At 41.1% G+C, this 72,089-nt stretch overlaps 1 long non-coding RNA gene across 1 annotated transcript; it reads right to left on the bottom strand.

Annotated features, from left to right (window-relative positions):
• Positions 1–58,323: 58,323 nt before the first annotated feature.
• On the bottom strand, positions 58,324–60,667 carry LOC115277331. Its single transcript, XR_003902377.1, has 2 exons — positions 60,579–60,667; positions 58,324–58,586 (listed from the first exon to the last, which is right to left on the bottom strand). It is a non-coding gene; the product is annotated as an uncharacterized LOC115277331 (long non-coding RNA).
• Positions 60,668–72,089: the final 11,422 nt, after the last annotated feature.

The raw sequence follows: 72,089 nt of genomic DNA, 5'->3' as shown, positions 1-72,089 counted from the left end.
TGGAGAAACATGGGTTGGAAGCATGTGGTTTTAATACATGGAGTTGACTAGAATCAAATACATAGAAAATGCACATGGCTTTTGAGAAATCCGAATGGCCAAAAACACAGTTGGATATGTACAAAGATTGAGATTTTTCAAGCTATAAACAGTCTTCTGGGCCACCCAAGTTTCTAGAGATAGGAAGCAGTCTGAGAAAGTTGCTCAGACTTTAAAACAAACATATTTCTACTGGCTACACTGGAAAGTGGTTAAGGAGGATATTGGGAAAGGAAAGACCTTCCAGAGGATGGAGTCAAGAGTGATGGAGAACAATGGATATAAGATAGATGTATAGAGAGTACAATTGGAGCCAGATCAAAAAACATTTCTTACCTCTAGGGAAAGGGCCCTTTCCCTGTAGAATTTCAGACTTGCTAGGGTCCATGGCAGCTGTGCATCCTTTCCTTTTCAAAGAAGAGTAGTCCTAATCCTGTTCCACTGTGTGTGTTAGATATGGATAGAGCATAACAGTTTTTTTGTTTGTTTGTTGTTTGTTTTTTTTACTTCCTTGGTCTTTAAATCAAGAGGAGCTAAACCTGGGCTTGATGTGGATGATGAGATCATGGGCTTTGAGCCTGATGCCATGATTGAATGACACTTTTGAGGGGCTTGAGATGGGTTCCTTCCACTAACAACTACCTGAATGCTGGGCTTGACCTTGCAATTTGAATTGGTCAATAGAATGGTATCAGAAGTCACACAAATGGAGATGTAAATTATCATTATGTGGCTAATCTTATTCTTGTATGCTTTGCCATTGCCATGACAAGAGAATACTGGTTAGTTCACTGGTCCAGGGAACATGAAAGACACATAAAACAGACCTGAATCCAAACTGAAGTCAGATGCTAAGCTCAGCTGAGATCAGCCTCGATCAGCCAACTTCCAGCTGATCCACAGATACCTAAAGGTTGTTTTAATCCACTAGATTTTGAGCGGTTTGTTATAGTATTGCTATTGCAAAAGCTAATGACACAGGGATTTCTTTTTTCTCTCTTCTCCCAAGAATTTCATCATTATGAACACCAGTGGCAAGTCTTATATTTCCTGTCCTTTTAAATTTTAATTTAATTTAATTTATTTTTTAGAGAGAAAGAACATGTACAAGTGGAGGAGACAGAGAGAGAGAGAGAGAGAGAGAGAGAGAGAGAGAGAATCCCAAGCAGGCTCCATGCTCAGCACAGAGCTTGACATGGAGCTTAGTCCCATGACCCTGAGATCATGACCTGAGCCAAATCAAGAGTTTGATGCTCAGCTGTCTGAGCCACTCAGGTGTCCCTCCTGTTCTTTTTAATATGCTTCTCAATTAGTCATGTAGCTGACCAACTTTTTCTTTGGGAGCCAGAGAGCCTGGTTTCAACACACTAGCTCTACCATATAGTGGTTCTATGATCTGAAACCCCAAAGTTAATATTCTTTAGGTCTCAATGACCTCATCTATGAAATAATGACAATCATTCTAACTTCATAAAGTTTTGTAAGGATGAAATGAGATAGCAGATTTGAGGAAGCAGTGTGCTGCCTGACATAAAGAAGAGCCTTAATATAAGTTGAGCCTAAATAATTGGAATGGGTTAGTGGAGGATTTCCAAGTTTCTTTCTATGCCAACAACAGCATGGTACTGAGAGATTCTTGATCTCCAAAACAATACCTCCTCCCCGATGCTTGTTTAATGATGAAAACATTTTTATTTCACCATTTGAGACAATTATCATATTGGGAACATCCCCCAAAGAGTTAAGACATTGATTTAAATTTATACTCTGTTGTGGATGACTAATTTCAGAACATATTTTAATAGAGATCCATGGGAAAGAAACAAAGTATTTGGGTTTATAATTGGGTTCCTGGTACATGTAAGGTCAATATGTGGAAATGGTAGAGAACACATCCAGTTAGTTCACAAGCCAAGCAACATTTGTATATTACCATAGTTCTAGAGAAAAACACTCAAAGAGTATGTGTATACTTCAGTTAAAGCACTGTCACTACTTTCAAGAAAACAGTGTACCTGTGGAAACAGTGCTAGTGCAGTCACTGTGGGAAAAAATATGGAGGTTCCTCAAAAAATTAAAAACAAAGGTGCCTGGGTGACTCATTCAGCTAAATGTCTGACTCTTGATTTTGGCTCAGGTCATGATCTCAGGGTTGTGAGATCGACTCCCACATTGGGCTCCACACTCAGCATGAAGTCTGCTTGAGAGTGTTTCTCTCTCTCTCTCTCTCTCTCTCTCTCTCTCTCTCTCTCTCCCTCTCCTTGTCTCTCTACCCCTTTCCAGCTGACATTTTTAAAATAAATAAATAAACATTTTTTTAAAAAAATAAAAATAGAACTACCATATGATCCAGTAGTTCCACTACTGGTGTTTATCCAAAAAAATATGAAAACACTAAGTTGAAAAGATATAAGCATCCCTAAGTTTACTGAAGCATTATTTACAACAGCCAAATTGTGGAAGCAACCCAAGTATCTACTGAGAGATGAATGGATAAAGAAGAGGTGGTATATATGGATAGTGGAATATTACTCAGCTATTAAGAAAAGAGTGAAATCTTGTTATTTGCAACAACATGGGTGGAGCTAAAGAGAATTATGCTAAGTAAAATAAGTCAGTCTGAGAAAGACAAATACCCTGTGATTTCACTTGTACGTGGAATTTAAAAAACACAACAAGCAAAGAGAAAGAGACAAACCAAAAATCAGACTCTTAACTATAGAGAACAAACAGATAGTTACCAGAGGGGAGGTAGGTAAGGGGATGGATGAAATAGGTGAAGAGGATTAAGAGTACTGATGTATTGAATTGTTGAATCACTATTTTGCATGCCTGAAATGAATATAACACCCTATGTTAGTTATACTGGAATTCCAATAAAAATAAAAATAGATAAATAAATAAACAAATAAAAGCCCCCCCCAAGAAAAGAGTGCAGTTTATAGCACCCATCAAAAAGAAAACTAACAAAAATTGACCTGATCACTTATTTAAATTTATTTTTGAAATGCATTGTGCATTTCTAAGTACAGTAAAATCTTTACATACCCAAACCAGAGCTTGAGATTTAGAGCTTAAAATGTCTTATTTTTTCATCTTTTAGTTTAATCTTCATTGCAGAAAAACATGTGTATCATACATAAATTTGCTTTCCTCTTGTAGGACATGAACATTGGTAAGATTGTCTTTAGTTTTACTTGAGAATTCTGGTAAAGGCTGCTTGGTCCCTGGGTCTTTATTATAAATAGGAAATCTTACACGACAACACTGAAGCCCTAGCAGATAGCAGAGGTTGATATAAATGTCTCCTCATTGCATTAAATACTGTGAAAATGAACATTTTGATTAGGCCCCCAACAGCACCTTATTTTGCTATGACTCTGTTCCCCAAAGTAGAACATAAATAGACACAAACAGTAATAAATAAAAACATGGTTCAGGTTATTTGAGGATTCCATTCAATTGGGTTTCAGTTAATTGCAGTTTTGCTGCATTTCCTCACAATGCCATTTCCCTTACCATAACTCTGTACATTACCAGAGTGGACTATTTCATGCACAATTTATTGCAGAGACAGGCAGAATTTATCAGTTCCTTCATGGCAAAGAAGAATCATCTGCTTGAAGGCCATCACTCACACTGCTGTCAGCAGAGTGGTGAAGAGCTGAACAATAAAAGAAAAGAAAAGACCCCCTACAAATAGTGGATCTGTGATAACTTCATTAATTTGAGAATTAGGAGACTTTTCAAAATGGGGGTGGGGGGGGAATACCCAACCTTTTAGCAGAACATTCTAGATAAGATAGAGTCCAGGCCTTAGCTCATCCATCATTGTTTAGAATTAGCTTTCATGCACTTGACCTTAACCATCACTCTTTTTGTCAAGCCTGGGTGTCAACACAAAAGAAATTGGTTCATGGATGAGAGTGCTGAGTGTGCATCTGATCACACTCCTTTCAGGCGCTTACCTTCTCACAGTAAGGGATCAATTAAAACCAAATGGAGCAGATTTCTCTGGATATCTGGGTCGTCGATGTGGAATGCTATGGTTTGGGCAAAGAAGCATTTAACTAGAGAAGAGAGAAAGAAGCTTCTGGCCCGAGCACAAACAGGCCAGGCATGTATGTCATAAGCTGCGGGATGTAAACACATTCAGCACTGGACACAAAAGGACAAGGACACAAGAGACCGTCTGTCATGTCATTACCTGAATATCTAGCTGTATTATTTATAAACCAACTTGCGGCAGATGTTGTCTTTTTTAACACAAATCCTCCTTCCAGGGCATTATGCATGAGGCCTAATTGTAAATGCCTATATTGTTTCTTTCCCCCACTGATTTATTGTTCTATAGACATCTACATGGGAACGCAGTGTGGAACTGTGCTGTTTTCTCTATTAATTATTTTCACTCTTTGATTACTAATTTCAGAAGACAAACTTTTCACTGTTGACCTCCTCGGGAGTGGATTGTTTTACAACAAGACTGTATTAGGGAAATGAGTCCCCAGTGAAAGCAGAAGGGCATGAAAACCTTGTGTCTTATTTACATTAACCCAAACACAAGTTTCCCAGTCACTTCCCCTCTTAAATCTTTATCCACTTGCCCAAGGAAAAGTCAGAGGCCAGGAACAATGATTCACCAGAGTTATTGCACAATGTTGAAGCTATTACATGAAAATCAGTCTTCCCCCACCCCTTCCACACCCCCATCGTTACTGTTAGACGTTAAGGTCGTTACCCCTATCTCTGTATCAAGGATGCAAAGCCACAAGCTACCACACAAGGAACACAGTAGGTGTTCAGAGATTATGAGTGTCCTTCCAATTTAGAATTTGACGTGATTTCCAAAGTAAGTTTTCATGATATAATGAGTTAAAATTTGGAGAAGTTGGAACACATTTCCTCAGAACATTTTGAATGCTTTTGTTATGCTGTGGGATCTGGTGGGTTCCTCTGAGCAAATGCCGATCTGTGTGATCTCCCACACGCCTGCCCACTGGGAAAGAATCACAATTCCTAGAGAGCACTCAGGGAACACTGACCTGGAGTTTCCCTTTTCTCACCTCCACTCCCTCGCTCCAACCCTGCTCAACAAGAGGGTGTGATCCATACAAGCCAGAGCTGAAATGCAGAAACCAGTGGCTCCCAAGGCAGGTGTCCAGAGCCCTGGTGGAGAGATAAAAATGGACATGATGGGGAAACAGTTGTTGCTTGCATTTACTGGCCTCTGCTCAGGGCCTCACACATTCCTCAGGAGTCCCTGCTGAGCTTGGCAGAAGCATGTGAACTTAGACTTGGGAAGATCAGGACAGATCTTCTACCTCAAGTCTCTATCCTGTGAAGCAAACCTTTCTATCCTATGTCACTTAAGTGTCATCCAGCTTTTTCAGGGATGTCTCCAGAATGGTAAACACACTCCCTCTTGAATAAGCCATTCATTCTGTTTCGTGGGATCTTGAACAGTTAGTACTGAAGCTCTGTCCAGAGCAGGCTTTATACCTTTCACCATTCTATCCTATCTGCTTCCTGGAGTCACACAGAGGAAGCTTAACCATTCTTCCATGTGTCAGACCTCTTGAATTATTTGATAACAACCTACAGAGCTATGGGGTCAGACTTCATTCTCGAATACAGGGGAGACAGTCACTTTGTACCCAGCATGGCTTATTCCTCTCTATTTTGTCAAGGGTGGTCAGCAGCCTCTCTCATCCTGGGGTAGATTGAGCCGGTAAGCCTGGTTGAGGCAGGCAGGGGTGTCTACCATCTGGAGGGAGGATGAAAGAGCAGGTAGGAAGGATGGAACTCAAGTTTCTTAAAGAGCTCAAGTGGCTGGATCATCTTAATGTTTGGTTTTCCCCAAATTGATGTTCTTTATTTTACTCCAGGGAAATCAATCCATTGCAGGCACTGAAGAACTGGTCTTGTAGGCCTGCTTCAGTTCTTAGGGACAGCCACATGCTTACAGAGGTTCAAAGTGGCTTTGTGTGTAGAGGATCTGGTGAGCCTCACTCCTTTCATTGTTAAAATTCTTACCTGCTCTTCAGTGTGAGATTATTAAAATGAAAAATACTGATTCTCCGGGCCCCAGCACTGGGGGACAGCCATTGTCATTATAATCATGGTCAATTTATTGCCAAAAGGCCTGTTTTATGACCAAGTGTACCAACTGCTATACATGTTGGGGTCCATATTCCATTCCAAACCATTAAGCCACTTTGTGGTAAGAATAAAGGACTGTGACTCCCCTGCCATCCAGTTGGTGTTACAGGGTCTTCCTTTCTTCCCACACTCACTCAGTCATTCATCCAGCATCTGTTTTCTGTCATTTGTGTGAAACCGTGCTAAAAATAAATTCTCAGTGCCTGGCATCTTAGAGTACCCACAGTGAATGTTCATTGAGAAAACATTGGTTGTTACAGTCTTACCTACTTATCCACTAAAGAGTGGATAGGATCCACAAGGAGGCCCTGAATTTTAAACTACTTTTCTGAGAATAGAATGTTTGCTTTTTCTCACTGCACAATATTTAAAACTGCTTCTTTTGAAAAAGTTATAGATTCACAGGAAGTCATAAAGTTGATACACAAAGGTCCTATGGACCCTTCACCCAGTTTCCCCCGTTGGTAACATCTTATATGACTGTAGTTGAACATCAAAAGCAAGAAACTGACATTTGTAGAATCCACAGACCTTATTTAAAATCTCACCAGCTTTACATGCACTTGTTTGTGTCATCACACAATGTCTGAGATGGCACAAGACTACCATCTGGCATCTTAGAAGAGCTTACTTAAAACTTACAGAAGAGCACCTTTCCCCCAGGGGTCCTAAAAGGACTAGCTCTCTCACATACTCAGAGTCACTGTGTTCTCTCTCTCTCTCTCTCTCTGTCTCTCTTTCTCTCTCTCTCTCTCTGCCATCTCTTGGGCTTGCCTCCAAAACCACAGACAAATATTGCACTGACTGATGTGTGACAGTGATGACAGGAGGTAAGAAGATCTGGGAATTGTTACTGATCATTAGCACCTCTCTTGGATCCAGGGGAAGGGGTGGGGGTGGGGTTATGCAAAACAGCAAGCTTCAACCAAGAGGCTGAGTCCTAGGTCCTAGGAACCTAGGTCCCTAACCAGTAGAGCAAGATAGGGACACGAGGGAGATAAGAGCTGATCTGTGATGGACACATGCTCAGAATTTCTCAGCAAGGTTATCCGTGCTGGGAGCTGGGACAGAGACCTGCCTCCCACACAGAAAGGCAACCCCCATATCACTGTCCCATCACTTTTGAGTCTGAGCTCTCTGCTTGCCAAGTCCCCAAGACCAGGAGGATCTCAGGAAGGTCTAGGCGCTGGGGCGGAAAGGCAGAGAGATGGGGCTCTTCCCAGCCAAAACCCACTTCAGTTGATCAGCCAGTCTCTGAATAGCAGCTTTTGACATCTCAGTGGGTTGTGAGGGAGGTGTGGTCATCACAAATGAAACAGACCACAGGGTGTGGAGGAGACCTCTGCAGGGCCCCTAATCAATTACTAAAAACACAGAGAGGGTCCACGGAAAATGAGTGAAGGAGACAGATGCATGCTGACACGCAGTGGGATGCTGGGCACCAAAGGAGAAGTTGAGGGATTTTTAACTTCACAGAGGAAGAGGTGATTGTTTTCTTTCATCAAACGTTGCCCTCAGAAAACAAAACAGAAACCAGAAGAGAAACATTGCCTATGGAAAAAAAAAATACGTATAGAGGCTGCAAAGGATGAAATAGGAGGAATGGAATTCTGCTTTTATGAAATAATTTAAATAGTCTTGAATGCCCAGAGGGCCCAGGCACTATATTATGTGTTGCAGAGAGGTTGGCATCTCCCAAAGGGGATATGAAATGGGAGATGAATATTATTCATCATCCCTATTTGCTACATGTTAGGAAACCGAGGTAAAGTGAAAATGAGTGATTTTACCTCCTGGCTCACATGCTGGGGCAGCCACAGAGCTGGGACTGACAGACAAAAGCTTGATGCCCTGCAAAGCAGTCTGGTGGTGTACTTGCTGCTGAATGTAGCAATGTCCAGGAACCCAACAGGGCACAGGCTGGCCACATCCTACCTAAAGAACCCTGTGGGTGTGGCCAGGGGCCCCCATCTTGGGTCACATCCACAGGCAGTCCGTCTGCTTGGCCCAGGCTTGTTCCAGTTCACTTGTCATGACCCTAACGAATTGGGCTGGTATTGAACCCTCACTGATCAAACTGAGCTTTGAACAGACTAGAATAGCAGATTCGTTTGGGCAGGAATTGTCTATTCAGGTCACTTCTATGTCCCCAGGACCTAGACCAATGTTTGGGGCTGAATCCATATTTGTGAAATCATACTGACTGTGTTCTCAGTGCTGGGCAGTGATAGGCACCAGGAACAAATGGAGCCAGCCATTCCCAAAATGATCCTGTGAGGTATTCATAGGTATTCTGAAGGATGAGGACTAGGAAGTCCTCAGACTGCATAAATATGGGAAATGCTACGTTTAGCTTTATGTTGAAAGATTTCTCATTGCCTTTAATAGATGAATATGGTTTGTGAATTTCCGGGGGGGGGAGGAGGGCAGGTTTGCATCATTTCACAGGTGTAATTGATGGATGATAAAACCTCTTCCCCTTCCTGTATATACCTCCAGAGTACATACTGCTACTGGTGTTTGTTCCTTGGAAAAACTGTCCTCAAACAGTTCATAATCTTTTTTCCATGCTCTTCAAAGACATAAACAGTTACTCAGTCTCCCTTGCTCACTGGTCATGGTGATAACTGGGATCACTAAGACGATGGCTGCCAGTCCCCGTGCCCTGAGGCATTTTGCTCGCTCTGGAGCCTCCATAGTGCCTACCTGGAACCTCACTGACCTCTAGCATGAGCATGCAGCTGTCGGATCCCTCCCTGGGGTGGGCTGGGGCGTATTGGCAGAAGTCTTATATCCAACATGGAGTCGCTTCCAACTTTGAGCATGAGCTCACGACCTGATGTCTAAATTGAGAGGGTCAGAAACCTTGAAGCCAGTTCTGTTCAGTAATTCTGACCCAGGATCTCAAAGTCTAAATCCTGCCATCATTCCCGTCATAGATGCAGAGATAAATAGCAAAGAAAGCTGCTCTTTCATCCCCCTCCCCAGAATGCGCTTCCCTAAGATGGAGCCCTGAACTGTCAACGTGTGTCGTTCAGAGTCCCCACGTGGCAGGCTCTGTCCCACGCATGGTGGGGCGTGCGTTGTCTCGGGCAGTGGACTCTACTCTTGCCACAGTCTGAATAAATCACCCGTGCCCTTACTGAAGTGAGTTAATTGCATTTGGAAATACTCCAGGTACAGGGGTTTGTTTGGTCAAAGATGTGGGCAAGGGTACGGTAACGTATGCACCCACTTTCATGAAATACACATTACGAATAACGGGGCCCGGGTTACCTAATTTATAATGGATACCACACACACTCCCCCCGTGTTCCCTTCCAGGCGAAGAATGGGAGAGGAACCACAGCAGTATTTTTCTTTTAGGTATAACAGTCTGTCAGTATCAAATTCTCTCAGTCAGTGGGGAGCAAATAGTGTTGATTTACTGAAAATCTGGGATTATGTCTGCTCTGTGGTGAGTGTAGATTTAAGAGAGGAGAGGTAAGGGGTCTCCAAAAGGTGAAGAAAAACACAAATGAAAGCTAGCAAGGAAAAAATAGCTTGACAGTTAAGATACAGTGCAGCCACCGTCAACATCTTCTGGAAAGAAAAGCCCAGGAATAAACACACACACACACAGACAGCAACACGCACGTATGCCTGCTTCAAGCCCCGTGTACTGGAAGGTTTGCAACCTTTTCCATTAACCCCTTTCTCTTTGGGGCATTACAGATGTGTCAATGAAGGCTTAAATACTGTCATGTTTCACACTGGAGAGAAATTGTGACAACAGACACAAAGTTTTGTTTCCGTTTTTAAGAACTGGCTTTAAAAACAGACTCACAGGGAGTAAACAGGGAATTCTTTCCTTCAAGGGCCCTCTGACACTTGATCACATTCCTGGACCTTTTTGTCACCAACATTTCATTATCCTGATCGTGTCCCCAGTCTCCTGCTCCTTCTCCCCTTTGCCTCAAAATAACTGTCACCCTGTTATTTTGCCCCAGGAATACTCCCCAGAAGTGCCTCGGATTTCCTATTACCCCTTCCTCTTTAACTCTTCTTTCTCTTGACCCCATTTGAAAGGGAATACAGTAATTAAGTGGAGTTAAAATGTGGAGAGAGAAAAATCCAACCCTCTGATGGTACCTAAGAGCTTTTGAGAAGGGATTTTGGCACCTTTCCCTTCTCAGGGCCAGAGCCACAGGCAAAGGCTGTAAGGATGGGGTAATGTAACTGGTGGCAAGTGGCCAAGGTGTCGCACCTTGTTCCCCTCCTGACCCCCACTGGCCCCAAAAGGTGCTTCAGGACTTCAGAACAGTTAGCAGGTGAGCGGTGACTATTTCCTGTGTGGGTCCCAACACTGTCACCGTGGGTCAGCAGCTCTAGAAGAATCTGATGAAAAGGACCCTTAGCTGGGAGTGGGAAGGGGTGAAATGTAGTGTTTGTGAAGGTCCCTGGGAACTACGGAGGAGCGAGACATTGGGGATGGACACCCTCAGTAACCCCGTCAAAATGGGCCTGCCGTGTGTCGGACTTAGGAAAGAGAGACAAGGAAGAAGAAGAGGAGGAGGAAAGAGTGACAGATAACAGTAAAGACTCACCACTAGTATGAAGTAATTCTGGAAAAAAAGGCAGAGCTCTCAATTGTGAAAGAAAACATGATGTATCTCTTGATTTTCTCAACTGTAAATCCCTGATCTCCATAGTTGGGATTCCTATGTGATTTTGCTAAGTGGATTCTCTTAGCTTATGATTCTCCAAGACAAGCAAGTGTCCGAGGTTAAGACAGAGGCCATGGATGAGGACATGTGAACTCTGCTGCCAGGGCCTATGACACCTGCCAGGGGACTGAGGGGCCCCATGTCCTAACTTGCCTGTGACAGTCCTGGGCTTTGCCTCTTGTCCCCTGGGGATTATTTATAATACCCGCTTTCACTCTTTAAAGGGTCCTGGTTTTAACCGTAAATGATGTGGTCAGTCTTCTTGTAGGCAAATTAAGGGTCTCTTAATAGGGCCATCAACCACCCACCTCTGTGGGGAATAAAAACTATTTGAAAGGAGTTAAGGAAAATAGAAACTCCAAGGCTAAGAATAACTTCTCTTCTGAGACAAGAGCAGTTAGACACCTCAAAAGAGGCCCCATTCGTGTGTGCTTGGGCTCTGTTTGGACAGTATTTCCTTTTCTTCTCTCCTTCCTTCTTTCTTTCCTTCCTTCCTTCCTTCTTTCCTTCTTTTTTCTCTCTTTCTTTCTTTCCTGCTTTCTTTCTTTTTCTTTCCTTCTCTCTCTTTCTCTCTTTCTTTCTTTCCTGACACATTTATTCAAGTATTCAGTGGCACAAGATCCTGGTTGTGATCAATGTGGTGCACAAAGCAGCGTGACAAAGACAGGGGTAATAGTGAGACCCACCTAACGGTGGGCCCAGCAGGGGGCCCTACCAGGAAGAACAGGCTGTAGGCTCCAGGAGGATCCTTTAAAAATGTAGCCTAAAGGGCGTATTTCGCTTTATTATCAAAACCCAGGAAAAATGCTGGAGCCCACGGGAGCAAACAAACCGAGACTCCTCTCAGATTCTTGCGTCTTGCACAGTGCAACAAAGCCTGCCTTTTTTACATTTCAAAAGAGGCTGCTTTCTCTTTAAAAAGTAGGAACTACTTGGTCTGATGCTGCTGCCTTTATCAACCATGAAGTTCCCAGCAAGGTGCTGTTAGTGCCTGATTAAACCTCATACCAGCCCGCGTCCCCCATGGTAACCCAGAGGACGTCCGCTGAGACCCAAGCGCTGATTCAGTTTAATTGCCCCGGCTCTCTGTGATGGCCATGCTCCTTGTCTCTCAAGGCCTGGAATGGAAATCCATGTGATCACATGAACTATCCGGGTGTCTTGACAGATCTGAAATATGAATATGGAGATGGCATTGTGCTCCGCAGTGACTTCTGAAACCCCAACGGAAAATATGATCTGCCACTGAAACGCTTTCAGGACTGTGGGGTTCACGTAAAACTCATTTTCTAATGGAACACTAATTACTAATAAGTCCGACCCAAAAGAGGGAAAAGGTGCGTGAGTCTATGTGTGTGTATACAAGTGTATGTAAGACCTATGTATGTACACCTGTGTGTAAGATATGCGTATATATGCATACGTGTGTGTATAAATACATAAATATATGTATATATGTATAAATATGTAGGGCTCTGTTGGCACAATATCTTCTTCTTTGGATCTGTCTTTGGGTTCTTGCTTTTTTGAGGATTTATAGGATAACAATAACTTGTATTTACAAAGCATCCTACTCCAAGGAATTCAAACATTGAAAATACCTGGGTGATTCTCCCTCTTCCACGATGACTGAAGAAATAGATGATGCCACGTTCTTTTAGTTCCTAGAGAGGAAAAACAAGCGCTGGTGGGAGGCCACCATGAGCAGGACTAGAACCAGTCATCCCCCGGAATCTGCAACACATTCCTGCCCTAGCAGAAGGAGGAAGGCAAGGGAGAGATCGGATGAGATGGCCTAACAAGATGGTCGCTGGTTCTTTGTAAAACTTCCCTTTCTTCTGGAAGGCATCAAAGGCAAAGGTGCCTGGCCAAGAGGACTGAGCCGTCACTTAAGGAGCATTATAGAGCGATGATGATTCTTGGCTTTCCCCTCCTCAAACTCCCTTTTAGAAATTGCTCCTCCCCCTACCCCCACTTCAGACTATTTGCTCCAAAAATGTTAATCTCCCAAACACAGTAATGGGCTAGAGTAACACCTGGGGTTCTACATGTCACACCCACAAATCCCTTTGATCGCAATGACCTCTTTCCCAGCCACACAAATTGTGTGTCCTTAACACACAGACTTGCTGTATTTATTTCTAGTCACTTTCTAACCAAATCAAAGATATTTTACTGATTTCTTCTGCAGCCTTATTCTGAGTAAATATGTGATTTCCATTAGGCTTTTCGAAATATGTAAAATATATAGACTCCCATTACTACCTTCAGGACCTCTAGGTGTTTGGGGATCCCTTACTGGGAATCACTCCGACGCCCAAAATGAGTTTGAAGATGAAAATTATTGCTAAGGGGAAAAGAACTGTTGGTGTAACAAGATATTTAAAAGCAAAATTTTTTCCCACCTGGGTTGGTCAGGGCCAAGCAACCAAGAAAGGGATGTTTTCAAAATGAGAGTAACTGCTAAAGCCAAATGTGTAAAACTAAGATGTGAAGCAAAAAAGGAAAGAGCAATAACTTATAAAAGAAGAGGACTTTATTGTGTTAAAGCTGTTTTTCCCTGAAATGATATTTCCATTCAGCTGGGCAATTTTCCGGACTCCCCAAACTTTATTAGGTTTTTGGCAATTACCCCAAAGAGACCCAAAGAAAGGCAGGTTATAATCATACAACGCCACGTGTAGCATAATAGAAATAAAGGAACCTGCACACAAGTTTTCATTAATTAACATATTTTTCCTCAGTGCAATAGGAAGTGAAAATGTAAATTTGTAATTAGGCAGGGCAGGTCTCTTGATTTTCCAAGAATGTTGTCCTCTGTCAAAACCCTGACTTGGTTCCTACATTACTCAAGTAGGCTTGCAGAAATAGTCATCAATGTCTTTTTGTATTTATTATTAATTCATTTTAAGAAGTTTTCCTTATTTTAAAACTCCAGGATCTGTTTGAAAGTTCCCTGAATCTAAAGTTTCATAGAGAGAGGCACCTGGGTGGCTCAGTCAGTTGAGCTTTCGACTTTAGCTCAGGTCATGACCTTATGGTTTGTGGGTTCGATCCCTGCATGGGGCACTGGGCTAAGAGCTCAGAGCCTGGAGCCTGCTTCAGATTCTGTCTCCTTCTCTCTCTGCCCATCCGCCCCTGTCTCAAAAAAAAAAATAAATAAATAAATAAAAACCATAAAAAAATTAAGGTTTCATGGAGAAAGGCTGACTGGGGACCATATTCTGCTAAGTGTTTGGTCATGTCTAAGAGCAGGTCATCAACCAGAATACCATGTCTGCAAGGAGCACTGTTTGGCGTCCTTTCTGCTGATAAGGTTTATGAACACCCCCTTCTCCAATACTAGAAGGACTAGTTTTTGAACAGACAGAAGCACCTAGTCACCCTGTGATAAACCCAATCACTTTGGTTTTTTTTTTATTTTTAAAATATTTTATTTATTTTTGAGAGGGAGAGAGAGACAGAATGAACAGGTAAGGGTCAGAGAGAGAGGGAGACACAGAATCTGAAGACAGGCTTCAGGCTTTGAGCTAGCTGTCAACACAGAACCAGACATGGGGCTCAAACCCACAAAACGTGAGATCATGACCTGAGCCGAAGTCGGACATCTAACCGACTGAGCCACCCAGGTGCCCCTCCAATCACTTTGTTAATAAACAGAAAGGAGGACCGTCCATACTACTTATTTTCCAGTAACTGGTGAAGGCAAATAAAGACAATTAAGGGACAACATTTGGACTTTCTCTCATTTATAGTTTCTCTACCCCAAATATAAATGTGAATGCCTCCTAAGTTGAGGACCTTATAATTTTGGTCCACTGATGGGTATTTGGAAATCAGATTCTCATTCCCCCAAAGAGAAACTACTTAAAAATAGCCGTTTCTTTATACAGATATCAAATTAGTATCTCCTGCAGGGGGTGCAGTGGATGTAGGAACCCAACCCCACCACCAGGGGAGGAGGCCTCGGAGGAGTTGCAGCAACCAAAAGAAAGGAAATTTGCCGGCTAGGTATTCGGAAAGTATTCCTTACCGTCAAGTCTATGAGGCCAGGGGGGTGTCTCCAGAGGGGAAGTGGTGAGAACCCCACGATTGGAGACACTCCTTCGAGGAGGCCTGGCTGGAGCTACGGAAAATTAACCGTAGGGAACAATCGTGCCCTGGCAAGGGGTGGTGGAGACGAGTTTAAGAGGCCTTTCCAGCTCTAATTTCTAAGAATTTGATTAGACTGCAGAGAAAACAAGGAAATTTGAAACCGGGAGGGAAAAAAAAGAAAAAAACCAAAACCAGAAGAGAGAATAATGCAATTAAGCGAAGGCACAGTTAGAAGACACACCAGCATGCCCCCGTCAGCCCACTGCTGTCCTGCCTGGCTGCCGCCCCGGGGGTATCTTAAGGGAACACAGGCAGGGAGCTGAAAACTTAAGGGGCTGAGGGAAGACCCTTCTGGACTGACTTTGAATGACACCGAGAACTTGGGGACCCTTTGAACGAAGTGCTGAAAGAGTGGAAGCCTGTGGTAAGGCAGCAGCCAAGGCTCCTTTGCTGGTGGATTTTGGTTCTTCCTTTTGGCTCTTAATCAGTGCAATCCTGTCTAAATAGTCACCTTCTCTGTGCAGAAACAGCTCTGGGCTCACTGTTTTTCTAAAGGATGTAAGAAGTATCGAAATGACATAGGATTTCCCTGATTTTCAGCACGTATGGTCACAGGTAATCTGGATACTCAGGGCGCTCCCTCCTTCACTGCCCTTCCTTATCAAACTGACTTTAAGTCAACCCAGATTAAGTACCAAAGTCATATAGCATTCCAAAATGAACAAATGGGCCCACGTATTTGTAACTGAGTGTGTGTGTGTGTGTGTGTGTGTGTGTGTGTGTAAAGAACAGTAGAAATTTCCCTATCATGACTTTTTTTTAATTCGTCAAAAGAATTGTGACCTGAATTAAGAGGGAAGCAGGTTCCAAAAAGGCAGTTTTCCTGAACATGTACAGACAAAGGAAATAGTTTCCTTGCGGAAGGGAATCACTTGAAAGCTTTTAGGCCAGACCTTTCGCCGGCTCAGATTTCCTCTCTTTTAGCCCTTTGATGAACAACTCATATGGAGACTCAAGCGCCTTGTGCCTGGTTTGAATTTGCACTGTTGCTGACTTTAGTGGAAAACTTTCATAAACTCAGCTCAGGCTTTGTTCCTTTCCTGCATCACCGTCGACTCATTTCTGATATGTCCTTGGATATTCATCTTGGGTCACCCACGTCACCAATGTGACAGAAAACCAATCTTTCCCCAAGAGACACAGATGTCATTCTGCTCCTTTTTTCTGGAGCTCCGGGCACTGCCTGTCTGCCTCTGGAGCAGGCAGAGCGGGGTTAGAAGCAGAGGACATCCGGAGTCGGGAGGGCGAAGAGGAACAGCACCGGTGCTAGAGGACAACTGCTAGAGATCGCATGCCTTGGTGGCAGAGTTATTACAGGAGCAACGCCACAGGGACTCCACCCAGCACCCGGGCCGGGAGTCGTGTTCTCCGTGTGCCGGAGCCTTCCTGCAGGAAGGAGCTGAGTAGAGGGTGCAGTTTGAAAGAAAAGGCTTTGCCTTCCAAACAAGACTATTTCTTCTGGTCACTTGAGAATAGCATTCTGAATGGATTTCCCCTCCTCTCTGCTGGGTTCTTTGGTGCGAGCTAAGAGGCTGGGATGGCCAGAACATTCTGTTCAGGAACCTGCACTGCCTTCAGGATTGCGTAGTGAAAAACAAGAGCCTTGGAATCAAGCCAATCTGGATTTGGAGCCCAGTTCTGCCACTGAGGCGGGTAACTTTGAGCAAGTAATTTAAGTCTTCCTGGTCCTCAGCTTATCTGTGAATTTGACACAGTATCCTTTATTTATGGGTAATTGTGGAAATTAAACAAGATTACATTTCTAAAGCTCCCTGTCTTGGCTTCATTCTTTCTCTCTGACCCTATGCTCTTGTTGATAACTTTGCAAATTTTCCTGGTCCTACGTAACTAAAAACAGTTTGTGTCCACTCCAAGAACGGAGGGTCCAAGAATATCCCTAGGGCATGTGGGCCAAGGCAAATCACACGGTACATCCCCGCTCCCAGCATGTTTACAAAGACATGATCAGAACCAAGTGAATTTTAAGGGCAGTTTTGAATTGAAGATGAGAATAGCACCAAAGAAAAAACGTAAGGAATATGTGTGAAAGGAGGAAAAGGTGGCACCTTCTTCCACCTCAGGATGGCATAGGAGGGGTCTGTGGCATGTCTGTCATGGTCCTTCCATCCCCTGTTTCCCCACCCCAGCGGCACTGGGCCCCAGAGAGCTCAGGCATTATGATCAGTGCTTGCTCACTGTAGCAGTATACACGCCCTCCTGGGCGCAGCACGGCTACCCTGATTGGTCAAAACCTCTAGGAGTGAGTGACAGAAACACTTCTCTCTTGCACAAGACGTTCTGATCTTCCGGAGGCTCATTTTCCACAGTCTCTTTACAACTTTTACTTATAGGGCAACTGGGTGACTCAGTCGGTTAAGTGTCTGGCTCATGATTTTGGCTCATGTCATGATTGCATGATTGGTGGGATCCAGCCCCGCATTGGGCTCTGTGCTGACAGCACGGAGTCTGCTTGGGATTCTCTCTCTCTCTCTCTCTCTCTCTCTCTCTCTCTCTGCCCTTCCACTCCTCAAAATAAATAAATAAATGTTAAAAAAAATTAAGAAGAAATTTTGTTAAAAGCAAGCCAGCTAAATCTTAGAGAAAGTAAATCTGATAGATGGCTACCCACACAGCTACTTCAATTAAAAAATAGGTAATCTGTTTAAAAAAAAAAGCCACGGAGGATATAACTACACAATGGAAGCTTAATTCTTGAAAGTAGGCCATTGGTGTAAGATAGTGTATCAGTATCCTGTGGCTACTATAACATATAGTCACAATAATAGTGTCTTTAAACAACACAAATTTATTCTCTTACAGTTACTGGTGTCAACCTTGACATTAGGGTTGATGTCTTCTGGAGGTTGTAGAGGGAGAATCTGTTTCTAAGTGGCCACATCACTCCAAACACTGCCTCTGTGGTCACACTGCTTTCTCTTCTGTAGTCAAATCTCCTGCTGCCTTCTTTTTACTAGGACATTTGTGATGTCATTTTGGACCCATCTGTATAATACAGGGTAATCCACCTCCTCTCAAGATTCTCCATTTAATCACATCTGCCAAGTCCCTCTTGCCATATGAGGTAATAATCATGGGTTCCAGGGATTAAGATGTGGATATCTTTGGGGGCCATACTCAGCCTACCACAAATGGTAATCCCCTTTCATTAGTGACTGTCAGCAACTGCCTTGTTAAAATGTGTTCTTTGCCCAACTGAATAGAAAACAAACAATCCTTTGGCACCCTAATTTTATTATTTTTTATTTTTATTTTCTTAAATAGGCTTCATGCCTAGCCAGGAGCCCAACGTGGAGTTTAAACTCACGACCTGGAGATCAAGACCTGAGCTTAGATCTAGAGTCAGACACTCCACCAATTGTCCCAACCAAGTGCCCATGGCACTCTAATTCTAAATATATATACAGCTGTAAAACCACAGGAGCATTCTTTCCTGCAATTGCCATTGTGTTCACCATCTCGAGAAAGGAGCTGAGAAGTAGCCTCTAAAGACATTAACAGTCTAAGACCCTGCACAGAGGTTCCTTTGTGCAGAATTACCATATACAAATATTTCAGTCACTGTTCATCTTATCAAAATTGAGGAAGTGCTCCAGATCCGGCAAGAAAGCATATGCTTTTTCCAAATACATAGAAACCTAAATATATACCCCCTTTGGGGATAGAGAGTGGCATTTAAGCCAGGAATGGTTGCCCAGTTGAAAACCCAGAGGTCAAAAGGGGACAGATATTTAAAGTCAGTCTGATATGACCAGTTCCCCAAACAATTCATCTCAGGGTCATAGCCATTGTTGTTAGGTGGTGTAACATTTATTACCATGGTGTCCTGGGCTCCTAGATTGGTAACAGACACATCTATTCCTCATAGCATGAGCAAAGTTGATAATGTCCTCTTACCCTAGGCAAACTGAACTCCAAGTGCCAAGACACTGGTTGACGTTAGGACTTTACAGTACCTACCACTGTCTGTCACCTCCTGAGATATACTCTCTTGTGACTGGTTTCTGCTGTCACCAGCTACTGATGCCATTTTACTCCATCTCTTTTGTAGACTAGTTCCAGGGTCCCTGACACTGCCTGGCTTGCTGAGTTTGGTCATATGCTCAAAGCTAAATTCACAGACCTCCAGACCTCATAGTGTGATGGGATAGGAAATAATCAGAGGACCTGCACAAAGTAAGACTGTCAGAGAAACTGCAAATCAGCAAAAGAATGAAAGCCTCTTGACCCTGAACACATCTGCCACATATTTAATTCCACGTGCTTGCCAAGCCCTGAAAACCCAGACTGGGGTGACTTGGGAGCCATGTGGGGTTACGCAGTCTAGGAGAGCAAAGAGATGAAAAGCCTGGCGGGTTGCCACTCCAGCAGTCCACTCTCCTGGAAGGAACCAGGTGCATGGGTGATGGGGGAGGGGATGCTGTAAGCCACAACCATAGTCTTGGACACAAAGTAAGTGTCCACGGAATGTCTGGGTGACCAGTTGCTGGTTGTACTGTACTGATTTTATTTGCTTGTTACTTTGCCAGCTGGCTGTAGACCAGAGGAAGCAAATGAGGTTTTAGCCAGTCTTTGGGGTTCTGATCTTAAGACTACATTAAGGAGATCCTGACATTTGGGAAGAAGCGAGCCAGTGAGATCCTGGGTCCGTCTTTACTTCCACATTCCAAGGTCAAGTTGAAAATAGGCCAGGTACAGGAAGGTTTCATTGTAGGAAATGCCATAAGGACCTTCCTGATAGAGCTCCGCCTACTTGTCCAGCCTCATTTCCACTCTGCCCCCGCCCCCACCCCTTACCCAACACACACTTTCAGCTCCAGGAATTCGGAGGCTCTATTTTCGGTTTCTCTTTACTCTTTCCATATTTTCTAGTTCAAATGCCACTGTTTCTAGGATCCTTTTCTGGATTTCTTAATCTGAATTAGTTTACCCTTTCCACATTCTCCTGAGGATTCTTTATATAGCTTATTACATGAGGTGCTAGAATAATCAACAGATTTTTCTTGCTAGACCCAAAAGAGTTTGAAGGTAAATGTTCTATCACTATATGCCCAGCTTGGTACAAGGTCCATATACCCATCAATACTTACTGAGGAGATGGCATTCTTGTATTAGACACTTGCTTGTCATTACAGACATGAACCATGGACCACTGGGCATGTTGTCAAGAGTGGGGTGGATGCATTAGAAGGAAAATGTATGAAGCCTCAGTTTTGGGAGTTCATTTCTTTTTTTTTTTTTTTTTTTTTTTTTTTAAGAAAAAAGGCCCTGACCAAGTTTTAAAAATTTTAGTTGCTACACTATTTTCTCTTGGGGAGATGAAACCAGGATGCTGGATGAGTACAAAATAACCACATACGTTCTGAGCACAGGAAAGTTGGCCACCTTGGAGACACCAATAAGAATTCTACCTACTACAAGTCCTCTGTACTGATGTCTTTATATTGGTACCTATGCCAACCCAATTAAATCTTTCCTTAGGAAGAATAAAACGAAGTCAAACAAAGATCAGAGATAATAATATTTTGAAATATTCCAAGTGTTTGACTGCATTTCTTCTACCTTCATTAGTTAAGTGTTTGGGCTATGATTGCTCTGGCCAGTGGTCTACAATTGTAAACAATGTGTCACTTCTGGGCCAGAGCACAGGAAAGTACATATGAATTCTCCAAACACTCATTTCCTGGCTTTGGTGGTCATGGAAGACTCATGTTGAGATGACAGAGCAAGGGGACCAAATCAGCCTGGGTCACTGAGTCACTGCATGGAGAAATGCTGCCTAGGAGAGTTGCCCAAACCCACAGCAGAGTCTGCCTGAGGGAAATTTAAATATTTGTTGTCAGGAGCCACTGAACTTAGAGTGACAAATAGCCTATCCTGACAGAATAAGGCAAGTTTTCTAAAACACTTTCTCGAATACTTATGAAGTAGACCACTCATCAGTGCCAAAAGCACTACAATGATTGTGACACCCATCAGCTGACTGTCTCTTGTCCTTCATGGGAATCACAGTATGCACCTTTCCTTGAGAGTTCAAGGAACCTGGGAGCCGATGGGGTCAGGGTGAATTCAGAGAGTGTGCTGGAGAAAATTCAGAGGAGAAACACTGACATATGGATTATGAACGTATGAGCACCTTCCTTATACAGATTCCTGAATTATAACCTCACAAATCAGCCATCAGGTCACAGGGACAGAGATGATGGAGGGTAGTGGTGGATCAGATATTATACACTTTGGAGTCTCCTTATCAGAGGCCTTTCAAAGGCCCCTACCTCTCACAACTTTATTTGACTCTTACACGCATTCATTACTTAATGATTTATTAAATACCTAATAATTATGAATTCTCATATGGAGCAGATATGTTTCCTTGGCCAGGCTCTTAAACACACCCATCTCACATGGATAGTGGTCAGCATTCATGGGTCACTATTTACTGATTCAAATGCCAGAACTTCAGATAGAGCAACTGTTCAAAAACACTTTGAATGAACAAATTCATTGCATTCCTATCTTACTCCACCTCTGATCTTACAAGTACAGAATTCACAGGCTGAGCTAAAGAAAGCAATTACCTTTTAAGTAAACAACTACATGGTTGTCTACGTCAGGCTCCATCAGAAATATTCTAGAATTGTTTTCCCTCAGAAATAAAGAATTCTCATAGAGACCTAGCAGGGAAAAGGCATTTGATTTGCAAACAACCTTAAAATACACAATCCTCTTTGTCTCTTCTTTTCCTCCCTGCAAGCACCATGATGCATTTTCTATTAAAAATTTCAGTTCTGTTTCGTATCACCTTTGCCCTCTTCTCAGCTCTGACTTTAAATTCAGGAGATGGTTTCCCTAGGGAATATAGATCTTAGTGCCATGTGATCTGGCCTAAAGGGTAGGATGACAGAGCAAAACAAAAGGGGAGGCTAACCTTGCTTTCTCCCACCCACGTGCTCACCTCCCCACTGACTGCCAGGGCCTTGCTGTGAGTAAGGCTCAACAATCTTAGTAACATCCGGCAGTTTGTATGATGAGGGCCTTGGCAAGACTGATTCAGAACTGGAAAGCAGACGTGGAGATTATAAAATATCTGACCTTTGGAAACGACTGGTGAAAAATATAGATTTAAAATGGCTTGTATTGTTTTTATCCTTTCTTAATAAAGAGTTAATACTTGCTCATTGTAGGAAAGGTAAAAACAGTATGGAAAATCATAAAGAGAAAAATCGTTTTTCACTCTAACCAGATACATAATACTACTAATGTCCTGGGGTTTTTAAAATTTTCAATATTTTTTATTTACTTTTGAGAGACAGAGAAAGACAGCACGAGCAGGGGAAGGTCAGAGAGAGAAGGAGACACAGAATCTAAGCAGGCTCCAGGCTCTGAGCTAGCTGTCAGCACAGAGCCTGACGGGGGGCTCAAACCCACAAACCGTGAGGTCATGACCTGAGGCGGAGTTGGACGCCCAACCGACTGAGCCACCCAGGTGCCCCTAACGTGCTGGTTTGAAATCTCTCTCTCAGTGTGTGTGTGTGTGTGTGTGTGTGTGTGTGTGTGTGTGTGTGTGTGTGTGTACTTGCATATACAAGTGTAACTACTTATCTATAATTATATATACTTAATATTACCTTCATAACTTACTATTAGTTATCTCAAGAAATCAGAATTTGTCTTTTGGAGGCAACAGTGTAAATAAATACAATACAATTAGGAAAAGATCTTGACATTACTGTTCAAAGAGAACAGTGTGACATGAAAGCCTTGATTGACAAGAGACAAGCAGACCAAATACATGGCTGGACCGCTGGTACTCAGAAGCCAGAGACGGACTTGTATAAATGGCATGCTAGGAAAATCCAACATTTGTGCGGCTTTTTCTTCTGTGTGGATCTGGAATGTAATCCTTGCTCTTTGCCCAAATCTCCAGTGCCTTTGGCAATGCTTTCCGGAAGACAACAAGGAAAGAGGTTTGCACCACTTCTGGGGTGAAGTGCTGGAGTATAAACCTGGAATAATGCAGAGGACAAGATTACTCACTGACCTACTTCAACTGCAGCTTGAGTTTCAGGTCAAAAGAAATGATGAAAACAATTAGTTGCTACCCCCTATTCCCTGGATGCCTGGATCTCAGGGGGAGAGTCTCTCAAGAGAATAGGAGAAAGGGAGAATGTGAAAAGGGTTTGGAGTGAATTTCACGTGGATTCCATAGGGCGAGGTGGCTTGGCCTAAATCTAAAACACGTGCATATAGTTGTGAACAGTGGTTTCGTTATGGTACACTTTATAGATTTCCACATCACAAATATTTTAAGGCCATCCATGAAAAGAAATACCCAAAAACATCGTCATGTTAATGAGGCTGTGACAGAGATTGGCTGGCTGGTTACGTTACATATTACACACATTTATCAATCAATACCTGGTCTTCTCTTCTTTGAAGTATGTAGAAGATCCCACTTCTCACCTCCTGCAGGTGGGCATGGCCAAGGGACTTGTTGTGAGTAGAAGCAATGAGCACTGCTTTTTGGCTTGAAGGAGTGAAATTTCTGTGGACGATTCTCCCGTTTCCCATCTTGCCTTCTTAGCAGTCATGGAAGACACCTTGTGTCAAGAAGATGGTAGCAAAAGATGAGAGTGGTTTGGATCGCTGAGTCATCACGTGGAGGAGAGCTGCCCGGAATGTCATCCGGACTCTAGGGGGCCAGAAATACATGTTTTGTTGGTTAAGTCACTGAGATGTTCAGTGTTGTCACTGAAGCATTCATTAGTCAGCCTACCCTGACTAACACATTGGTCACCAAGTCCATTTCCTCTTTTGCCTGGTTATTCAGCTAGGTTACCTTCCCAGCCTGCCTGCACTTTGTGACTGAGGTTTAGCTAATAGACTATGAGCAGAAGCAATAGATGTTACCTTTGGAATGAAATAAGTAAGAACTGAGTGTACCTTCTCTCCTCTTCTTGTCTTTGTGCTGATGAGTAGGAAGTCTAGGAGATGAAGGAACCCCAAGCTTTAAAGGATTACGGATCCTGGAAATACTGCTTGGTAGAGAGCTGCCCACCATTCAGAAACACTTGTATCAGACTTTAAGTGAGTGAGGAAAATTGCTATCATGTTTGAGCCATGACACATATTTTACGTTGTTGACAATAGCAGCTAGCATTACCTTGAGGTTTAAAGAAATTGGTGCTTTGAAGTGGAGTGCTTCCATAACCAGAACCAAAATTACATATCCTCTGTCTGAGCAGCAGGATGGCAAACGGCAAGGAAAGCAGAAGTCGGGAAGACTGAGGCCACCATAATGCTCTGGTAAAATTTTTGGTAAAACCATTGCCTTCAATGACTTGGAAGGCTGACCATGTTCATACCAAGGCTGTTAACTCAGAGAAATTGTTGGAAAGCATCAGTAGGAGTACATGATCGCTACTACTATCTGCCTGTAACAAAGTTTTATGAGTAAAAGACAGGCTGATGCAAGAACTGGCTGGTTTTCAAGCAGAGGTGAAAGAGAAAGGAAAGAGTTCATTCTGGGCTTAATGTGAGAGAGAATTAAACTTCTATCATATGGACATTTGAGGTTTTGATTTTTACAACAGCCATCATTACTTTAGTTAATATGTCTGTATAATATTTTATGTATGAAGATATCATAATTGGTTTAAATCCTTGTTGATGAATGGTTGGGATGTTTCCAGTTGTTTTGTCATTGGGAAAAGCCTTACTTTGAACACCTTGGTCCTACAGCTTTATCTACTTTTCTGATTATTTTCTCAGAATTTATTCATGCAATTTGACATGTAGAGTTAAAGAATAAGGACATTTAAAATTTCATATATATTGCCCAAGTGCCTGTAACTAAATTGACACCATTTTGAAATACCACCAGGACGGTTTCATCAGAAATGTTATCGACATTTTCCTCTTTAAAATAGATGAGCACAAAATATGATGCCCATTGTTGTCTTAATTATTTTTCCTTTTCTATTAGTGAGGTCTAGACTCACTTCATGTTTACTGCCATTTGCATTTAGTCATTTATGTGCCTTTGTCTCTTGAGATTTTTGTCTTATTTATAAGGACCCAGTTTAGTCCGTCTAAGACAGTTCTAATTTCTGTCTGTTCTTCTGACATAAATATAAAGGGTGTCCCTTTGACTCCAAAAGCATCTTGGTTTAGACAATAAATTATATGGTCACTCTAGATATAAAGCCTTAGTGTGACAATATGTTGCTATTTCCACCCCAGATTGTTATTATTTTTAAGATTGTGTACATTTTTATGTTGTAAAACTTGTCCATTTTCCTTTCTGCTTTCCAGCATCAGTGTCATGCTTTGAAAAAATTTTCCCACTCCAAGGTTATAAAAACAGGCACCTAAGTTTTCTCATATTCGTTTTATGATTTCATTACCATCTGACAGTACAACTTCTCCCTCTCCCACTGTCTTCAGATCTTTGCTCAAATGTCACTTTTTCCATTTAGATTGTATTCCATGTCCACCTCTTGGGGAAACGCTAACTCTCTTCTTTTCTGTGTTTTCTTCCACAGCACTTGTCACCATGTACTTCACTACATATTTCACTTTTAATTGTCTTACTGTCTCTGTCTCCATTGTTAAAATGTAAACTCCATGATGGTCGGAGTTTTTGTCCTAGAACAGGGCTTGGCATACAGTAGGTGTTCAACAAATACGTTCTTGTGGAATAAATTAAATTAAATATTCAGTTCACTTGAAATTTGTTTTGTTAGAAGTTATAAAGTGAGCACTTAGTTTACTTTAACACATCTATTCCCTTATTGAATTAAAATTTCCTTTAGCATATACTGACAATGTATTTCAGTGCTGTGTGTTCTATTCTATTAATCAGTCTCTATTCCTTCACCAACATAACATTTAAAAATGTGTGTTTACCGGTAAGAGTGGCAGGACACTACAGATGCTGGCAAGGATGTGGAAAAATGGGAACCCTCTTACACTGTTGGTGGGAATGCAAATTGGTGCAGCCACTCTGGGAAACAGTGTGGAGTTTCTTCAAAAAATTAAAAATTATTCTATCAAGAACTGAAAGTACTGATGCAATTAAATAGAACTGAATTTGTTTATTTCACCTTTCAGTTGCATCAGTTTTTTCTTTATGTATTTTGAGACTTGGCTATTTGGTGCATATGTAGTTAACATTGTTATATCTCCTTATTGAATTGACTATTTTATCATTATGAAATACCCCTCTTTCTTTCTGATAGCATTTCTTGTTATGAAGTCTACTTTGTCTGCTATTAGTATAGCCAGTCCAGCTTTCTCTTAATGTTGTTTCATTGTATGTCATTTTCCATCCCTTTACTTTCATGTTGTTCGTGGCTTTATATTTAAGATTTGTTTTTTAAGTAACCTATAGTTTGGACTTTTATTTAAATGACACTATTGCCTTTAATTGAAGTGTTTAGCTCATTTACAGTTAATGAAATTATCAATATGTTGCTTTCTATTTGTTCTTTGGTTCATTGTTTCTTTCCTTTCCTACCTTCCCTGCCTTCTTTGGATTAATTGATTACTTTTAGGATTCATTTTGTCCCTACTATTGACTTGTTGGCAGTATATCTTTGTTTTATTTTTTATGTTTGGTCTAGGCTTTCCAAAATGCATCTGTAACTTAACGCTATCTTTAAATAATATTATACTTCAGGTTTACTTTTATTTTCCTCTTCCCACCCTTTTGCCTTTTTTTTCATATAATTCATTTTTCTTTCTGTTACAAACTTTACAATTCATGGGTATTATTTTTTAATTTGACAAGTCAATTATCTATTAAAGAAAGTTTTAAAAAAGAAAAAAAAAGTGTTCTATATTTCCCACTTAGGGATTATCTCTTCAGTTCTTTATTCCCTAATGTGGATCCAAGTTTCTAGTTGGTGTCTTATTCCAGCATAAAGAAATTTCTTTGACATTTCTCATAGTGTAGAGAAGAGCTCCAATCAATAATTCCCTCAGTTTGTGATTGTCTGAAAATGTATTTTTTCTCTTTCATTTTCAAAGAATAGTTGTGTTGGATAAAGAATTCTAGGTTGATGAAATTTTTCTTTAGCCCTTTAAATATGTCATTTCACTGTCATCTACAGGTATTGTTTTTAATCAAAGATTTATGGTGTCTCCTGTATGTGTTCCTGTCTACATATGTATCTTTTTTTCTGAATATTTTGAAACTTTTTCTTTTATTAATGGTTTTTCAGAAATTTGTTTATGATGTGTCTTTATTTAGTTTTTTTCTTAACATTTATCTTGCTTAGGGTTCCTTGAATTTCTTGGTTGTTTGAATTTATAATTTTTACTAAATTTGGAAAATTTCAGTCATTATTTCTTTAAATATATTTTCTGCCCTTTTCTTATTTCTCTCTGGGACTCCAATTATTTGCATATTATGTCACTTCATAATGTCTCACTAGTCATTGAGGCTCTATGTAAGTTTCTCAGTCTTTTTTCTTGTATTTCATTTTGCATGGTTTCTTTTGCTATGCTTTCAAGTTGACTAATCTGTTATTACATAGTGTCTATAAATTTTATCCAGTGAAATTTTCTTTTCACATGTTATATTTTTTAATCTCTAGAATTTCCCCCATACGTTCCATTTCTTTCTACTTTATGTAATGCTTTTTAAAAGTCCTCAAACATATTTAAAATTGTGATTTTAAAATCTGTTCTTGATAATTCCATCAACTCTGTAATTTCTAGATTTGTTTCTATAATTGGTTTCTTCACCTTATTTTCTGCTTCATGTCATATCTCATCATTTTCATTGGAAGACACATCACTAATATGTTGTTGAGTTGTTGAATTTTTTCTTTTATATTTCTATTTATTTTATATATTTCTTATATATTTTATAAAAGGATTTAAATTTTGTAGGAGAGACAGTTAAATTATTTGACTTAATCCTCTTGAAATTTGTTTTTAAGTTTTGTTAGAGCAAGACAACAATAGTGTTTGTAATTTGTTTTATGATTTTTCTTCTTTAACTTTTACTGAATTTTTGTTTATTCTTTTTATTCATGATTTGATTGTGAAAAAATTTAAATGCATAGAAAATTTGAGAGAATAGTACAATGAATGACCACAGGTCAATTATTAAAATGTTGTCATGTTTGATTAATCTATCTGTAGTATTCTGTATTTAATTCATTATCAGTAGTACATGTATGTTTTGTCTTCAGTTTTTAAATTGTTTCTTTTATGTCTTTATATACTTGTTCAAGCCTTTCAAAATCTGCCATATCTTTTCATTTATTCCATGAAAAGAAATGGAAAAAACACCTTTTCATACTTCACACATTTTTCTTTCTGCCACTGACCTCCTTCACTACTTGATGTCTGTTTGAGCATATGTGTCTGTTCCTTACTGTGAAGTTTTATCCATATCTATTACTCTTAAATTATTATTTTATAACACATATAGATAAATAGATAAATAGATCTCTATATAGATAGATATTCCATCACAAATTTAACATTTAATTTTTGTTTGTAATCAGAACAATCACACTTACTGAAATTTAGACTGATTTTTAAAATAAGGTCTGTCACCTATCAATTCCAAAGGAGGCCATGAGTTAATTCCCATAGATTTCCGAATAACTTAAAATACTGCATATATTTCTATGTATATGTAGTGTGTGTGTGTGTGTACATATATATACATATATATATATATATTTTTTTTTTCTGAGAAGGTCCATGCCTTTCTCAGAATCTCTTAGGGGTTAAGAACAAAAAAAAATAATTAATCTATATTCACTAATGACTCTTGAATTTCATAATTTCCTTATTCCTTTTGGTTCATCTTTTCCATTGTTGGAATACTTTTGCAAATGACCTCTTCCATGAATTGCTTATTGGTGACTTAATTCCCAAATTCTTGCCCTTTTGACTATGTCTTTCTCTTGCCTTTATAATAGCAACTTGACTATTTAAGGAATACTTGGCCAAAGCTTCCCAATTGAAATTTTCTGATACTGCTAATGTGAATTTTGGACTAGCTCGATGATTTCTATTGTTGGTTATATATTTCCTCTTGCTAAATGTTGATGATAATAGGTGGCATTTACCAAGTGCTTATTCTATGCCAGACAATAGGCTAAATACTTTTGCAAGTGTTTTCCCATTTCATCCTATGATAATCCTAAGTTGTACACTACCTGTCTAATTAGAGCCATACAGTTTGAACCCAGGTAGGGTGATTGGAGCCTTAAACAGTGTTATACTGATCTGTAGAATTATTTCCTTTTTATTTTTAAAGTTCTGTATCTTTGCTCAGAGAAACCTTGGGGGGCTGACAAATTTTTATTCATTTGTCTCTTATGGTGAGTCTTTGCAAACTGCATATTTCTCTTATTGTGTTATTTTGTTGATCATTTTTTTTTACTACTTCAAGCACATCAGCTACTTACCAAATTCGCATTGTTTGACTTACATAGTAGCAGCAATCTTCACTTCGATCATTTTCTTTCCTTCATCCTTCTCTCTCCATTCTGAGTGGTTTTCTCAAGACAGTTCTCTGCTGATTCAGCTTTTTTTTTTTTTTTAACATGAGTTCTGTTTTGGTTCTTCTACTATAGTTTTCATTCTGCGATAACATTTTTATCCTTTGTTTTACTTACCTGTGGCAATTTCCTTTTGATTTTGTTATCCTCCCACTTCTTGTTTAACAGATCATTTAACCCCTCTTTTCTTAAGAGTGTGAAGGGGCCTATATTTTTTATTATGTCTCCTAGTATATAAGTGGCTTAAATTATGTTTTTAATGCTCTTATCTCCTCTCTCTCTCTCTTTTTTTTGAATGTTAGGCTCATTTTCTTTTTTTTATTGTATAATTTTTCTAGGTCTCAAGCTTCAGTTTTATTCTGCATTCTCATCTTTGAGTGAAGATAGAAGTTCTGAATCTCTCATCAATAGCAAGAAAGCCAAATCTCATTCCATAGGATTTAGTCTGAGGGGCTAAATGTAGATTAAAAGTATCACTTCATTCACTTATTTTCCCAAGGAAGTTAGAGAAGGAGGTAAGACTACAGACTACTTGGTAGAAACCTCTTCATGGGCCAGCACTTGCTGAGAGGAGTAAAGAAAGGGGTCCCTCAGGTTATTGCTTGTTCATCTACTACAGTATGAGTGGAAACTTTTGCTCTTCTGATACTTAGTACCTATGCATGTCATTTGGTTGATCAGATATTTTTTAAACGCAATAACTGTTGTTTACTGCTGCTGACCTAGGGTTGGGACGTTGTTTCGCAGGAGGTTATCTCAAATCTTTCATCTGTACTAACCTTGCCTTCAGATCATTCTCTTAATCTTGAGGAAACAATATGCAGTCTGTGAACACTGAGGCATTCTGCCAGTTTGGTGCCCAGTGTTCATCCACAGGAAGGGAATGGACCCCCAGTAATGTGGTCTCATCTTTTCTGTCCCCACTCACATTGCTGTTTCCTTTTCTCCAAGTTGGGAAACGTATCATGAACTGATAGAATTGTCTCAAGCCACTTTCCTTAATTCTCTGCCATTCTCATAGGTACAGGAATTATATATCAACTCCTGGAATCCTCTTTTAATTTGGTATGAAATTTTCCTTTAAATTGTAGTATATCTGGCAGGTATCTCTTAAATCTTAGCAAATCTTACATTTTAGAGGCAAATGCATGTGATCAAGAGGGATTAATCAGAAAGACTAGAGAGTGAGATCAGTGAAGACAAGCAAAGCAAGTATTTTAGGAGGGATAGTGTGGTTATTAATATTAAATGCTGTAAAGACAGCATATAGAATGAGCGCTGAGAGGAGTCCATAGGGTTTACACAACAGGGAGGCCACTGATGTAGGTGGAATAGAAGAGCAAGTTTCAGTGGAATGTCCAGGGCAGGGAAGAGATGGCAGGAGGTTACTAAATACATGGAAACTGTGAAATAAATGTGAACAGAGTATGTGACAGTAGAGATGGCCAATGATCTCCTGGTTGTCAATTCCCTTTCCCACAAAATCAAGGTAGACTAGCAATCTCCAAGGTGCTTTCTGCTGTGAGGAACTGCCAAGCTGAAGCAAGGACTCACTCTTCTTAACACAAACTATCCAGGAAAGCCCCCATGAAATCTGTAGAAAGGACACCAACTATGAAGTACGTTTGCTGAAACAAATTGAAATGGACTCTAATCAAGCCTTCAGGTCTAACTTCCTGTGCACAGGAAATATAGGGGAGAGAAACAAGCTTAAGATATCAACAAGGAAATAAGTCCAGTCCAGAATGTGGAACATTTTCCAGGGCAAACAAGAAATCAATAGCACCCAAAGAAGTAATAAAAACTAGAATTTAGATTTGAAAGAGGGACAGAAATTAAGAATGGAAGGAAGGAGGGTAGGAGGGAAAGAAGCAAGAAGGATGGAAGGAGGGAAGGATGGAAGGAGAGGTGAGATGTAGCTGACTCTTACCCACTCTATTTGAGTTCCCAACAGCCACAGGGGACCAGTCCTGTTCATGATGGTAGTGTCCACTAGGGTTCCCTGCAGCTCTCTCCTTTTCTCCTCAAACCTTCTTCTGCTACCACAGGAGCTCACTCAGCCCATGAGCAGGGCATCTAAGAAATGACCAATAAAAAATGAAGGTCAGGGCTAAAGTCCCCATTTTTCCCACTTTGTGGTTGGTCAACTCTGGTATGGACAACACCAAGTTCCTCAGAGGATCCCTTGCAGAATTAAACCATAGTTGCCCTGCATAGTTGCAACTGATAACCTGCTCATCAGTACCTCTTTCGTTGGCATTTCTTGTTTCACTTTTCTTGTTCTGCCATTTTTGCTTCTTAGAATTACCTCTCAAATACAATAACTGTACTCAAGTCCTTATCACAACATCTGCTTTGGGGGACACCCCAACAGAGACAAGGGGACTATTTAAAAGTAAAGAGACTTAGGAGAGAAAACACCCAAATGGATCATGTGGGCATTGATTAGATCCAGATTTGAACAAATCAACTGTGAAATTATGTTTTTGAGATGACCCAGGAAATCTGAATACAGACTTAGCATTTGAGGATAGTAAGGAATTTTTGTAAATTTTGTGGGTTGCAATAAAACTATTGTATTTGTAAGAAAATGTCTTTATTTGCAGATACATAAGGGTAAAACCCCTTATGCACAATGATCAGAAAGCATTATCTATAATGTTAGAATTTTTTACAAAGTACATTGAAGAAACAAAAAACAAGGAAAAAGAAAGTAGAATAAATAAAAGAAGCATGGCAAAATGTTAACAATGGTTGAAGCTGAGTAATAAGTACAAGAGGGCTCATCATGCTACTATTTTATATTCCTTATTTTGTGTGTTTTCCAAATCTTTCATAATAAAAAGTGTAGTCCTTCTTTTGGAAGAGAAAAAAATTAAATTCTCAGAAAATATGAACTTCCATAAGAGGTAAAAGTCCTCAAGGACAGATTACTTTCTGGGATCTAAGTACAGAAAAGACTAAAACTATTTCACACAAGACACAAAACAAAAGACCCTCCTATCACTCTACAAATTGACATCCACTAATTACCCAACTTCTGTATTCCCTGCCTGCAGCCTCGCCAAGTACCACAGGTTTCTCTCTGAAGTATCACAAACCAAACACACTCCCCTGAAATCAGCATATTCCATGCAAGAAGCCAGCCTCTGAGCAGTCACATGAGTAGTACTTTGAGCACCAGAGCGGGTTTTCAAATATTCTGGCCAAGAATAGTTCCAAGGGCAGAGCCCAGGCACGCCATGCAGCTCACATAAAGAAAATTCCATACATTTTCCATGGGCTGATTCAAGATACCCACAGAAATAGACCAAGGCATTGCTGAATCAATTCTCAAGACAGGAAGGAACCTTCTAAAAAGAAATAGCACTTGGTCTCCTGCAAGGTAAAATGTGTGCCTCAGATCTGCAAATGAAAGAGTATCACAAACATATGGTTAATGACTCATCCCAAATGGAAAAACAGAGTTTGTTATATTTTATGGAGATTTTACATGTTGAAGGTACATCTGTTGCTATTTATGCTGACATGTATGTAGAGATTGGCAGACCAAGTGCTCTGCAGGGATGAGCGAAATCCAAACCAAACCACAGAACTTTCTAACTTTGAGGCTGGCTCCTGGGATGGAAAACGGTTTCCTGATCCCTTGAAACGTTGCCCAGCTGAACAGGGTGACTTGGAGAGACCCACATCACAGGACTGCAGAGTTGGATGAAGCAACAAAATGTCCCACTTTGTGCAGGGTCTCCAGAGAGAACAGAACAAAGAGAGGAAGCACGAGGTGTTGGAGAGCTTAGGGAACGGTTGAACAGTCCTGTCATTACTGAACGCCTTTTTTGGGTGACTGTTTCAGGCAAAACAGAGCACATCTACTCTGACATAAACACACCCCCCAGAATCAGGTGAAGTCTGCCCCTTCAGATCCATTCTCTAAGAGGGTGCCCATGTGCTCTGGCAGACATCTTTTCTCCAGTCGTGTAGGCCTGAGAAGTTTGAAGACCTCTCCTGAGTCACAAGCATTTCCACAGTCTCTCATTGTACAGCTCACTGCTCTTTTTGTCCAGTTGGTTGATTGTTTATCCTCTGAACAGTGCTTCATGCTTATTTGCTCTAACCTGTCTTTCTCCTTCTTTCCCTTCTTCCCTCCTACTTTCTTTGCTCGCTGCCTAATACAGGAGAAACAACAGGAAAATAAGCAACCATACTACAAGACCTAAGGAGAGAAGGTCTATTAGAGTCTTAAGCGCTGAACTGTACACTGCCCCGCCCCCATTTGTCTGCTGATGTCCTAACCTCTGGTATTTCAGAATGTGATTGTATTTGGAGATAGGGTCTTTAAAGTAGTTAAATTAAAATGTGGTTATTAGGGTGGGTCTTAATGCAGTAAGACTGGTGCCCTCATATAAAGAGAAAATTTGGACATAGGTACAAAGGGAAGACCGTGAAAAGACATAGGGAGAAGGTGCCCAGCCACAAGCCATAGTGAGAGACCTCAGAAGAAGCCAACCCTTCTGACACCCTTGTCTCACTCAGACTTCTAATCTCCAAAACTGTGAGAAAGTAAGTTTCCATTTTTTAAGTCACCCAGTGTTGTACTCTGTTTACCTTAGCAAATGAATACAGAGTCAACTAGGTGAATATCCAAAGAGGACCTGAGTTTGGTGGGATCAAAATTCTCATCAGAAGAGGTGGAATATTAACTATGGTATGATAGATGATTGAATTACTCGGGCAGTAATGGCAAGGCTGAAAAATAGAATCAAAAGCTTCCCTTGCCTACAGAGATCTGTCCAAGGCTCATACCCATCCCCGGCAGGGTCTCTGGCTTCATCCACGGAGATGCTGTCTCCTTTCTTGTGGCCCGGGAGTCTCCACAGCAGTGCTTGCTGCCCTTGCTTGTCCAATCCTTTTCACCAGACAGCTCTGCCTTGATGTAGGTAAATACATATGAAAATTAAAGGGCTTGTTAACCCCTTGCTTTCCTGCACATTGTAACCACTTAACATGATTGAGAGCCGTCTGTGGGAGAAGCCATATCTCACTTGCCCCATGTTGAGCTCCTGAAAAAAACAAACTAAAAGACAGAAGCAGAAATATATAGTAGACTATACTATGGTACCAGTAAGACCATTTCAGTGAACGCAGTCACTGTTTCTTTCTAATCATCCTTGGGACAATGGCTTCTGTTGAGTATTATATTCTCCATGTACTAAATTAAATTCAGGTTATTTTTAATGTTGTCTAAAGTATTCTCATCTAAATCCATTCCTTCAGGGCCTGTGTTATGAAAATCCAAGGATGCATTACTGATAGTTATGGAAAATGTATTTAACATTCCTATAAATATTGTAACTCCCTTTTCGGCAGAATGCAAAACTGCTTCTTCTGCATTGATTTAAGCAGTCACATGATGCTTAAAGAGATCTAGCTTCTCAGAGAAGTTCAGGCAGTTGGGCTGAGAAGTTCAATGACATCAGAGAGCATGTTTAGTCTCCAACCTCTCCTCTTGTTTTAAACCCTCAACTTTAAGAAGAAGATCATAGATGTCAATTGTCACAGAGTCCTAAAGGGCAAAGGCTGTTTCTGAACTTTAGTTGTTGGGGGATACGCAGCAGGAAGAGACCTTCTGGGTCATTAATGGAAAACTTGAGCCCAAGTAGCACCCAATAAATATGAGTAGGGACTCACAGGTATTTGCTTTAATGAAATCCAAGGACCAAGTCATCACCATCTAAGAACCTTAAAACTTTGCTTTAATTGTAGTTACACGCTTCATGTGTTAGGTCCAACTTCTTCCCAAACACTTTTTCAGTCATCATAACATCTGTGTGTACTCATTCTCTTTTTCTAATGTTTTATTTTCTTTTTGAAAGGGAGGGAGACAGAGTGTGCATGGAGGAGGGGCAGAGAAAGAGGGAGACACAAAACTTGAAGCAGGCTACAGTTTCTGTGCTGTCAGCACAGAGCCCAAAGCAGGGCTCGAACCCACAAACTGTGAGAACATGACCTGAGCTGAAGTCAGAAGCTCAACCAACTGAGCCACCCAGGTGCCCCATATGTACCCTCATTCTTGAAGACAAGGAACCACTGGGTCTTTGATGAAAAGGGACACTGGGGCTCAGGTCATGAAATTTTGGTCGGAAGAAAACAAACAATATTAGAAAAAGGAAAGATTCCCTTCTGAGGATGTTACCAGATCCCATGTATGTGTGTGCATGCACATGTGTGTTGGAAAGGTGGGGGCAGAAAATATCATCCAGGGATTAAGGGCTTTGGAATTAGATTTGGGTTTGGGTTTGTTCCTGTGTAGCGAGGAAAATAATGTCCATGTCCCTGCCCCTCCACTCCTCTCAAAGACAAATGCATCCTAATCTTTAGAACCTTTGAGTGTATTACCCTTACATGGTAAAAGAAAAATTGCAGATGTGATTAAGGTAAAATCTTGAGATAGAAAGGTCATTTTGAATTACCTGAGTGGACCCTATCTAATGAAAAGGGACTTTATAAGGCAAGGAAGGGGCACGAAAGTCAGAGAAGATGTGATGATGGAAACAGAGGTGGGAGAGAGGTGAGGGGTTTGGAGATGCTGTGCTGCCAGCTTTGCCGATGGAGAGGGTGCCATTAGCCAAGGAGTGCGGCCAGCCTCTGGAAGCTAGAAAAGTCAAGAAAATAAATTCTCCCCAACAGCCTCCAACAGGAGCCAGCCCTGCCAACCCAGTTTAGACTTCTGACCAATGTATTTGTATTGTTTGAGGCCATGAAGTGTGTGATAATCTATTATAGCAGAAGTGAAAAAGGAGTACCCTGCTTTAGCACTTAATATACTGACTTGCCCTTAGACGAGTTATTTAATGAGACTGAGCCTATACTAACCTCTATATTATGTGGTTGAGCATTGAGAAGTGAATGAGGCTGTGTAGTATGAAGCACCCCCAGCCAGCACTTGTTGGGATTAGTACCATCTCTGCCTCTGACACTGTGACTGTAGGCCAGATCCTCAACATCTCTGTATTTCCACATCCTCATCTGTCAAATGTGGCTTTAGGCCTGTCTTAGCTCTGGCTGCTGTAACAAAATACAATAGACTGGGGGACTTAAACAACAGATATTTATTTGCTCAGTTCTGGAGGCTGGAAGTCCAAGAGCAGCACGCCAGTAGGGTTGGGCTCTGATCTTGTTGGCTTACAGATGGCTGTGTCCCCACATGACAGAGAGAATGAGCTTTAGTTTCTTCTTCTTACAAGGACACTTAGGACACTTCCATCATAGAAACTCCACTCTCACGACTCCATCTAAACCTAATTATCTCCCAAAGGTTCTACTCCTAATACCATCACATTGGGGGTTGGGGTTTCAACATACCTAACACGCACATGCAGTCCACAGGTCTGCACCTAGTTTTCAGAATGAAGATCAAATTAACAATTAATGTGAACCAAAATATTTAAGGTGAGATTCAGTTAAGTAAGCATCATTCTTCTAGCTTTTGTTTGGATAATACCCAGCATTCCCTTTCACTTCTGGACAAAGACTTGCATCCCTTCCCACCCCTGCGTGGATGGCATTTACCACCCTCTAGTACAATCATGAGCTTACGAGTCTTCCTCCTTCGTGGTCTATGAGCCCCTCAGGGCAGAGCCTTGTCTAATTCATGTTTGCACCTTCAGAAACCACGTGGGTGTCTGCTAGAGTTATAGAAGCCCGGTGAAACTTCCTGTTCTTTGCCACACTCAGTTCCAGGCTCCTTTTTGCTACTGCTATATGGCTGGAATTATTTTGCTATAAACCAGTAGTTTTCAACCCTGGTACACATTAAGATCACCTGGGGAGCTTTTAAAAAATTACTGGTGCCCAAGTTCCACCCTGGACCAATTAAATGAGTTCTCTAGGGGTGAGGCCTGGACATCAGTAATTTTTTTAAAGCTCCCCAGAGGCCTCCGACATCCAGGCAGGTTGAGAAGCAATCCAGTGCTCAGCCAGTCACATCAAACCACTAAGTGAACTCAAGAGTTCAACACCAGAAGTGAGAGGTCATTTATCTATTCTTCTCACCAAATCTGAACACTCCTCATTCTTAAAGACAAAGATTACAACTGTCTTTGAGATAAAGGTGAATGTTAGATACTGTATAAACAAGACCAGTGGATGGTCTGTAATCTGGGAGAAGTAATGATGGCCATGTTTCTGCCATCATTCTGCCAGATGGGGGTCTGCAACTGTGTCCTCCTCGCTGATCTGCAAATGGTAGGCATAAGCATATTTCAGACATCGGTGGTGAGAATGTTATTAAATCTATGCTTTCATTTTACTTAATGACATATTCATCTCTGTTTCTGACTGTGACAATGGCTGACCCTGTCTTATCAGCTAATCAATAAGCTCATGATGATGGCAGTACCTCAACCGTCCTAGACCAAGATCGTGGGGCCCTGACTGTCCCAGAACCTTGGGGGAGGTGGCACAGGACACACAAGAAGCCCCAGGCCCAGCATAGAGTTCTTGTTTACCACTTCCAGGCTGAGCTGAAATAAACCAAATCACATCCTGCTTTGCTTTTAACATGCAAATTTCAAATAAAAGCAACTTTTTGTAGTTCTCTTTAGGCAGAGTCAATGGTAACCCACTGAACTCAGCTATCTGACTGAAAGCTGGCTGGCAACCATCAACATCAGAACTGAAACTCTTCTGTGAATTCCAAGAAACGTGTGCACAACTATTGTAGGAAAAGTTAGGATGTGGGAGCCGAATGGCTCCATAACTCTTTCCATTTTCATTTTCAAGTCTATTACAACTGGACCCATATTCTAGAAGGAAACTGTATTATTAAAAGCTCAAAAGCTAACTGTAGCTTATGAAATAAACTTCACCATAGATTGGCATTTACTGTATTTACAGTGATTTTTTTAATAGGGGCTTTAAAAATCCATTAAAACAATGTGTTTTAGATGCTACTGTATGCAACTATAAAAGAAGTTTAAAATAAAATTCTAATAACCTCAAGAAGATGCTCAGCCTTTAATACCAAGTCATTGAATGATAGCCCCAAGATTGTCATCTCTCCTGATATATGGCCCTTTCCTAGTTGGCAGAGAGATATTTATGATCCCCATTAAATATATCTGCATAAATGATACAGATGGCTTTAATGCCAATTAATACATAGGAAAATAACCAAGAATATATCTTCTATTCATCAATGATTATAATTTGACATTCTTAAAATAATTCTGTCTAGTTCTTCAAATTATGCTAATTATACTTCCCCTCTTTGTTTCTTTTATTTGTCTGTGTTGCTTGGTACTCATGCACACAAGCACTCACAATATCACATACAAAGGTAATTACTATCATTTAAGTTTTGTATGGAAACAAAGTCAGCTAGAGATGTAGCTATATAAAAACTCAAATTCATTTTCTCTAATTATGACAGTTCCTAGTTTTCTTTAGCTATTAAGGTAAATATATAAGAAGAAGCACATTTTGTCTATTGTATTCCATTTCTGTATGAAAACTTTCCCCCCACAAGGGTGAGCTGAGGAAGAAAACCATTCTGAATTTGGAATTCCAAATCATGTCTCATGTGTGTTTTGAAAAATGAGTGCAGTTAAAATAATAGGAAACGTGAAATGTTTTGGGTTAGATTTCATTTAAAAAATGTATTTGTGCTTTTACTCTGTGGTCAATTTGTACCTTTTGCATATTTTTCTTTGTGTTTTAAGATATAATTTATATACAAAAAAAGATATAATTTATATACATAAAATGCACATACAGTAAATGTATCATTTTATGAGCTTTGATGATTGCATACGGCTGTGTAACCAACACCCCAATTAACATACAGCACATTTCCATCACCCCATGAAGCTTTCTCATGCTTCCTTGTATTACTCTTCCTATCCCTGACTGTACATACAAATACTCTTCTGATTTCTGTCACTATGACTTCTTTTTGCCTCTTCTGTAACTTCACATAAATGGCATCAAGTAGTATGTAGTCTTTTTATCTTGCTTCTTTTGTTCAGCATAATGTTATAACAGTTTAAGACTCATCTCTGTTGTTGGTTACTATTTATTCCTGAATGTTATTCTATTCCATTAACCCGCTGATAGGCATTTGTTTCTCTGCTAGTTTGAGGTCATTGAACAAAAAGCTACTACAAAAATTCTTGTATACATCTTTTGTAGGATAAATTTAAATATCTAAAGTAACATACTTTATGTGGAAATTGTTAGGGTGAAGGACTGACTGGTCAGCAATCACTTTCTTGTCACAGTCTGACCCGCCCTTGGGCTGTAAAATCTCTCTGGTGCTGGGCACCCACTCGTGCTTCACTGGGATCCCAGAGAGAAGTGCCCAGACTCTCCATGGTGTCTCTCCGAATATGGAAGGGAGCTCAGAGGTGAGTCACGTTGCCAAGCGCTGCCACCCGATTAATCCTGGTGTCAATCTCTTTACACCAAATTCTCCACAGTACCGCCAGCCTTTCAATTCTCCTTACCAGAAGGAATACATTTTAAAATTCACTCTTATCCATGAACTTGATCTCAGCATTCCCAGCCACATGCCCTCATTCCCTTCTCAGATATTCTAAGTAATAAAAATTCCAAGCAAGGACTGTGTAAGACAACTCTGACACTAAAAACACGGGAACAGCTAGCCACGTTGGTTTTGATCTGTGACTGAAGTGAGGTGAAGCGGTGATGTGGTTGTACTTCCCTCCCTTTTCCTCACACTCCATCAGGAGAGCCGCCCATCCTGCTCAGGCAAATATGTTTGGTCATCTTGGGTCCTTTCTCATTTCCGCCTAACAAGCTCTGCTTTGTGACTGCAATTCTCTGCATGTGTACAAATTTATTCCTTTGGACTCACTCCGGAAGAGTCGCCCATGTGTGTTAAAACCACAAAATGGAGCTCATAATGATTTTGCTGCTGCCTTATCCATACCTCTAGCTGCCGGCAAAGCATTGAAAACCAATGAAATCAGGCAGCTTTCCTCAACACAGAAATTAAGATGCCGGAATGTTAACCGAAACCCACAGATGGGAGAACAACACTTGTTCGTTGTTGGAAAGAGAACACTGCCTTTATGCGTCTTTCATAGATAAAAACGGTGGTGCATCTGTCAGGTGGTGATGGCCTGGGACATAGTGAGGACACCATCAAGCATAATCTAGCAGCAAATTCTTTAACACAGAGCCAGTGAGGACATTTTCCGTGTTCCCCTTTTACCATGTCCACAGATTCCTTAGCACTGACCACTCTTTTGCCTTTCTGGTGCTGTTTACAAGCTGAAGACATTTCTAGAAGCCAACACCCCAACTTTCAAGGAAGGTGTGAAATGCTGTGTTTTGCTTGAGGCTTTATTTTCAACTGCCTTTCTCTTTGAGGAATAATAATGACTCCCTTCAAGAAGGCTCTAGCAGAGAGGGTGATGAAGAGAAGTAGATCCTTCTCCCTCACAGAGGAAAGTAAAATTAGCCTAATTAGATTTTCTGAGCACTTAGATACCACAGTGATAGACGCCATCTAAATACGTAGACAGATAGGAGGAGAGCACAGATGTTGCGTGAGACCACTGATTTAGTTCCAAGTCAATACTCTTAATTAACTGCAAACTGTTTAAATATATAACATTCCCAACATGCAGCCAGTAACACCTATATAAAACTCTTCATGTGAGTACCTTAAAGTAGAAAGCAAAATAGCAATCACATCCAAAAGTACAAAACTATAATAATAATTACTTATATTTAATGTAGATACACTGCTTCTAATTGCAGGCTCCCTAACGGTATGACACACTTGGAAGATAATCATCTCTTGTCCAAAATGGGAATACAGCCATCGATGGGGAGCAAAACAACCCAGCTGCAATCTAAGAGATACCAACTAGCCTGTACAGAGGGGGGTTTATGGTTTTGGTTTTTGATTTGTTTGTTTAATGGGCACTTGACCTAAGTAAAATGCATCTGATTTGTAAGGTTGTTGGTGCCTAGATCTTGTGGTATTGGTTACAAGCTGAGCTCCTTGTCTAAAGTGGAGGCTGGACGCTGAGGGAAACAGTGTGGAGGTTCCTCAAAAAATTAGAAATAGAACTACCCTATGACCCAGCAATAGCACTTCTAGGAATTTATCCAAAGGATACAGGAGTGCTGATTCATAGGAGCACATGTACCCCAATGTTCATAGCAGCACTGTCAACAATAGTTAGATTATGGAAAGAGCTCAAGTGTCCATTAACTGATGAATGGATAAAGAAGATGTGGTTCACATATATAATGGAATACTACTTGTCAATGAGAAGGAATGAAATCCTGCCATTTGCAACAATGTGGATGGGACTGGAGGGTGTCATGCTAAGTGAAATAAGTCAGTCAGATAAAGACAGATATCATGTTTTCACTCATATGTGGAACCTGAGAAATTTAACGGAAGACCGTGGGGGAAGGGAGGGGGGAAAAGTAGCTTCAAACAGAGAGGGAGGCAAACTGTAAGAGACTCTTAAAACAAACTGAGGGTTGATGGGGACACAGGGGTGAGGGGAAAATGGGTGATGAGCATTGAGGAGGGCACTTGTTCAGATGAGCACTGGGTTGTATGTAAGCAGGGAACAACAGGAATCTACCCCTGAAACAAAGAGCACACTGTATACACTGTATGTTAGCCAACTTGACAAGAAATTATATTTAACAAATAATAAAGTGGAGGCTGGAGGGGAGGCTTCCTTCTTAGTAAAGAGAGTGACAGTACACAGAGGCTGAGATAAAGCAAGCTTGAAGAGAGAAGCAAAATGCCCTGTGGTTGTTGAGTGACATCCATTCATATTCTAGAGCACCTTGCATCTGGCAATACCCAGAGGTCATATATATTTTTTTTTCTAGAAGTAGAAACAACTTGATTTCCTTATATTTGTTCTCTTAGTTGATCATACGAGAAAATTCCACTTCATAAATGTGGTCCCTTTCATTTGCTGTTCCAGAACGTAACCAGAAAGCCATTTAAAAATAAAAACCCAAACCAGAGGATTAGTTTCTCAAACAACAGATCCTGGGATTGAAACTATGAAAAGTTAAAGAAAGGCACCAGCAAATATTTGTGGATGCACAACTGAGGAATCAATTGTATGATTGCAGTAGCAGTCAATTTTTTGTTTACTCATAAATGAATGTTTATTAAGCATTTTATTCTGTGTTAAGTCTTATATGTACAGAAATAAACAAAGGATTTACCTGTCCTTATGGAGTTTACATACCATAAAGAATGGATAGACTAAAGATATAAACACAAGCATTTCTAGTAATGATGGTGGAGTGTGGCGACATGGGTCTTTCCATAGATGATAGTTATAAAATTTGTACAAAAAAATTTTAAAAATTATTTATAGGGATGTGAAAATGTCCAAAAATCAGCCAAAAGCTAGAGGAGAGTTTACTTCTTAAAAAGTGCAACTGGTAGGGGTAAGATTTGGGAATTTGTAGTTTTCTTGTCTGAAGATATCCCCAATTCCTCTGGCTCAAGCAGAGGAGAGTATCAGTCATATTACAGGCTCAAGGTGCCAGAGAACAGAGTTCAGGGGGGATTTAAGAGGAAAATCTGTGAGCAAGAGAATGGCAAAAGAATTGAAGCCCAAAAACTTGAGTATTAATTTTGCCCAAATCACTGGTTGACCACTAAATTATGCTTTTGTGAGGGAAAATCTTGTCCATCTTGACAAAAACATCAGACATCAGACAAAGACAATGGTCAGAAAGCAAGTTAGCCTTTAAAGATAGAGCTGCACCATGTGACTTCTCTGAATGTAAAGGTAAATCTAAATATTTAGCAGCTGGAAGCCATAAGAACCTAATGGAGGTATCAAGAACTAAACACCATAGGGGAGAAGACAGAGTTTTCAATCTGATTCCAAGCAAATTAACGGCTTGATAAAACAAGAACAGCAATAGCAAGGACTCAGAATAATATAACAGAATTCAAAGTTGTTACACTGTACTTTCTACAATGTCCACTTTTAAAGCAAAAATTACTAAACATGCAAAGAAACAGAAAAATGTGACCTATACTCAGTAAAAACAAAAAAGTCAATAGAAATGGACTCTAATTGGACCCAGGTGTTAGCTTTGTTAGACTTCCAGCTAGCTATCATTAAATGGTCAAAGAATTTTTTTAAATGGCCCTAATGAATGAACAGTTAGGAAATCTCAATACAAAAATAACAACTATAAAAAATGGAAATTCTAGAGCTCAAAAGCACAATAACTGAAATGAAAAACTCACTAGATGGATTTAAAGGCAGATTGCAGGGTCAGGAGAAAGAATCAACAAATAGAGATTAATAGGCATCACCCAATCTGAAGAACAAAAAGGGAAAGAATTCATGAATAATGAACAGAGCACCAGAGATTTATGGGACACTATCAAGAGATTCAAAATAAGTGTAATTGAAATGATAGGGGAATATAAAGGAGCAGGAAAAAATGTTAAAGAAAAAATGGCCTAAAACTTCCTCAATTTTATAGAAAACTAACTAACAACTTCAGGAAATTCATCAGCCCCAGGAAGGATAAACCACCATAGTCAAAGGGCTGAAAGTAAAAATAAAGAGAAAATCTTTAAAGCAGCCAGAGAAAGATGCCATGCTACATGTAGGAGAATAATGGCATGATTAATGTCTGACTTCACATCAAAATAATGAAAGCCCAAACAAATTAGAGTGGTGTATTTCAACTGCTGGAGAGAGACGGGGGCGGGAAAAAACTGGCAACCAAGAATTATGTATCCAAAGAATTTATCACCCATAAATGAAAGAGAAATTAAAGCATTGCCAGATAAACAAAACTAAGATAATTTATTGTTAGCAGAATGATGCTACTAGAAATACTAAAGAAAGATTTTGAGACTGGAGGGAAAATGTCATCAAATGGCTACTCAGATTTATAGGAAGAAGTGATAAGGACCAGAAATGGAAAATGTGTGGATAAATAACAAGAACTAAACATGTACACACAGGCACACACACATTTTCTTTTCATCTCTTAATTTCATTGAAAATCATGGGGCCATTTAAGCGAAACTGATAAAACTATACTATTGAATGTCATATTCACATGACAACAATAACACTAAAAATGGTGAGAGGGGCAGGGAAATTAAAATATACCATTGCAAGGTTACTATGCTTTACTTAAAGTAATTTGAACATGAACTCGAAATAAATTGGGATAAGATAAAGATTTATATTGTAGTTTACAATTGCTATTAAAATGCAAGAATTAACTCAATAGCTAGAAAGCTACCAGAGAAATTAGAATAAAATATTTTAAAAAATCTAAGATTAACACACAAAAAAATAGACAAGGAAGAACAAATGAACAACTAAACATATGAGATAAGAGAAAGTAAAGAGCCGAAAGGCAGACCTAAAGTCACCTATTTCAGTAACTGCACCAAATTTAAATTGATTAAATATTCCAATCAAAAGGTATGATTGTCAGATTGAATAAAAAAGCAAAAACCAGTTATTTGCTGTCTGTAAGAGTCGTTAAATATGTAGCAACAAATAGGTTAATATTAAATGGATTGAAAAGATACAGCCTGTAACAGTAAGCGCAAGAAGATGAGAGTGGCGATATTAATAGCAGACAAAATAGTCTTCAGTAAGATGTATTTTTTTAAAAAAGTTTTTAATGTTTTATTTATTTTTGAGAGACAGAGGGAGAGAGAGAACAAGAGAGAGAGAAAGAGCAAAAGAGAGAGAGAGAGAATGAGCAGGGGAGGGTCAGAGAGAGAGGGAGACACAGAATCTGAAGCAGGCTCCAGGCTCAGAGCTGTCAGCACAGAGCCTGACATGGGGCTCGAATCCACGAACTGTGAGATCATGACCTGAGCTGAAGTCAGGCATTCGACCGACTGAGCCACCCAGGTGCCCCAGAAAGATGTATTCTTAGAGATAAAGAGGGAACCTTCATAATGGCAAAAGTACAATAATTATACATATTAATGAATCTAATAATGGAACCTCAATATAGTGAAGTAAAAATTGACAGAGAAATAGATACATCTATATTAGAAATAGACACATCTAACTCCATAAAGTTAGAAACGTTAACACACTTCTCAGTGATCGATCGATAGACTAGGTAGACCAAAGAAGAAAATAAAGAACCAAAACCAACATTGATGATCTAGAAGAAGTAAATGAAATTATGAACCACTTTTTCCTGATTATGATTTATAGAACGCTATACCCAACAAATTCAGACTACACATTCTTTTAAATTCATATAGTACATATTCACAAAGGTAGAGTAAATGCTGATTAAAACAAGTCTTAATATATTTCAAAAGATTGCAAGCTTTCAGAGTGCTTTTCTGACTGCAATGAATTTAATTATAACTCAACAACAGTAAAATTTCAAAAACACTCCAAAATTTTTAAAATAAATATTTCACTTCTAAGTAATCCATGGGGCAAAGTAGAAATTATGATAAAAATTTTTAATTAATTCAGACTTGGGGCACCTGGGTGGGTCAGTTGGTTGAGTATTCGACTCTTGATGTCTGCTTGAGTCATGATCTCACAGTTCATGAGTTCAAGCCTTATATCAGGTTCTGTGCTTGCAGCATGGAACCTACTTGGGATTCTCTCCCTCCCTCTCTCTGCACGTCCCTTGTTCATGTTCTCTCTCTCTCTCAAAATAAATAAACCTTTGAAATCTCACACTAAATAATAATGAAACAAAACATATCAATGTTTGCAGAATGCATCAGCACTTTTGATGTGCTGCTTAGAGGTAAGTTTAAATGCTTTAAATGCTTATAGTAGGAAAGAAGAAAAGTTTAAAACCAACAACTGAAGCTTCTGGTTTAGGAAGCTAGAAAAGGAAGAGCAAATTACATGTGAAGTAAGTAGAAGGAAGAAATGATAAAGATGAAAGTGAAAAAAGTCAAAGAAATGTCAATAACAGAAAAAAACAACAAAACAAAAGGCTGGTTCATTGAAATAATTAATAAATTAATAATATTTTTTAAAACGAGAAGACACAAATTATCAATATCCACAGTGAAAAAGGAGATAGTACAACCAATCTTACAAACATTAAAATGATAATAAGGAAATACCAGAAAAAATTTTATGCCAGTGATTATAACCAAGTAGCTGAAATGCATAAATTTCTTTAGAAACACAAATTTCCAGAATGGAGACAAGAAGAAATAGAAAATCTGAAGGCCTTATAGCTAAAACAATATTTTAAGGTAATTTTAAAAATCTTCCCACAAGGAAAGCTCCAAGTCAGTTATAAGTTCTAGTAAATATTATAAAAAGCAATAAAAAATTTTACATAAACCTTTCAAAATATACTTTGCAACTATTTTTCCCCAATATTATTCTGCTACTAAAACAAGATTGGAAATCTTTACAAGAAAAAGAAACAACAAATAAATATTCCTTAAGAATATACACACAAAAATTCCTTAGCAAAATGTACCAAGTTAAATACAACAGAGTATAAAAAGAAAATACCTCTTGAACAAATGGGATTTACTGCCTGGTTTAACATTCAATAATCAATCAATGTAATTCATGCATTAAAAATGATAAAAAATATGGTTTTCTTGATGCACAGAAAGTATTAGATAAATTTCAAAATCTGTTCGTAATAAAAACTAGTAACCTAGCAATAGCAGAAAGCTTCCTCACCCTGACAAAAAAATCCATAAAAAACCCACAAATAACATTATCATCATACTACATGATGAAAAACTGGGGGCCCCTGGGTGGTTCAGTCCGTTAAGCGTCTGACTTCCGGTCAAGAGTTCGAGCCCCGTGTCGGGCTCTGTGCTGACAGCCTAGAGCCTGGAGCCTGCTTCAGATTCTGTGTCTCCCTCTCTCTCTGCCCCTCCCCTGCTCACGCTCTCTCTCTCTCTCTCTCTCAAAAATAAACAAACATTAAAAACATTAAAAAATTAATAAAAAACTGAATGCTTTCCACTAAGATCAGAAACAAACAGGGATGTCCACTCTCACCACTTCAGTGTAGCCTTGTACTTGAACTCCAAGACACTGCAATAAGAAATGAAGAGATATAAAAATGATTGTAACATTTTCTATTCCCACTGACAGCATATGAGAATTTCAAAAATCCCATATCCTCACCAACATTTGCTATTGTCAATTTTTTTTAGCCATTCTGAAGATTGTATAATAGCATCTTATTTTGGTAACTATTAATTCTAAGCATCTTGTCATGTAGTCATTAGCCATTCATATGCATATATATTGGAAAGGAGGAAATACATCTTTATTTGATGATTCTATGATCATGCATGTAGAAAATCCTAAAGACTTTCCTAAAAAAAGTTTGTAAGTCTAATAATTAAATTTATCAAGGTTTAAGGATTCAAGGTCAATATGCAAAACCAATTGTATTTGTATATGCTAGCAATGGATAATCAGAAAATGAAATAAAAATTACAATTCCATTTTACCATAGCATTCCAATTATGAAATACTTAAGAGATAAACGTAACAAAATATATGCAAAGTTCTTATATCTTTTTATTTCTTGAACTCCCATAAGCATTTTCACACCTTAATTCTAGTACTTTGTTACAGTGCATTGTTTATTCATTTGTAATAATTCTGGAGCAAAAATCCTGCTTTGTTATCATTTTATTATCAGTGCCTGACATGGAGCCCAATTAAATAAATTAATAAATATGCTTTCATCTATTATCCTACGTACATGAAAAAAAGTTTGAAAATGGAAAAATGTAGAGAATATACATTTTTGGTATTTTTGGTCAATAGTTGGGATCTTTTCTTTTTGATCTTTTTTCCCTCTATCGGCAGAGTTTGGACTTTTTCTTAATATGTTGTTCATATGGTAGCATATACTTTTACAATAACGGTCAAAGTTTTACCTTATTCATGTTAAAACTTCCTCTGGTTACAATCTGATTTACTGAGACAAACTAAAATGTAGGCATCTCCCAGAAACTCAAAGGCAGCTGCCCCCATCATAAAAGTAGTGAGTCAGGGTTTTAACGCAATCACTGTTCGGCGCACCCACATCAACCCCTGGCCCCACGCTGATATGTGTTGTATTAACTGTGAAAGGATTTGTCCCAGGTGCTCTTTTGTAAGACTATAGAGCATAACTACTGTTTAAACTCACTCATCCAAGGGATGTTAAAACAAGACAGCAGGAGATGGACTGTATGCCCAGTACAGGAAAACTTAGGCCATGATTTGAGTATCTCCAATAGTCCATATTGAAACTGCCTCTGGAAAACAACGCTGTCCAAAAAAAAAAAAAAAAAAAAAAAGTGCCTAAATACTAAGTAAAATGAGTTCCTGTCTCAATTCCTTGAGTTTCAAGAAACAATTTAGGTCACAGTAGAAGCAGGAGGTTCAAAAACAATAAAGCCTCAAATAGGGAAGACTGTTCCAGATGGACCAATACAACTATTTGTCAGCCACAATAAAAACCCTCAGATTACAGTATCAAACATCCAAGAAATGTCCAAACGCAGTAACAACAGAAATAAAACTCTGGTCGTTAGGCGCAACAGACCAATGGGATCATTGTTGTTGGGGCCAAAACCAGAGTAAAACCTAGATTGATTGAAATTTCCTATATAAACTCCAAGCTACCCGGGCTTTCGGTAGTGGTGCTGCAGACAAATACTCATTAGCTGTTGTGAGGAGCAATCCTCCACAAGCTCTTTCCTTGGAAATTAGATATAGTTCCAAACTCTGTACCTTCACTTTCTAGCGGAGTAGAGATATGCCTGGGGAAAACAAAAGGCAGCAGGGTAAGAGATAATCACAAAATCGCCAGCAACTCTTTGCAAAACTCAATCTTCCAGACACCTGAGAGCAGCGGGCTGGCTGGGCAGAAATCACCTCTAGATGACATTGTGTATGTCTTCACTGGATGGAAGGAGAAGGGAAAGAAAGACGAACTGAATGAAAAGGAGCAGCCAAAATGAAAGAGAAATGACTCTTTTAGAATCTAAGGTATTTAGCCAGCCACGCACCAGAGTCCTCCTCTCACTGCAGAGCTCTTAAGGACCAGCACCCTCAACGTCCTGCGGGCTCACCACCTCAGGGCAGCCTCCCCTGGTAGCCGGGAATGTTCTCCTTCATGTATATGTGACTGGAGTGAAAGTTGTTATTCTTTGTCTCCCCACCAGGTCTGAGTGATTTGTTGCAGTGAATTGTCTATAATGATTCCAGGGGAAAGACTATATTGCATTCATTGCCTTCCATCAGTGGTGCATCCATTAGCTAGTGCAGAGCCTAGCTAAGTGAATTAACAAATACATACAAATATATTAACTGAAACTTCTGAGAACTGTGTCTTTTATCTCTTGTTCTCTAGAGCTTTGTGAAATGCCTGACACATAGCAATCACTCAATACCTTCTAAATGAAATCTCGCTTCGAATCATGCTTAAGGCTAACTTTAAACACTGCAAGTGACGCTATCTTGATTTTACAAAATGGGCCATCACCGAAATGAAAATGTGTATTGTACACCACTCCTTGGTCAAGGTCTTCTGCCAGGAGTTTAGAAAAGTAGAATGTCTTTTTAGAATGACGTCAGCTGGACTCCGTCTTGGTGGTACTCCTTCTGACTCAGTGTCACCATCGTCTGCAGCAAGTCCAAAAGGCCTGCCTGTGACCCCAACATTTTGCTTATTAGATAAACACATGTAAGACGTCTCTTGAGTCAGTCCAGAAGTAGCCACCACTAGGGGCAGACTTCAAGGAAGGGTAGGCGGAAGCATGTCCTAACCTAGAAATTGTCCTTGATGTCACATTTTCTCCAACTAAAAAAGAAAGATTAGAGTTTTTTATTGCATCTGACTCCACAGGAGAGGGATCTGTTGGAAAAATAGGAAAGAAAAACTAGTGCCATATTTCCAGGACCAGAAAGGAACTAGAAAGTGGGTGATCGGCCCCATAGTAATTTATTTTTCTTTATTTTATAGAAAAAGAGAGAAAGTGGGAGAGGGGCAGAAGACAGACAGAGAGAGAGAGAGAGAGAGAGAGAGAGAGAGAATCTCAAGCAGGCTCCACACTCAGCACAGAGCCCCAGGCAGGGATCTATCCCACAACACCGGTATCATGACCTGAGCCAAAATCAAGAGTAGGATGCTGAACTGACTAGCCACCCAGGTACCCCCACCCCATAGAAATTTTTATAAGAGAAGAATACAAGGCACTGAAAAGGCTTTGTGTGAAATAGATTCTTTCCTAGTAGAAAATGAAACTGCACAAACATAGATGCTTAAAAAATGGAGAAGGGTGGGATTGTCAATATGAAAGACTTGGCTAGCTCTGAGGTACTGGTTTTCCCAGCCTCCAGAGTGGCCTCGGGAACACTCAAAGATTCAGGGGACACCCAACAGGTAACAGCTCCAGATCTCACCTCCATTCCACCTCCCAGCTTCACCAGACCTTTGGTGGCTTATTCAGTTCTTTCCTGGGTGGGAGTACATTTAGTCGGCTGGGACCCCCAGAGTCATTGCCCTGTACCTGGCTTCAACCACTACCACCACCATATGCTCCACCCCCATCAATGGCAGTGCTACGCTAAGATGGCCTCATGTCTGCTGAACTCCTATAATTCCACTGGAACTCCAGCTTTCAGTGCCTCTAGTGGAGGGATATCTTCCTCTAGATTGATGGTCCTTTCAACAGACCTTACGTTCTCTGGTCCTAGATGAACAAGGCTTTTAGCTTCCTAAATTAACCCTTATTTTCGGCTTCCCTTGTCCTTTGTGGAGGAGCTTATTTCAAACATTGGGCTAGAGCCTGATGGGGAATCTTGCTCCAAGTGATGTTAGCAGCCTGCTTCCAAGACCTCTGCCCAGTGCCACCAAGTATCATACAGGTCCTTTGATTCCTTTCTACTTTGAGATGCTTCTTTTTGAAGCACTTCTTCCCCTTCCATATGTTTTCCTACTTTGTTAGTCTGGAAAACTAAATATTGATATTGAATATGAACTAAATTATTCCTTTATTTTTTGTCCTGGGGATGAAATGGTATGTAGCTGGCACACGTACCACTGCCTCTCGGTCCCCTGGCCATGGCACACATCGCTATCCAATCATGATCGGAGAGCACTGTCCCTCATCACTCAGCCAGACCATTGCTGCTGGGCAGGAAGAAACACCACATGGGACTTCTTTGCCATTCTTGCATAAGGGCTCCATATCTCAGTATCCCTAAGATGGGTTTGCAGATTAGGGTCCAACCCTTAAGCAAAAAAGAAGCTTTCTTATCCATTTACTGATTCACAAAAGATACTCAAAGAGAATGTGGGGAAAAACCATGTTAATTTATGAATAACCAACAAGCTTATAGATCTGAAATGCCTAAGGCCAGGCCTATTTGGGGAGAAGGAAGTCCGGGTATTATGAAGGCCTTTTCCTTAGGAAGTCACATTGCTAAAAAGCTAGAAACACTTGGGGAGTTTGTGCAAATCCATTCTGTCTTCCCCCGCTCCTTTTTTTTTATTATCTACTTGAAATGTCTCAGCCAATCATACGAGAGTAAAATGAGACTGGCTTCGCACATCACATGTGTGCCTACAAAAATAGGTGATTTCCATAATTGTGGAGTAAGAAAGAACCTTAATAACCTAGAGGTTATTGAGTCCAGACTTAAAGGTACCTAGAGCTCAGATAAGTGAGTGACCCAGTAGATTTCTAAAACAAAGTAGTAGCAGAGCAGGGCCTAAGCAAAGTGACATGACCTTGTGGCCAGATGCGTCCCGCTGAAGTTCAGTTGTATTCTTCTGAAAGACCTTTGTCTTTCATTCCTCTCCTGCCTTCTGGTGTCAGTGGAGGACATATTAGTGTGGGAGAGGGTTTGTAGTGACAAACGAAAACATTGCCCATTGCACATTTTTGATGATGAATGGCTCTGAAAATGATTAATTGAAAAATAAGGTGGGATGGAGTTCATTTTTTCTTGGATGGAAAGAGAATGTGACTTCAGAAGATAGCCTTTTCAGATCAAAGAAGATATGCTACAAGAAGCATCAGATCCATAAAAAGAAGATACAAGAATGATTAGATCCATGAGGACTACCAATTGGTACCACACCTAGTAACACAGAACATGAGACCAAGAATTTGGGCTACCTTCACTCACATTTGGGCCCCTTGGGAAAAACTGGGCATCCCACCAGGTAATGCACAAGCAGAGGACAATATGGTAATCCCACGCCAACCCTGCTTCTCTTTCTCCATCTGCTTTAAAGGAGCATTCTACTTGATAACTTTGGGGATGCAATTACAGCGGGACACATGGCTATACTATCACCAAAGATTATCAACATCATTCATATTCAAGTAAAACTTTCTCTCATCAGAGATCTTGTTAACTGGTTGAAACCACAACACAAACGAGTTCTTCATGGGATAGAAGGAAGATCTTGAAGAACATTACCTGGATAATTCAGGTCAAAGTAGCCCTATCTTTAACTTTGTATGAGGGATTCATGGTCAAGCATTTATTTGGTTCTTTCAAGAGCTAGGCAATTCACTGACTTTTCTAATGAAGATTTAAGTGCCAAAGGCCCATCTCACAACCCCTTTCCTGGGTCACTACATCCTTCCTAAATGCCCTAAGGTGCCAGGATTTCCAGAGGGATTTATGTTACCCTCCACTTTAACTTCCTCTCTACAAGTCTGATCTCATACCCTGTGGCATTTAGTCTTAAACACACACATATAAACACACATGCACACAGACACAAACAAACACATATGCACACAATGTTTACATGCACGCACACATGCATGCACATATACAAGCAGACACAGAGACATACATGCACAAATACATGCATACACACATAAATACGTGCACACACGTGCACACACACAGACACATATGCATGAGCATGTACTCACACACATGCACACAATGTTTACTTAAACATGTACACGCAGATACATACACATATGCGCGTGCAGACACACACATGCATATAAAGTTTACACACAGGCACCCCCACACACTTCTGCACCTGCTGCCACCTTCAAGGTCTTCTAGCATCTCCCTTAGATTGTCACTTAACCTTCACTGACTTTCAAAGCACTGGCAAGTCACTTTTCACCACAAATTCCAGTTTCTCAGGGCTTTCAGGCATCCTGTATACGTAATGATATGCACTTCGTTACTGGAATAACAATAATACTTTATACACACAGTAGCCTTTTATCCATGAGTGCTTTACCAGTGACATATGCTATGAAAGCGCAGAGCAAAGCCCCTCACCTCTCCCTCCTGTGACCCTGTCCTTACATGGGAGACATCACGGCTCTCTCATTCCTCATGGCAACACCTCATAACCATTTCAGGCAGGAAGTAAGGAAATCTGTCCAGTCGAAACTGCAGAAAGGAATTAAGTAATATAACACTTTTCTTTCTCTTCTCCAGAAACTCTGAGAAATGTACTGATTCTCAGAATGATCGACCCCCAGACAGTCTCCCTGAATTGTTGCTTTTTGCCTGGGGATTACATATTTCCTGGAGCAGTGAATTTTTCTTCTTTCTTTGTCTTATTTCCATCAGTACTGTATTTATTTAGAGCATAAGATAAAAATATCTATATAGCTAGGCTATCAACCCTTCACATGACGAGTGTGACTATTCTATATTTGTTTGTCTATGATGTAAAGATATCCCTAAGAGACATATACTTCCTCCATAAAAGGCAGCATGTCCAGTAACCCAAAAATTAAAAAGAAGGAGGAGAAGGAGAAAAAAGAAAGAGGAAGGAGGAGGAGGAGGCAGTTAGTTTTCTCAAGAAAATAGCCTCATGGAGGAGGAAAGGCAAAGCTGAGGCAGATCTGGTTTCAAGTCCTACCATTATAAAACTTTGATCACATGCTGCTTCCGTTTCCTTGTTAGGACATGACGGGAAGAATACATGTGTCATATGGTTGTGGTGAGGGGTAAGTAATAATCGAGAAATGGTTGGCACAGAGTAGGCACTCATTTCTTGTGAATTCTGAAAACTGAGTTGCTTTGTGCTAATGGAGAAGCTACTGGATGGTAGGCAATCTGTATCTATCTCTTTGAGATCGCTGAAACTCACTATTGAACTTGTGCTAATGCAATTAATTATCCGTTGGTTTGCTTACTCCACCATTCCTGGCTACCTGCTGCTTAGTGCCAAGCATTGTGCTGAGCACCAAAGAGCCCCTAGTGGGAAAGAACCCCCGACCTGGGAGCTGCAGGCTAGAGAGGTAGTGAGCAATAGGCAGTTAACATGGTATGTAAACACAAGAAAGCGCAGGGTGCTGTGACACATATTGAGGGGATACCTAGCTCAGTCCTGGGTGTTCATGAGAAGGTTCTAGCTTTGCCTTCATTCTCTCTTAAATCTGTACCCAAAGCAGTTTTTTTCACATTTCCAGGCTTTAGAAATTATTATTTATAAAAGGTAGAGTATCTAAAAGAGCATAGTGGTCGTTCAGATTTTAGCTCAAAAAATGGCTTATGAGAAAAAAAAAAAAGCAAATGGCCAATCCCAGGAACGAATCCATCTTCCCACAATGCACTGATCCTGATGAGCCTCCCAAGAAGCTCTAAAGAGATCCAAGTCCTAATTAAACCCAACCATTATTTACCTGTGAGGCATTAACTTAGGGTAAGTCAGCTGGGAGACATTTATCCTTTAAGGCCAGGGTGAGTACCTATGTGACCATGTGGTGTGACCATCAGGCACCAGAGGTAACTATGGTGGTATGCTGCCGCAGCCAGCCAGATGTGGCTGCTCCTGTCTTCTAAGTCTCTATTTTTCTGTCTGGTTCCTTGACTTTCTCCTTCCCCCCTGTTCCTCTCTCCCTCATCTATGCCTAGAGCATGCAAATGGTACCATAGGGTACCAACCATTCTCTTAGCACTCATATCCAAATAGGTTGTTGACTTCTGCCTTAAAATATGACAGCCTTTCTCAGTAAAGATGGCACTGAAAAACTGTTGGTGGGATGCCAGCAAATAGAACAATGAGCACAGTGCAAGCCCAGGAGTATTCCTTTAATGAAAAGAAAATGCACATGGCCTGAGATCTGGCCCCACTGAACTTAAAAGCAAGAGCATTAACATTCAACATTCACTCAACAAACATCTCATTGACTGTTTTTTTGCCCAGTCTTTTCTGAGCCCTTGGGATGCAGATAAATTAAACATAGCCTCTAGTCGGGTGGGGGAAAAGACACAAAAATAAATAATTAAGATGTGATATATAAGTAAACCCAAACTAGTTGATTGCCTCCAGGAAATAAGGGAGTAGATCACTTGGTACTGTGGAATTGTTTCTTCAGTGTCACTTTTGCTGATTTCTTATGTGGCCCTGGATAATTACTTAAAATTGTGCTCCTATAAAATATGGGCAATAATAAGTAGTCATAGAGGGTTATGGGAATTGTCAGGAGAATGACATGAAAATAGATTGTTAGGAGGACAATGCCATATAAATCCAAGATACCATTATTGTTGCTCTGAGGTCAATTTGTAAAAACTAACTTATCCATAGAGTTCAGGTGTAACTGCAACTCTCTTAGAACACAGGTAGCTTCTCTTTTCCATCTGCTGCCCATGACATCAGCTAAGAGAACCCTCCCATCAACACGTGGGAAGGGAGGGCGTCTTGTGTGCTCGACGTTCTGGTAGGCTCTGGAAATAAAGGAGGGAATGAGGTAGATGCAGTCTTTATAAAACAGATGTCTCTTTCTCAACTCTGAATTGTAGACCTCCTTGTTTGTATTATGTTGTATTTTCTTTCAGGTTTTGTGTTTTCTTTGAAAACATCTGTTTGGGGTCTCAGTGCAGAAGCAAGGAAAGCCTGAAGGCTTGCAGGCCTGGGACTGGCCTTCCTCCAGGTAGGAGACCAAGAGGAGTCCGAACGGAGTGGAGGGCTTGGGAGATGTATTCATGACTGAGAGTTGGGTCTTATCTTTGGGGGCAGGGCATGTGTCCTTGCGGGCTGTGGTGGGATTTCCCCTGAAAGAAATGGACAGTCCACTGAGAATCCCTGATGTAGCCTGGGACAGGAAATGAAGACTCAGGGGGGCAGGGCTCACAAAGGGATCAGGAGAAAAATACCCTCCTTGTTCTGCAGGCTGAGGGCCATGAGGCAGAGGCTTGCAGACCTCATGACCCACTGGAGGCAGGACCTGTGGTTGTAACACAGGCAGGACCGATAGTGGACCCAGAGGATGGGTCACTGCCTACACCATGGCTCCAGTGCCCCTCTGCCCCCAAATTTACAGGAAAATCTCATTCCCTGCCTTTAGCCCATGGGGAATGATGGACAAGAGCTAGTGTGGGTAATTAAGGGAAAGGTTGTCCACCATTGGAGATAGGTTGGCCAAGGGGAAGGGAGGGGTCACCTGTGGACACTTATGGTGCCCTGCTAGGGTTGGTTCCTCAAGTGTGATGGTGCTGATGCTTGATGCACACCTAAGTCACACCCTGAAATACATGGGACACCTGACAAGGGAGAGCAAGCAGAAGCTTGTGCTGTTGTAATTGAAATTACACAGATAATATCTAACAGATTACAGTGAAAATGATCAGCTAACCAACCTAATGTACAGACAGACAAACAAACAAAAAGGTGGTGAGCTTTCGCTCTGCATCTAGGGAAGTTTGCAGAAGGAGAGGGACCTAAGGAGAAGCTGTGAGGGAGGGGCAGGGAAGGGGTGGGGGGGATCTCTGAGCAAGAAGGACTGGGGACAGGGAGATCAGAGAAATACGGTCAAGGGCAGGATATGGTATGGAAGCTGGCAGGGAAGGAGGCTGGAAGGCGGGGGTGCAGAGGGGGCCACACAGAAGGAAGCAGTGGGAAACGAGCGAGCGAGCGAGAAAGAGAGAGAGAGATGGTGTTGAATATGCAGCAGGGGCCAGCCTTTAAAACTGGGGTGATGGTCCCAGAGCCCTATCTCCCCTAGGCTGTCTGATTAAGCACAGGGCACTGCAAGGAGGACCCAGTTTCTGGGGGATTTGATCTACAAAGAAAGCCAATCAGAAACCTTCAACCTCTTCAGAAACTCCACTTACTCTTCCTTAGCAGGGGTTTGGGTTTGAATTATGTAGATAATTGCCTTAACTCTTCACTTCATTTTACCTGTAGATACTCACCCTCAGAGGGGTATTTTGAGGATAAATAAGATCCAGGAAGAGAGCACTTTGAACTCCTTCCATGAAAGGTATCAATACAGGCCCCGTATAATTAAGATGCTTTCAAATTGCCAATACATGTATATTTATAACACCCACTCTAAGCTTTTCTTTCCCTTTTTATTTTTTATAAGAAGGAGAAAATCTAATTTTTTTCTAACCACCCTGCTTTTGCATGCTTAACATTAACCTTTCCTTCCAAATGTCATTAGCTGCTAATTAAGATGTTGATTTGCAGATTGTACATCTTGCAATAGAAATGATTTGTGGATGCCTACTAGGTGTTTATCAACCTGCACCACTCATATTGGTTTAGCAAGAGCCTGGTGCATTTTAATTTACTGAGCGGTTCCCCCAACTCTCCACTTAACTTCTGCATGTGCATACGAGAGAAAAATGATGAGAGGAAAAATGGGAAATACTATAAATAGTTGCTAAAGAAAAATGCCATAGGAAAGAGTTATGGCTCTAAGTAGGTGTTAAAATAGCGAACAGATTGAATGTATTTTCTCTCTTTAATGGGGTATTTTAAGAAATAGAATCCACACATCGGTTAGGTGAGCAGGTAGGTGTTCACATGCAGCTCGCTGCATGGATGTGTGCACAGACGCACAGGTCGTAGAGAACCGGCAAGAGGAAAATGATGATTGGAGTGTCAGAATCTTCTGGAATATGCATGCTCTTGGTTTCCAAGACCGGCCCGCTTCTCTGCCAGTATCATGCCTTTAAGTCTCCCAAAGAAACTTCTTGCTTCAAAAACCACCCTTAAATCAAAGAAATAAACGGATTGTTCTATTACTGTGAAGGATTCTGCAACAGAGGGGACATTTCCACAGGACTTTTTAATATAATTTATGAATATTTGCTAGCAACATAATTGTCTTTTCTGCTGACATTTTCAAAGCAACACTGTGATTTGTTGGGTCTCTGGAGAGTCCAACTACAAAACTGATAATTATATTAAATATACATAGACAATAAAGAGTGTGTTTACATAACTGTGCCCATAAATATCTGATTGAACAGTCATTGTTCTCAAACCCCTTTTAGGCAGCTCTCCAAGGATTCCAGTTCTAATGACATGATGGTTTAAAAGATGTTGCTCAGTCTTGTTCCATATTTAATTAACTTTCCTTTTTTAAACTTGTGATGGCAGAGACAATAACAAACAGCTCTGAAAAGAGGGAGCGCTTTGAAACATGGGCAAGACCTTGTCAGGCTTTGTGCCGCACAGACAGGAGGAGCAGGTGACAGCGGGACTGGCCTGGGACCTCCGGGCCCTCCGGCCCTCCCCTGGGGTTCTATTAGGAGGCCGGTCAGGGCTCTCCAGTTCTGCACACCTTCCCTCGCACACTCATGTCTGCGGAGCGGCCTCGTGCACATGCTCTCGCATGCAAGGAGCTAGCTGCATGTCTAATGATTCCTTCCTCTGCAAAAGAAGACGAAAGCAAATTGGAAACCCAACTAAGCCTTGGGAGGCAGAGGCATGGAATGTCGTGGAAGGAACAGGGGCTGGGGGGTCCGGATGCTCAGATTCTGGCCTTGGCTCTGCCATTGCTGTTTGACCTTGGATAAGTATATTATGTTGTTTATACATACATACATTACAGACTCGGTGGCTTAAAACACAATAAGCTAATTATCTTGCAGTTCTGAAGGTCTGAAGTGGGTCTCACAGGGCTAAAGTCAAGGTGTTGGAGGCTCTAGCAGGGAATCTGCTTCCTTGCTCTTTCCAGCTTCTGGTGGCTGCCCACACTCCTTGGCTCATGGCCCCTTTCTGCATTTGCCAAGTCAGCGATGGCCAGTGGCCATCTTTCTTGGGCTGTGCCACTCTGACACTGACTGTCTTGCCTTCCTTTTTTAAGGACCTGTGATTATATTGAACCAATATAATCCAGAGTAATATCCTTGTCTCAAGACCCTTAACTTCATCACATCACATCACCTTATAAATGAACATATTCACAGATTCCAGGATTTCGGATGGAAGACATCTTTGGGGGCCATTTTTCTGAAACTGTGCCCCATAGGGTTAATAAGATTAAAACTGGCAGAAAGTTCAAAGCTTGTTTTTCAGTGAACTGTTTCTCCCTTATCAGCTATTTTGTCTTTTTTGACCCCACTAACAAATTTACTAGTTGTCTCTGCAGACGTCTGGACGCAAGGCCAACTCATGGGCCAATTCGAGCCCATGAACAAGAAAGGTCCTGCATTCTTTACCAGAGATGACGAGCCCAAGAGCCTGTCTATTTTATACTGGCTCTCCACGCATGCCCATAGCCCCTTCTTCGGTTCTAAGATAACCTCCTGACATCAGGGGCTAAGTTTTGCCTTGTTCTGATGTTAAGTCTCTACCCCAGAATGAACATGGGATGTATGTTACATGTACATTTACTCAATGTGCATGCTCTGTCTTTCCTCATGAATTGTCATAAATTCCTGCTTTGTACAACAACATGCACATAACCTCAATCCTTCTGATTATAAGAAACTTGCTCCCTCTCCCTTTGGGGAGACAGAACTGAGGCTCACCCTCTCTTCTCCTTGTTTGGCTCTAGCTCACATAAACTTTCCTTGCTGCAGACCTGATGTCTCAGTGATTGGCTTTGCTGAGCATTGGGCAGACGGACTTGAATTCTGTTATAGTTCTGCCTACCACAGAAACTCAGCTAACATTATCTGTTAATGAGGGAGCTGGTGTGAACTAGATTCATTCATCCAACAAATTAAGGTCCAGGTATCACCGTAATACATACCTTAAGCTCAGTCCCCATCTTCTGCAGAGCTTTCAGTACGGAGGGAAAGATAAGCATTCACCAGAAAAATAGAACACAATTTTTCAGCAGTGTTAAGGGCTACAAAAGGAAGTATAGAGTGTAAGGTGAATGTTTGGCAAGGTGATCCAGCCCCTGCTACCAGGAATGGGGTGGAGCACTCCAAGACTTCCCTGAGAGGGTGACAGTAAAGCAGAGACCAAACAAATGACTGGGAGTTACCCAGCAGCCTGAGTGGGAGGGCGGGACCAGTGGCCGGACTGATGGGGATTTCCAGGCAGAGGGAACAGCCGACCCCACGTGTAGGTCCTGGAGTGTGGGTTGGGAGGCACTGAGAAGCAGCCCATGGGGCTAAGGACAAAGGGTCTGCAAGGAGAGGGTTTGTCAGGTGCTGAGAGAGGCAATGAGAAGAGAAGAGCAGTTTCCATTCAGCAAATGATAAGTAACTTACAAGTAAATAAGAAGAAGTAACTGATGAGTTACTAGTGTTCATATAGTGGATACTACTATGATCTTCCTTTTGTAGATGATGAAACTGAGGGTCAGAGAAGCTAACTGACCTCCCCAAGGTCATGCATCTGGTAGAACCAGGACTTGCACCGGAATCTGCTCTCCCTCATTACACAATGCTGCCTTTTAGGCAGATCTGTAGGACCGTGATGTTGAACCCTTTTGTGAAGAGCAATTGGGAGCCATAGAAGAATCTTAAGCACTTTAGAAAAACTGACTCTGGGTAATTGATTGTGGATATCAGGTCAGAGGGAAAGCGATAGCTCTCAGGCAAAACAACGTTGGCTCAGTTAGAAATGAGACTGGGGGTAGTGAGAAATAAAGAGAGTCAGTAAATCTTGTGGAAGTAACGTTGAGAAATCTTGCTGGTTGATGTGGTGTGAAAGAGCGAGGCAAGTGTCCAAGGCGATGACTGTGCTTCTTGCCAGATATCTACAAGGACCCATCAGGTCTTTCCTTCTAAAACAAGGGGCTCATGTGGAGCTGTGGGGCAGAAAATAAACATACACCAACGGCATAAAACCCTGGAGGCCCTTCATACATTAGTAAGAAAATAAGCTATGAATGAAAAGGTTTGAATGGTTTGAATAAGTCCTCAACAAAAATTCAGCAGAATTTCTCCCTGGTAATTCTCCCCTTGCAAGAGATGAATCCTGCTTGCTATCTCTGCTATGATTCCGTGTTTGTGCTGAACTCCTTCTAATTGTCATCAATTATGATTCATTTACTTTTAGGTGTCTTGCCTGTCATAATATTATCATTTGTAAGTCTTTTCCTTTGCAGACTGTGAGGATCTGTTGTGACATCTCAATAAAGCAGGATTCAATCAAGGTGTGAATGAATTGTTAATCTTGTTATAAATAGAAGGTACCATATGTCAGTATGTAAGGGAGGTCTCCCTCTTTGTTGAAAACAATGTTAGTGAAACAAAACAAAAGAAGTTTCAGAAGTAGCTGGTTCAGCTCACCAAGCTTCCAATTATATTATAGCCAACAATTCTCTGTAGCTGATTCAGGTTTCTGGGACTAGGAGCCACACGGATTGATTTAGAATTACCATTTGAAAGAGAAAATGAGTGTCAGGTTTGGCCACTGGAACCCCAGGTGTACCCATTCCTCCTGATTTTGACCATGGAGATCACCTTACAACTCTGACTGTGTCTTCAAGAGGCGCTTCATGTGAACGATTTGATCAAAACATCTTTTGCCTTCCGCTTTGCATTTGTAGATGGCATGCAGATTTTTAAAAATATGGCTAAACTGGCCCAGCTCCAGCTCAAACTAGTTCATGAAAAATGTACCCTGAATCTTTTCCTACACGTGCACTCTCTCAGTGGTGAGGGCTCTGGCCCATTCTAGCCTTGATAGCACATCCTAAATGCGATGCTAAGGCACCTGCGGCAGTGTGTTTTCTGAGGAAAGCCTGCATGTGCTCCCAAGTCCAGCAAACGCCAGAACCAATAAAGCTTAAATTAGCATCCCATAATCTAGAGCTATTTCCCCTCTGCTCTTCCGGAACCCTCTCCAGCACCTCCCCTCCCCCCAGCTTGTAAGCCAATCAAAATGTGCTGCTACCTTGTTCCATTTCTTTAGGGCCTTGCTAAGTGACTAGCTTGTTAGTTCAAAATAAAGTTAATGGCTATTAATGGCTCTCCCCCAGTGCCCAGTGGCATTGCCACAGAGAATCAACGCAGAAGGGTGGAAAGAGCTTGGATTTTGGAATGAGCCACTTTTGGGTTCAAGTCCTGGTCGCTCTGTTTGCTTGCTAAGTGTCCTGGGCAAGTTGTGCTTATGTTTTTCGATATTATAGCCTCACCTGTAAAATAGAGATTCACACATCAGGAGGTGGCTATGAGGATTAAAGAAGATAACGTATGTTCCGCAGCGAGTACAGACACCGGCCTATTGACTGACAATTGGGTGGAGGCCAGACGCAGCCCTCTAGGGATCCCCACTAATGATCGGTCCCCACTAATTATACAGACACCATGATTTTCATTTCCTACCTGTCTCCAGTTCTCACTCCTTCCCTTCTTCCCTTCCTTCATTTTCTCCTCTGGTTACCAGTGATGCGTGGAGCCCTTGCTGGGTTCAAAACACTTTGTCTCTTTATTTTTCACTATTTCCAACACAGGGTACAAAAGGCCTTGGCTGTGGCATGTGACAGGAGAAAAGTAGGTGGGGAAGCGCCAAGCCTGATAAAGAGCCATTTAGAACAATGACCCTCCTGCCCTGTCCCTCCAAAATTCACTGTTAACTTGTTTCACAATAGTCATTAGAGACACAAAGGAAGTGTTGATAAGCTCCATGATTCATTCAAGGACCAAGGTTAATTTTTATTTATTCCCAGGTCATCACAAACAGAGGCAGATGGTGGTAGCATTTCCTTCTTGCCGGGAGCTCAGATATTATCTGGATAGATGTCAGCGGGCTTTGTCCATTGCCTCTCAGTGCGGGCAGCTTTCCTGGATAGAGCCCCAGCCACCCAAACTGCAGATGGATTTGATTTAACTTCGATGACTTGCGGGAAATAATCGAGGTCACTTGGGCCCGGCTGGAAGCAAGCCAGCATCGCCAAGGAGAAAGGTTGATACCGTTCATCCTTTAGCAACTCTTCCCTTGGAAGTTTTATTTTTGGTGACCCATTTAGGTGGTAGCTTACTAGACCATGGCTATCAGTTTATTGAATAGTCACTTTCTCTCAAATTTAGTTGTATCAGATGACTTTGGGATGGCTTAAAATAATGGCCAATGAAATCTACTTACAGAGCACTATAGGAATAATCACAAAAGGTCACGTGTGGGTTCTCTGTTTCCTGAATGTCCAGGGAGCTAACTGGATGAAAGAAAGGATCTTATTTGATTCTTGCACGCACCTGATTTACAAAAAAATGGTGGTAATTAGCCATTGTTCCTCAAACTCTTGGCTGCTCCCAGGCTAAAGGGATACTCTGTTAATAATGAATAGGAACTACATTTTATTTGGCACCAACTAGGTGGCAGACATTGTGCTGGGTGTTTTATATTTGTGTCCAATTTAATCTTCATAATAGTCTTGTGGGGTAGGGACCATGTTCCTCATTTTGGAAATAAAGCAACTAAAGCCCAGAGAGCTTGTTCCATGTCCGAAATCATGCAGTAGGTTTGGAGCCGAGGACTTCATCCTACTGTCTTCTAGGCAATAGTAACTCACTGGCCGAGCCCCCACTTAGCTTCCCTTAGAGCTCACAAGGCCCTGAATGGCCTTTCTCATTCAAAGAGTCCCCCAGAGGTCTCCTACACTGGCTGTACCCATGGGGGAGAATCCATTTCGATGTACTTAGGGAAAGAACAACCAGGTGAATTATGAAGTGGGCACTGTTACGTCTACACACCTATTGATAACTAAAGCATATGGTTGCTTAAACGGACGTATTCCCTTTGGCTTATTACACTCATTACTTCCTGTCAGTTAGTGTTCACCTGCTTCAATTTTACCGGAATGTGTGAATTGCATATTTCATATATCACTTAGCAGGAGCCCACTGTGAGTCCATTTTTTTCTTTCACAGAATGATAGTTGTAAGGCAGTCAAGAGGTCTTATTTGGTCTTATAAATGATTATCTTTCTCAGTGGATTGCCAAATAGGATGCTAATTAATAAGCGTTTATAGTTATCTTGCATTTATGAACGTAACTAAGTTTGGTCTTTAGCTAATGCATAAAGACGTATCACACAAATACATACCTGTACCTTCTTTTCCTTTTATTCTCACATATATTCCTTGAGTTTAAATCATGCCTCTACTCGCCAATGAGACCCTGGGCAAGTTGCCTTACCTTTCTGAGTCCTTTTCTTCACTTGTAAAATAGGGATACCATATTTTCCATGGCTGTATGGATTTCAAGAGGTGCATTGGTAGTGTGCATGCGAAATTTGTTATTTTAACACCTAGCACCAGAATTTCTCACAAGGGGAGACATTGTTTGAAGATGCTTTGTTAGGCCTTGTGGAGGAGAGAGATGTGCAAACACATCTGCAAAAGGCAAAGTGACCACATGGGTGTGAATATGCTGTCCTTGAGAAAGTTAGGAGAAGTTACTTTTGCTCAAATGAGGGGAAAAGAAGGAGGGTGGAAAGGGTGCAGGAGAGAGAAGGTGGGGGATGGTGTGAGGTAGGGCATTCTGCAAGGAGCAGGCATGAAGCTCCCAGGCAGCTGGCTGAGGACACCTTGGGAGCTCCTGTCATGTTGAATGTCCACTGGAAGCCGAGTAGCTGGAGTATCAGCACCACCTCTGACATCCTACCCACCCTTGGAGTATATCTGTTCTTCTCAGGAGTGCTTTCCTGAAAGTGCCGTTTGCGGGGTTGGGGGGGGGACCCAGATGCCCGCCAGCCCTTGTTCTTCACCTCCTACCTCTGTGTCTGTTTTCACCTGTCACGAGTCAGTGACAGGACCTGCCTCTGGTTGAGCGCTCCTTGGAGGATCCACTCACCCTGAAGCATTGGTGAGCGGCGTGCCTTAACTGAGGATTCTGTGGAGATGACAAAGACAGGTTCACCTTGCTCAGTCTTCAACAACCAAACCAAGTCAACAAAATAGAACACAGGAATATGTATTAGTCACTTCTGGTCTCTACAGTCTTACTTGTCAGCCACACAACCAGGCTTTTTGCCTACTCTGGCCATCTCTTCTCTAATGCAGAGGTTAGTCTTGCTGGTTCCGCCTCGAGAACAATGCAGACTTCCTGTCTTCACTTATGTCCAGAAATACAATTATCATCTTTTACTATATGGGCAGACTTTTGGACCCTCAATCTCCAACCCAAGTAGCTTATCAAAGATTTCTTGCTCTAAAATGCAGCATTCTCTGGTACATTGAAATTTCCCCAACTGATTTAGTATGGAGATTGAAAAGCAGAGCTGACTTTTGTGTCATTGGTATAACATGCATCAGAGAGACAGCTGGCTTAAGGTAGGACCCCAGAGCCAGAGGTGGCAATGCTGGCTTGAGAATGGAAGGTCCACTCTCTGTCATCTTTTTCTTACCCTGGATTTCCAGACTGCTGAAGCAGGGAGAGAATGAGGGAGGCCAAAGTTAAACTTCCTGTTGGCATGAGCTGGCCAAAGTGATCTTTTCTCCACCTCAAAAGGCCAAGAGGTCTAATTTGATATGACACCATTTTAATGCCTGGGCCATGGTAGGGGCTCAATAAAAAAATCTCCATCTCCCCCCAGTCAGATGGACATTGCCTTCACTCTCCACAACCCTGATCAAGTATTAGCCAAGACAATAAGAAACCTGTGGTCAAGCTTATTCTCAAGGGGAATCCATGCCTTGTCATCCTGTGGTCAAAGAAACCCCCTTGGAATGAGATTGACATACACAGAAAGCCTTGGGTACATTTTGTTTTCACAAAATAACACTCACCCTCTTGTTTCTCTGAGCTAAATGATATGATGATTCTCAGTGGAATCCTTACAATTCTCCCTGGGAAATTTGAATGTCTCTTGTAATTTAGTTAAACAGCTTTTAGGTATAACAGAAACTTGTTACTCATGGAGGGAAAATGGATCCCCATACTTGATACTATGGAATCTCTTACTGTCCATCTGGGGCTCCTTGTAGGCATATGACTTGGTCTTTCACCGAACTGCAGTGAAGGGACATGAGCTCTCACACCATTTGCTGCTGCTCTGTTTACTGTTCCTTTATTTACATAACTAGAGATTCAACATCCTAACATGTTTTGCAAGCTGTCATGACATGAGAAGCTAGTAATCTGCTATATTTTGCTTGCTAACATATTTTTGACATATTTTAGCTTTTGATTATAAGATTGCATTTTTGCCTGCTACCATCTGTCTCAACTCAATGGAACTCTGGCATTTACAAAAACAGTGGGGTGTAGTATTTCATATATACTTGAACTCTACCAGAAACATGCTATTTTCAGTCGTAACCAATATGTCATGCTTTCACACGCGAAGTCTGAAATGTTCGCTATCTTGCAAGATCTGCCAGGGATAAGGAACAAATCTTCGCATCCAATTTGGCTCAGATGAGAACTATATTAATGAGGAGAAGGAAGGGGTATCCAGCTTCTACACAGAGGTTGCTTTTTATGTGGTTTATATCCTCTCAACTAGGCTTATCCCTTTATCAGCATGATTAAGATCTTCTGTGGAAATACATCTTCTTTTGGACTTTGTAACCTCCAGTGCCTGACATTCTTGAGGCATATATTTCAGTGTGAAATAGTTATCCACATTTGGCAATAAGGCATTTTTTTACACGGCGTCCTTTTCTGATTCTTATCTTTACTCATTAGGGGAAATTACCCGTGGTTTGACCCAAAGGATTAGCTTGGTTCCTGCCTCTGCTGACAACACTAGACTGTGCAACACACAGAAACGTGACATTGTATTCAAACAATGTGTTGGAAGAAAGGCCAAAAAAAAAAAAATGCGCAGGCCTAACATGCATTTATTCAACACCAAACTTAAATGAATTTATTATGCTCCTGGATTATACCCGATAGGCCAAGAAGCTGTCAACTATTGACATTTTCTTTTCTCTCCATGTTCTGAGTTGAGTGTAAATATATTTGTCAAGGGAATATAGTGCATGCTCAGTATATGCCCATTTCATCAGAAGGAAAGCTCTTATTATCTGTAATCACAGTCAACATCTTTGTTGCTTTAAGGAAGGAATGGGCTGTAGCTTGGATTTACATATGGATCTGGTACTTTTCAGATTCAGTTTGAGATGCTGTTTTAACCTTCTTTTTGAATGTGTGTAGATTAGCCATTTCTAGTGCAAGACTCCAATAATGACAGAGAGATACTTTGGGTCAGTCTGGTGTGGACCACAACTGGTTGATTTTCTGCCTTTCATCATGCTGCTGCTTGTAGGATTTTGGAACTAAACACATCAACTGGGATCATTGTCATTGAAAAGATCAAAGAGGAAGGCATTTGTGACACTCAACTCCAATGTCCTGTAGCTACAAATCAAGTCCAGGTTGACCCAGGCCCCAGATGCCCTTCCTTGACTGGCTAATGTGGATGGTGGCCATTGCTGAACAAAGAAACAAGGCTGAGATAGGCTGCCCAGGTGATTGTTATAGTTTTTTTTAACAGGTTTCTGGGGAGCAGGGATCTTGTCCTTCCCCTCGTCCTTGGTGTCTGGCACAGAGTGGGCAAACGGCATGGGTGGATATGCCAAACGAAGTTGGACAGAGCAGTACGGTCCAGCTATTAACTCATCCACATGCGCTTAACTGAACCTCTGTGAGGTGGCCTCACTGAGAGTCAGTAGAAAAAATACAGAAAGTAGATTCCCAATCCTTGGAAGACTTCTGATTCAGCTAGGAAGACAAAACTGATTTTCAAGGAAGACATTAATGGCTAAGGTAGGTTGTGAGTGCAATAGGAATTCCTAGAAAGGAAGTAATGGTACAGATTGGGGTGGCATTCATGGAGGAAGAGGGGCTTGGTTTGTGACCAGAAGACTATACAGGTTTCCATAAGTGGAGAGGAAGAAGGAAGAGTGTGTGAGGGGATGGAATATATAGGAGTGAATAATAAAAGAAAGGAACAAACTAGATGTGCAAAGGAGAATGATTTGACTTGAGTGACTGAAACCAGTTGAAGCTGGATGGGTAAGACTGGGTAGTTGAGGCAAAGTTAAAACACTCTTGAAAGTCAAAGGAATATGTGTCTTTTGTGGAGGATGATAGACCATTATTCCAGGGCTTCATAAATAGGGCACATGGTAAAAGTGGTGCATTTTAGAATGACTGTAAAGGAATCTTGTGATGGACACAGAAGGTAAGAGGTGCAATGGAGAAAAAGCAGTCATTCGAGAATCAACATAAAAGGAACCTATATTAAGTAAAGATAATATTTAAAGCAACAACTTTCTTATATAGGGCATCTACTATACTTCAGGTATTTTTAGCCATTGATAATCACGTTGGCAAAAATTCTACAGAAACTTGTAAGTATACATACCTTCAAATTAAAGAAGGAAATAAGTTTCAGAAAAGCAAAGTGAGTTGATCTGGGTTACATAGCTAACAAGTGGCAGCAAAAGTTTCAAACTCTCTCAGAACTGTGCCCCTTTTTGCCACATTACTCTGGGAACTGTTGGTATTTGTTGAATGAGAAAATGATTTGAAGTAAGTGTTTTATAAAGATTACCATGGCAGCTGCATACAAGAAGGGACTTGTCCGGGGGGACAAGGTCAGAGGTATGTAGACAAGAAGGGTCTCCCTAGGGTCTTGTCGTTGGAAATAGAAAGGAGAGGATAAACACGAGAAATCTTGCCAAGCAGGAACACGGCACCATGTGACTGCTGTTTAAATTACTGAAAGGCAGAGGAGAATGAGGACTGGGTGGGGGGTGGCAGAAAGAAGGACACTGGTGACCTTGGGAACACATTTCCAGTAAGAGGATATTGATGGAAGACAGCCTGCAGGTGAGGAAAAAGTCAGCGGTCAGGAAATGGAGGATGTGGGGCAGACCACAGACCTGAGAAATTTGGAAGAAAATGAAGGAAATAAATAAAACAGTCTTGTGAGGAGGCTTCAGGGTCAAGAAAAAAAAGGTTTGTTTTTTCTTTTTAAGTGAGGAATCCTGTGTGCATTTGAAGAAAAGAGGAAGGTATGCACATGCGAGGCAGATATTAGAGGAACTAGAGAAAGAGAGGCTTCTGTCTGTGGAAGGGTTCAAAGGAGTTGGGACGGGGTGGGGGTTAGGTTCATGGGATTGTCTGATAGAACTTTCCACCGTGAGGAGAACATGCCACATCTCTGCTGTTCCATACAGCAGCCACCCGCCCCTTGTGGGCCTTGAACACTTGAAATGCTCTTAAAGAGGCCGAGAAACTGAATTTTAAGTATTAATTAAAATTAGTTTAAATCTAAATAGGCACATATTTAAATAGCTAGTGGCTACCGTGTTGGACAGCACATGGCCCTTAGAGAAACAAAGATTTTTGTCTCCTGTAGAAGGGAACTAAAATCTTCCTCAGGAAAGGAGGGCATGGTGGGAGACAAATCAGGGATGTTTCATATGCAGGGGGGAAAATAACTGTGCTTCTGCCAGGCAAGCTCGATTTTCATTGCTTATACCTTGGTGATAGCCACATTATTAGCTTGTTAGATTAGGTGAGACTGTCTGAGTTTTGAGGCATTTGAAATTCACATCCCCATGTAGATGGCGTGCTTGGAATTGTAGTCTGCACTGACCAGAGGAATTGAAGAATTACTAAATCTTCCATTGTACTACGAATATTCACCCTCAGTCTGCAGGTATATCTTGATCAAGATGCTCCTCGTTCATGTAAGACAGAGATCAAGAAGACTCTGGTAGTTTCCTTGGGTTGAAGGCCATTTTTTATATAGGTTTTCCCCATATCTGAGTAATAATAAAGCCCTTCTCTGATTTCCTAGTTCCCATTCTGCTTCCACATCTCATGGTGGCTTTTGATCTGGATATTTTAAAGCCCAGAGGAGGTGATTCCTCTCAGAATGATTTCACTTAGACTTAGCAGAAGTTTTCCTGAAGAATTTCCCAGCTAGAGAATGGAGTGTATGTCATGCTCTGTATTCTGCAGGTAAACAAAGAGAGAGCCCCAAACTGGCATCCATTGTTGCCCTGGGATGGATAGCCATTATCATTTCACCGGTGTGCTCTCCCCTCGATCGTGGTGTGTGCTGTTTGGGCTGCTTTTCATAGCCTCCGCAGCTGGGAATTCAAGATGCTATACTTAGGCAGAAGTCCATGAAGGAATTAATTGATATGAGCCAGAAGTTGATTGCCATTTAAGTACTCAGCCTCCACCATTGCCAAGTTTCTCTCTTTGCAGAAAGAACTGAGCTTGCCTGCAAACTGGCTCATTCAGGACGTGAGCATAAGATGGAATTCAACCTTTAATATGCTGCAACACCTGTTTGGAAATAAAGGGGCTCTGTGCGTTTCCCCCCAAGGAGTTGACAGCTGACTTCATTACCGAGGAATCTGGCGGAGATGGTCATGGCTACTCCTCAGTCTCTGGAGGCGCTCACCCAGGAATGTGGTGCCAGCCGGACCCGAGCTTTGGGAGCCTTCCAGAAACCCATGCAGGGTCATTTTGCCCTAAATCATCCCTCTTCCTTGGACTCCAGGAGTTTTCAGTCTGGTAGAGCTCCCTCCACCCAAGGGAGATGGTGAGTGGCTCTGGCCTGCTGGAGCGAAGTGGAGAAGCATTTGCAGGTGTTCTCTAGTGGGATCTGGATTTCCAAACTTCCTTTCTCAGGGGTTCTGCAATGTCGCACCCCCAAAGGCAGAGCTGCCATGTTCTATAGAGTGGAACTTGAGGGTTCATTGGAGTCCTTGTCCAGATTCTGGAACAGACCCAGTGCTGCTCCAAGGAGTCTAATAAGCCTGTGGCAGGGGGGATCCCCAAAGGCTGTCTCTGATGCCACTTCCTTCCATTTGGGCTGGAACCCTGACTGTGCTTATCAGCTTTCTGTGAAGAAGGTCAACCATTTGGACGATCCCAAAAGCACATTAATCTGGCCTCCATTAACAACATAGAATATAGTGTCATCTGACTCACAATAGAGAATATTGTACTTTCTACTATTTGTTATCCATCATCGTTTAAAGAAAATCTGTTTGCAATCTAAATGACCAGGAATGGGAGTAGACTTACAGAGAGCACATCCATTCAGTGGACTGCTGCTCAGCCTGACCACATAAACACGGAGGCTGGAGAGAAACTTTGAAAGTGTGAGCGATACCAATTTCAAACAAAGCACAACCCAAACTCTTGTATACCAAAACCACACAATTATTTAAAAACAGACATTTTAAGAGTCTGGGATGAGAATAATTAGAAAAAAGAATCATTGATGCCAAAGGTCAAAATCGGCCATCCAAGAGCTGGACCTGGCTTGCAAAGCGGGTCTCATATGGCCCACACAGTGGGGGGCAGCAGAGTTTGAAGAAAAACT

Source organism: Suricata suricatta, chromosome 14, assembly GCF_006229205.1.
Source record: "Suricata suricatta isolate VVHF042 chromosome 14, meerkat_22Aug2017_6uvM2_HiC, whole genome shotgun sequence".
Lineage (NCBI taxonomy): Eukaryota > Metazoa > Chordata > Mammalia > Carnivora > Herpestidae > Suricata > Suricata suricatta.
The sequence above is the reverse complement of the archived record's forward strand: the minus strand, read 5'-3'. Positions and strand labels throughout refer to the sequence as shown.